General features: G+C 41.8%; 5 protein-coding genes across 5 annotated transcripts in view; 4 read left to right on the top strand and 1 right to left on the bottom strand.

Annotated features, from left to right (window-relative positions):
- The window catches only part of LOC129339735 (vomeronasal type-2 receptor 26-like), a 7,204-nt gene extending 6,486 nt beyond the window's left edge, over positions 1-718 (top strand). The window contains exon 5 of the mRNA XM_054994317.1: positions 1-718. This exon is cut by the window's left edge and continues 193 nt beyond it. Coding sequence (XP_054850292.1) covers positions 1-718 — 718 coding nt within the window.
- A 5,455-nt stretch (positions 719-6,173) lies between these two features.
- On the top strand, positions 6,174-14,383 carry LOC129339736 (vomeronasal type-2 receptor 26-like). The gene is made up of 5 exons (XM_054994318.1): positions 6,174-6,313; positions 6,836-7,127; positions 8,673-8,900; positions 10,544-10,670; positions 13,482-14,383. The coding sequence occupies exons 1-5, from the start codon at positions 6,174-6,176 to the stop codon at positions 14,381-14,383; spliced, it is 1,689 nt and encodes a 562-aa protein (XP_054850293.1).
- A 5,114-nt stretch (positions 14,384-19,497) lies between these two features.
- On the top strand, positions 19,498-28,269 carry LOC129339737 (vomeronasal type-2 receptor 26-like). Its single transcript, XM_054994319.1, has 6 exons — positions 19,498-19,793; positions 22,664-22,955; positions 23,078-23,935; positions 25,370-25,597; positions 26,700-26,826; positions 27,362-28,269. Exons 1-6 carry the CDS (start codon positions 19,498-19,500, stop codon positions 28,267-28,269), a joined length of 2,709 nt encoding a protein of 902 aa, XP_054850294.1.
- A 4,015-nt stretch (positions 28,270-32,284) lies between these two features.
- LOC129339738 (vomeronasal type-2 receptor 26-like) lies at positions 32,285-43,068 on the top strand. The gene is made up of 6 exons (XM_054994320.1): positions 32,285-32,517; positions 33,658-33,949; positions 34,047-34,898; positions 35,417-35,644; positions 40,384-40,510; positions 42,167-43,068. Exons 1-6 carry the CDS (start codon positions 32,285-32,287, stop codon positions 43,066-43,068), a joined length of 2,634 nt encoding a protein of 877 aa, XP_054850295.1.
- Positions 43,069-49,503: 6,435 nt separating this feature from the next.
- Positions 49,504-57,069, bottom strand: LOC129339739 (vomeronasal type-2 receptor 26-like). Its single transcript, XM_054994321.1, has 5 exons — positions 56,992-57,069; positions 56,044-56,895; positions 54,568-54,795; positions 54,025-54,151; positions 49,504-50,405 (listed from the first exon to the last, which is right to left on the bottom strand). The coding sequence occupies exons 1-5, from the start codon at positions 57,067-57,069 to the stop codon at positions 49,504-49,506; spliced, it is 2,187 nt and encodes a 728-aa protein (XP_054850296.1).
- Positions 57,070-62,186: the final 5,117 nt, after the last annotated feature.

A 62,186-nucleotide genomic window follows, 5' to 3' on the forward strand; every position in this document is an offset into this window, starting at 1 on the left:
AGTCAAAGCCAACAACAGAGGTCTTACCTACATTCTCCTTATTTCTCTCCTACTGTGCTTCCTCTGCTCATTTCTCTTCATTGGCCAACCTGTAAAAACTACCTGCCTTCTGCGCCAAACTGCTTTTGGCATTGTCTTCTCTGTGGCCCTTTCTAGTGTGCTGGCCAAAACCATCACTGTCATTCTTGCCTTCATGGCTACCAAACCAGGCTCAAGAGTTAAGATATGGATAGGAAGAAGACTGGCAAATTCTATTGTCCTGTCTTGTTCCTTTATTCAAGCTGGAATGTGCACTTTTTGGTTAGCTACATTCCCTCCATTTCCAGACAAGGACATGCATTCTGTGGATGGGAAAATCACACTGTCATGTAATGATGGTTCATCTACCATGTTTTATTGTGTTTTGGGCTATCTAGGCTTCTTGGCGATTGTCAGCTTGACTGTGGCTTTCCTAGCCAAGAAGTTGCCAGACAGTTTCAATGATGCCAAGTTCATCACCATCAGCATGGTTATCTTTTGCAGTGTTTGGCTATCTTTTGTTCCAACCTACTTGAGCTCAAAGGGGAAATATATGGTGGCCGTGGAGATCTTCTCCATCCTATCCTCAGGTGCTGGTTTACTGGGTTGTATCTTTTCCCCAAAATGCTACATGATTGTTCTGAGACCACAGCTGAACACCAGGGAAAATTTATTAAGGAAACAAAAGGAAAGAATTTAAGTTTGTCTATGTGTTCTTCTCCTATTCTATCTTCTTGGAGATGCTAATGGAGTATGGAATATAATTAAGCCCTAATGGCTGCTTGGAAGAGGCTTTCAACATTAAACAAGATGGAAAGTGGTTTAAATATATCAAGCATCACTATAGGAAATAATTTTCTTAATCCTCTGGTATATATCATTCTCACACAGAAGTTTCACAATGTTGAAAGAGACTTTGGTGGTGATCCAGCAGCTGGCATGTGAAGGAAGTTAAGGTCCTTTGTTATCAACAAAACCATAAAAGGTCATCCAATTTATATTATCATTGACACAGGGATGCCCCAGCAGTTTGCAAACTTACTAGCATATACTGTGCAAGCAGAATACTGTTTCTGCCTTTGGAACTCTTTTAATTGACCCATTTCCCTATATAGAAATGTAGGTGTGAGTTACTGACATGAGAACATTTCCTTAACAGGTCAGGCACTGATCCCTTTCTTGTCTTATCACTACATTGTGACTGCAAAGGCCAATATGGCTCCTTCCACTGCTTAGGTAGGCAGCTTGGGGAATATATAGAGCACCTCCCCTTGACTGTGGCTTTCCTAGCCAGGAACTGCAAGACAGATTACAACTGCATTAGAACTGTCACCTATTGGAGGGAGGGAAATCCATCAGCAGTCACCTCCAAGCTTGTATTATTTTAATACTTACACAGTCAATGGGAGAATAAATACATTTGTTTTTATTTAGTATCTGTGTATATGACTCTGTCCAGAACTTCTTCAACATAGTTTTGAAGTAAAATCACATTAAGAATGCAAGGGGACGCAATATGAACAGCATGAAACAGCACAGAAATAACAAAGCAGAATTCATTAAAAAAACAACAAAATAAATGAGAATCAGCATTTTTCAAAGGATAACTATTAAAAATTCTAACAATGTATGTTTTCAATGATGTCACCTCCCTCTTCACCTCAAATACTGACCGATGTTTTTAAGGTGCTTGCGGGAAATTTTGAAAAGAATTTATCTGGTGCCCAAAGGGTAAGAAATGTAGCTGCTGGCAAAGTGTTTAAGTGCAGACTTTTCTCAGACAAATTACCACAGCTGTCACTAAAATAATGGCAGCCACATGTGGAACAGAGCCTCAGATGACTAACTCACTTGAGCAAATCATGAGAGAGAGCAGACTGTCTGGTAGGTGGCATGCCCTATTATGAGGGCTTTAAGGGCAAGAATCCGCCCCTTTTTAACTGATTGTGAAAAAGAGCAGTTCCTTAAGTTCTGGTCAGATATGTTACCTGCCATCAATAGTTACCAATTGCAAGAGAAGGGCATAACTGCAAGTGTGAGGATCTCTGTCTTGAGAACCAATCCTATGTACAACTGAGGTCAAAAAGGAATAACTGATCTTGAGGTTGGTGTGCCTTAAGGCTGAGCACCTTACATTACATCTCCAACATTTCATACATGAAAATAGACAGTCTCATGTGAGTAAGTGGATAGTGTGTAAGGCAAAGCCTGGTCATTTGATCTGGATGATGATGGTGAAGCCCCTGTATCCCATTACTTCCACATGTCCTCCTTCATAGATCCAGAGGAGTTAGCCGTGTTAGTCTGTAGTAGCAAAATCAAAAAGAGTCCAGTAGCACCTTTAAGACTAACCAATTTTATTTTATTGTAGCAAGCTTTCGAGAATCAAGTTCTCTTCATCAGATGCCTGAAAATAGACAGTCTCATGTGAGTAAGTGGATAGTGTGTAAGGCAAAGCCTGGTCATTTGATCTGGATGATGATGGTGAAGCCCCTGTATCCCATTACTTCCACATGTCCTCCTTCATAGATCCAGAGGAGTTAGCCGTGTTAGTCTGTAGTAGCAAAATCAAAAAGAGTCCAGTAGCACCTTTAAGACTAACCAATTTTATTTTATTGTAGCATAAGCTTTCGAGAATCAAGTTCTCTTCATCAGATGCCTGATCCGGCATCTGATGAAGAGAACTTGATTCTCGAAAGCTTATGCTACAATAAAATAAAATTGGTTAGTCTTAAAGGTGCTACTGGACTCTTTTTGATTATGTCCTCCTTCAGTCAGCTTTTATATCCTCACCATTCCCTTCTTCCTTTACTCTTTCCCAACTATCAATCAAACTACCTTTTAACTGCCTTCCATACTCAGCTATATGTCTTTGCTTCACCTACACCCTGCCTTTCTCCATAATGGGAAGCCAAAGCAGCTTACATTAGTCTCCATTTTATCCTCATGACAACCTTATGAGGTAGGTTGAGAGTGAGGTCACCCAGTGAACTTCCACAGCAAAGTGGGGATTTGAACCCAGGTTCCTCAGATTCTAGTCTGAAACTCTAACCACTATATCAAACTGACTTTTGTAGTGTTCCTGTAGTTGAACCCTGGTGATTGTTGTCTGGAGCTCAATTGTGATTTTCAGAGATCTCCAGGCTCAGCCTGGAGGTTGGCACCCCCATTTAACAAGTGATAATAGCAGAGACAGATGGTTTCCTGAACTTTATTCTTGTGATGTAGTTAGTGTCAGAACTAGCATTTCCCCACAGCACAAACCAAGCCTGACCCTTGCAATTAACTATAATTGTCTCAGTTCCAGCAAGCACAAGCTTCAGGAGGGCTAACCAGCTTTGAAATCCAATTTATCAAGAGGCTGATTAGTAGGTAGGATGGTGATACAAACAGCTAGAAGTCTTTGAACACATCTGCTGCCTCTCACACACTCGAATGTAATAATATCAACATGCTAATGTCACAGCTCTTAAGAGCAGACAGATACAAAGGCATCTAGGGCAGAGACAGACAACGAAGAAAAGAAATTTTATTTATCAATTAAAAGTTTCACTTTCCCCTTACACTTTATTAGAGCTACAGACAAAAAAAATCTGATAGTGTTTTCATGAAATGTGAGCCTTCTATTTCTTTTTAGTCTCCTGGTGTTGCTTACATGAAAGCTGGTGGAGAACATGGAAGAGAAGCATGTATTGTATGAATGAACATTTATCAGTCAACAGAAACTTTGTACTTCAGTTGTGTAAATGGCCCTTGGAATCCAACTGAATGCTGGAGAGGAAGGCTCAACACCTCCCCCTCCCCAGTATTTTGCCTGAGTTATAAATTCACTACAGGGCCTTAGGGAAGACACCAAACACCCTTCCATCTATGAATAAAGACTATGATACAAAGGCAGCGTATGTAGAAAGTAATTCTAGATTTATCCATATCCCACCCTTCTTCCATGTACATGGAGTCTTCCTATTTTATCTTCAGAACAACCCTGTAAGGTAGATGAGACCAATAAATTATGTTGACTACCGATATAAACATTGCAGGCCGAATCCAACCAGCTTTTCCACTGATTTAAAAAAGAGGACCCCTCCCTCACATTTCTATCCCAAAAGGCCAAATTAGGTTTCATGGTACTTGTATATTGAAAAATCATGTGGAGTGGAGCTGAAGGAAAGAGAATAGGGAAAAGTTGAATGAGACAGTGGCATGGATCCAACCTTGTGTTTAAATATAGTTCTCATGTTCACTGGCCTTTGTCAGTGTGATATCAGCTGGACATATGCTACATTCTCCATGTTATCATTCAAAGGTATAATTAGAAGTTTTGAAGGGATTTCAAGAACAAAATTCTATGTGTGTTGTCATGTGTCGTGCCAGACAAGAGGCCAACTCTTTGGGGAGATTGTGACTAGTTCCCCAATTGCTGTCAAAATTACTGGTTTCTCTTCACTATCTAGCAAACTTCCAGAGACTGCTAACATGACTTACCCTATAAATAATTCCCATCCTGATCAGAACATGAATTAGAAGAAAAGCCGGGCCTCTGTCGGTCTTTTGTAGGATCATTTCCTTTCTACATTCTTGGGTATGTTTTCCTTAATCTCTCATGATTTTTAACATTAAAATTCATATGCCTCTTCACTTTCTATAGTAAATGCAGTATATCTTAGTTTTGTAGAGTGAAAAAAAAAATCTCAAAATAGAGGTTATAAGTCATTTACTCACAGTGACATAGTAGATAAAGAGGGAGTTGCAGGCATGTCCCTTAATTTTATTCTATTTTATTTATTTCATTTATACCCTACCTATCTCCCCAATGGGGACTCAAGGTGGCTCACATCATTCTCTTCTGCTCCCTTTTATCCTTACAGCATTCCAGGGAGAGAGGTTAGACCATGAGTGTATGACTGGCCCAAGGTCATCCAGAAAACTCCCATGGCATAACAGGAATTTGAACTGGGGTCTCTCCCAGATCTGCGTCCAGTATTCAAACCACTACACTAGCTGGCTTTTTTGGTCAAGATGGTTGCAAAGTTCTGCACATAGGCCATGAGCCTTCCTTTTCTATTGGTTTTCTAGCTCATCAACTTTTTAAAAAGAGTGTTTTAAAAGAGAGTAAAAAGAGAGTAAAAAGAGTGAGAATTTTCTAAATTTTCTTTGAACTTTCACGCAAAGCTCTTTCTATTTCTATGTACAAAACTGTCTGTGAGGACTTATTTTTCAAGAAACAGACGTCATTTCCAAGGAACAGCCCATTTGTCCTGAGATAAGATTATAAGGGTCTAAAGAATATTCACAGAAACTGATGAGCAAGAGGTAACCATTGATACAGCTGACAGTGTGATCCAGCAAGCCCCATTGAGTAGATGAGCATGATCCAGAGTAGACCTGCTTACAGTTGCTCTCTCCATGTACTGAAGCAGCCATCTGCTATTTTAGGATGGTGTAACAAAAGTAAGCAGACAACGCTGTATGGGAAACATTGGTCGCTGTAGTTCAACAGAAACCTTTCAAAAACAAAATCCAACGGGAGGCTGCTGAACTGGAATTCATATGCAAATTTGACTCTGTCAAGCTGGGACTGAATAGGGACTATGAATGGTTATCACATTATCACAGGTAACAGATTTCCTTTACAGAGGCGGGGTCTGGGGGAGCTCAGTGGCACCTGGCGTGGGCTTTTGGGGACCACAGTTCTCTTTGTCAGATGCATCTGGCAAGGAGAGCTGTGGTTATCGAAGGGTCATACTGCATTGGAATTGGATGGTCTAGCTGTTTGGCTGCTACAAACTAACAGGGAAACTCCTTTGAAGCCAACTGATCCACACACCAAAAGGACATGTTTACATATACTAGCAAAGGAATGTTTTGGTTGCACCCTCCCCCCCCTAATTGCCTCTTCTCTCTCCCCCCCTTCTCCTCCCTCCTCTTCTATATTTGACCAGTCTCTGTATCATGCATCTGATGAAGAGAACTTGATTCTCGAAAGCTTATGCTACAATAAAATTGGTTAGTCTTAAAGGTGCTACTGGACTCTTTTTGATATTGGAATCTTTGTCTGTGCAGGAAATATTGTTATGCAGATGGGTTGGGGGTTGATACTGCTTCTTCTGTTCCTGCATTATACTATTGGCAAGACACATTCTCGTATTTGTACCATGTATGATGATCCTATTCCTCATGAATTTTATCAGCCAGGACTCCTTCTCTTTGGTCAGATCGTTGCTCACATCTTTGTGTATCAACAAACGCCAGTTTTCACAGAACAGCCCAAGCTGACATTGATCGGAGAACCTCTGTAAGGAATTCCCTTTTCCCTCTCTGTAATCTGTTTAGACTATAGTAAATGAGACCAAAATGTTCAGTAGTACTTTATTTATTGGTTCAGTTAGAACATTTCTATCCCATCTTTCTGCCCAGTTAGGCCCCTCAAGCTAACAACGTAAAACACAATTAACAATCAACTTTAAAAACAGAACACGAATGTATGTGTAAACTAGATATAGATGGAGGAAAGGTGTCATGATAAAGCCTGATCTCATCGGATCTCAGAAGCTAAGAAGGATCAGTACTTGGATGGGAGACCACCAAGAAAGACTCTGCAGAGCAAGGCAATGGCAAATCACCTCTGCTTCTTACTTACCTTGAAAGCCCCAGCAGGGGTCTCCATAAGTTAGTTGTGACTTAGTGGGTACTTTACAGACAGACAGACAGACAGACAGAGACAGAGAGATAGCTGCCATTATTTTTTATAGTTATAAAGAAGAATGGGTCACCTCAGCACTGTTTGTTCTTTCATAAATTACCTCTCTTATTGCAGTTCAGTTCCAAAGTACTATCAGCATATTTTGGCTTTGGCATTTGCTATAAAAGAGATCAATGAGAATCCTATCCTTTTGCCAAACATCACTTGGGGTTTCCATATTCTCAGCAGCTACTACCTGCCAAGGATGACCTATAAAGCTACTTTGAACTTACTTTCCACACAACAAAAACATATCCCTAATTTCAAGTGTGATACCCCAAACAACCTTGTTGCTGTCATTGGGGGACACACCTCTGAAGCTTCGACCTACATGGCCACCATTTTAGCCGTTTACAAGATTCCACAGGTAGGCCATGCACGTGGAAATTTCAGAAATATAGCATAGAGTTGAATATTATCTTCCAGTTCATCCGAACATACATCTGCATTTTCTTTCAGTTCATTTATGGAACATTCCCCCCAGTGGAGGGGGGCAAAATGCTATTCCCTTCCTCTTATGAGATGGTCCCAAATGAAGCCGTCCAGTATATGGGGGTTGTCCGCTTACTTCATCATTTTAGATGGACATGGATTGGACTTGTGGCTGTAGACGATGACACTGGAGACAGGTTTTTGCAGACGGTAGTGCCTTTACTTTCACAAAATAGAATCTGTTATTCCTTTATATTAAGAACACCAAAACAAGCTTACATCGATGAGCTCTTTCATGTGATTGCAATGACGCACAAGCAATATCCAGTTCTCGTGGAGAGCAAAGCCAGTGTCTACTTTGTATATGGAGGGTCTACATTTCTCCAAATTTTGAGAATAATATTCTTTGCAGCAGAAATGTGTTCATTTCCACCACTGCACAAAGTGTGGGTTGTTACTTCCCACTGGGACTTTGAATCACTATCCATTCAAAGGATCTGGGATATAGAAATGTTCCATGGTGCCCTATCCTTTGCAGTTCACTCAAATCAGCCACCAGGATTCCAACAATTCCTTCAGGTCATAAGGCCTTCATGGGCAGAAGGAGATGGATTTATCCAAGAATTTTGGGAACGGGCATTTGATTGTTTATTGAACATTTCCAATGGCAATCAAGAGAATAAGGCAACCTGCAGCGGGGAAGAGAATCTGGAAGACCTTCCGGGGATTTTGTTTGAAATGAGCATGACTGGCCACAGCTACAATGTCTACAATGCTGTCCATGCTGTGGCACATGCTTTACATGCCATGTATAGCTCTGGATCCAGGCATAGAAGATTAGTGGAGGGAGAGAAGTTGGTGTCTTGGAACATTCAGCCATGGCAGGTAATTCCACCCTTAACTGTTTTTTGTTTAATGCAAGCTGGACCATCTTCCATAGCAGGTAGAGTCAACTTCTATCAACATATAAACATATGGATATTCTAGGACATGCTGTTTAATAGTTACCATGTATGCATTTAGTCATGTAAGCACTTGTCAACACTTGCTGAAACTAGCTTCCATACGTTATTAACAGATGTTAAAATACTTGAGTCAGGGGTATCAATTCTTTAACACAGAATGAAAGGTCATGCAAACGGTTGTTGAAAATAAAGTGCATTCAGCCACAATCGTCTGATTCTATAGAATCTGTAATGTAAACAATCCCAGTTTCATTACTGTTCCAAAATTCTACTCATCTGAATGTCTCCGTCAATTTTGGAGTTCCAAAGAATCTTGTCTTAGTTCCAACTGGAAATAATGAATTAGCATGAATTGTATCACAATTAGAAATACACACAGAGAAAGCAAAAGCATGAGTATAGCAAAAGCATGCGTATTCTAAATGGTTAAAAAATGGACGATCTTGATGTTACCATTTTAAATTGTGTTGTAAAGACATTAATTACTTATTTGTCTTTTTTCTGTTTTAATCTAGTTTCATCACTTCCTAAGAAGCATATATTTCAACAACAGTGCAGGGGATACTGTGCATTTTAATGAGTATGGGGAATTAGTTGAAGTTTTTGATGTAACAAACTGGATGACTTTCCCAAATGCCTCATTTGTTAGATTAAAAGTGGGAAGACTGGATCCACAGGCTTCTTTGGGCCAAGAGTTAACCCTGAATGATACTCAGATTGTGTGGCACAAAAACTTCAACCAGGTAGGAGAGAGATGAAGATGCCTCCGTCTGCAACAGATTTAGAAATTTTCCATGTTAAACATTTTATCTTTCCAACTAACTAGTAAGTGTTGAATTTAGCAAGGTAGCTTTTGGTGACTAAAACATAGTTCCTTTCCTTATTGGTAACCAACCAAGTTGCCGATATGACCATATCTCCGTATGTACATTTTCTCCACATGTTCATGTCCACTCTTGTGAGAGAGATCACAATTACCTTTGGACTCTATCGGCCTGTCTCAGAAAGAAAGGAAGAAAAATCAAATAATTGTACTTCCTTCATTATGACCAATTTGGATATACAAATTAATCAGGGCTTTTTTCAGGGGGAACACGGGGGAATGGAGTTCCGGAACCTCTTGAAAATGGCCACATGGCTGGTGGCCCCACGCCCTGATCTGAGCGACGCAGAGGGCAATCTAAACTCCCCTCTGCCTGGAGATCAGGGGGCAGGGCCACCAGCCATGTGACTATTTTCTCTGAGGGCAACCCACTGAGTTCCACCACCTCTTTTCCCAGAAAAAAAGCCCTGAAATTAATAATAACCCTGTTCAAATCATTGAAGTGCATTCCAGCTTTAATCAATCTAAAAGGTATTGTCAAAGGCTTTCATGGCCGGAGAACGATGGTTGTTGTGGATTTTCCGGGCTGTATAGCTGTGGTCTTGGCATTGTAGTTCCTGATGTTTTGCCAGCAGCTGTGACTGGCATCTTCAGAGGTGTAGCACCAAAAGACAGAGATCTCTTAGAGTGGAACTACAAGTGACAAAAGGCACAGGTTGGACACTTGTCAGCTTCCCTCAAGTTTTGATGGGAAATGTAGGCATCCTAGTCTTGCAGCTTGGCTCTCTGACTGCTGTCCAATGGACTTTTCAAATGTCACTTGTCCAACATTCCGCCAAGCTGCCTACATTTCCCATCAAAACTTGAGGGAAGTTGACAAGTGTCCAACCTGTGCCTTTTGTCACTTGTGGTTCTGCTCTCAGTGTCACAGTGACACTGAGAGATCTCTGTCTTTTGGTGCTACACCTCTGAAGATGCCAGTCACAGCTGCTGGCGAAACGTCAGGAACTACAATACCAAGACCACGGCTATACAGCCCGGAAAATCCACAACAACCAGTCTAAAATGATTCAATATTATTTTTGAAAATAAACTGGTGGTCAAATTTCATTCCTGAAGCACCATTGTCAGCTAGATAAACACTTGCATATTCTGGGCATGAATGTCGCAAAATGTTTTGAAACCCAGTGTCTAAGAGCTGTGTGGGAATCAGTAATTTATCACATAGGCCTACATATTTTGGGTTGTATTGAAAAATATTACCACCTTCTTCTATTCCAGGATCACAGTATGAGCTCTTTGGCATTATCAGTCCAAGTCATACCACTGCTTGTGGATGCTCCATTGGTACTATGCTGTGGTTTGGATCCCACCACCTGTTCCTTTCTGTAACATCCAGTTTCCCTCCTCATTGTTGCTTCCATACTGTATGACTTTTCTCCATGTGGATCCCACGTTCCTCAGCCTAGCCGTTAAAATATCCTCCCTGTTTTTTTTTCTCCAGTAGAAAGTTGATGGGATCCAACCCTTTGTGTCCTAATTGCCTGTTACATTTATGAACAGGTGCTGCCTATTTCTGTGTGCAATGGCCACTGCCATCCTGGCTACAGAAAAAGAAGGAAGGAAGAAGAGGAATTTTGCTGCTATGATTGTGCTTCATGTCCAGAAGGGACGATCTCTGACCAGATGGGTAAGATTGAAAGCAATCATATTCCATAACAGACAATGATCAATAATACAAATGGTGGTTCATATAATCAGAGATCTGAAAGGTATGGGAAGACCTGCCATTCATAGATTGTCTTCCTTCTATATTTACATGTCCAAGGGTTGTGAACTCTTGAGCTTGTCACTGATCTGAGAATTTTCCTCCAATGTGCCAAAAATAATTTGGTTCTACGATACAGGCTAAATATCCCCCAGTGGGTCCTTTCAAGGTTTCACCGCTATTATATTCTGTATAGAGAGTTATCCATTAAGGCTGCACTTACATATGTTTTGTAGGGCTTGCATGTATTCCTCATATACCAACATGGACTTAAAGTCATGGAAATTCAGGAGAACATTTTCATAAGGGTAATAGGACTATAGTCTTACTGTCTGTGAAGTATTACATGTTTTCATTTCATTGTTTATTGTATGTGTAATATTGTTGTACTGTTTCATTTAAAATGTGTAATCATCCTTGAGTCTCAATGACGGAAGACTATAAATGATGTATATGAAAGGAAAGAAAGTAATCTTTTCATCCACAGTAAAATAGTTCTTATTTAAATAATATCTTTTTCAGAATTGAAAGTACCATACATATCTTTTCTAAATAATTCTTACAATAAACATATAAGTCAGGTCCATGGGTGGGATGCAGCCAACTTCTCCACTCAATCTTGCCCACTTTTTCTCCTTGGCCCCTTGTCCACATGGCCTTTTGTCCATATAGGACTGAAAGCATCGTTGGGTGCTCAAATGAGTTCTTTCCTCTCCTTTTCACCAGAGAAAAAGCTGTCCGGATCCCTCCTCATATTCACATGAGCAAAAAAAGGTTTGCCATTGCTTTCCTATACACAGCACTCATACTCTTTTACCCCAAAACTAACCATTGCCAATCCTGTTTAGCTTCCAAGCTCTTACAAGTTTAAGATAATCTGGACTATTTTGGCCTCTACAAAAAACAAAGTGACAACCCTATAAAGTTCCCTCTCATTGGAGATCAAAGAAAGAGATATGCCATTCTATGTGGGTTGCAATAATAAGAACAACTACAATAATCTATGTATTAAAAGTTTGCTTTCAGAATTATCATAATGAAATAAGTGAGATGCAGTGATATTTTGGCACTCCCGGCTGCAGCAGCGCTGCATAAGACGGGGGCCATGTTTTGCCTGCTTGCCTGGGAGAGAGAAAGACTCCCTTCCCAGGCATACGGGTATCTGGCTGGGGGCGGAGCCAGTGCCTTAGAAGGCGGCTCCACTCTCCCGGCCACCAGTTGCTGCATTTGCTCAGCACACCCACCTCGCCCTGTCATAGTGCAGGATTAGCCGGCTGCCGTTTCCAGAGCCAGGTAGGAATTTTTTGCCCCTGTTACCTTATTGGCTGTTGGTTTGGGGTTTTTTTTCACCTACCTTGCAGTGTGGGCAGAGGTTGATGGTTTTGGCCAGGGTGGTGCCATTTAGGTTCTCTGGCAGGAGATTATCGGGGAATAGGGAGTGGGCCGGTGAGCACCCACAGGCGTTTCCCCCATACGTGGAGGAACAGGGTCTGCCATCAGTGCAGTATGCTTGTGACGGCTACCACAGCACAGGCAGATGCCTGCGGGGATCCCCAGGAACAAGTCCTTCCCTCATGCTGTATGGCTGGGGCATTAGGAGCTTGATGGGGGGATCCGTTAGCCTGGCTGGCCGGGTTGCAGCCATTCTATGGATGGCCTGCACCCTGGGCTTTGGGGCTTGCCCAGACAGGCCAAGGCAGTGGTCAGGTGTGACCCTGTGGCTTGACCTGTACTGCATAGTCGGCCCTTGCCATAGTTATAGTTATGCTATGTTATTGTTATATTAATAAACGGCCATTTATCTCCAAGCCTGTGTCTGTCTCTTATTCCGGCTAAGCTGGCAATCTATTCCACTGAAAACTAGTTAAAAATGGTTTTGTTGCCCACAATAACAACAACAATGATGACGACAATGATAACAAAAATAAAAATGATGATGATGATGATGATGATGATGATAAAGGTGAAATTGTTGGGTAAAGAATTCCAGATTTTAAAAGTTTACTGTGAGAAGCTTGGGTAATGGGTGAAAGACACAGCTGAAGGAGATAGCACTTCCCTCCATGATATATTCATGTGTCTAAAGAGATCAAACTGACCACAGAGTGTGCATTCATAGATCCACAGAATGAATCTAGGGACAAATAGGGGCATTTCCATTTTTTCCCCAAATTGGTAAATATATGAGTATTTCTTCCTATATTACATATAAACCTGAAAGAAGTTCCAAGATTGCATTTAAAAATCTGAAATCTTAAAAAAAAAAGAGGATTAACACACCCAAGGTAATAGAAAAAACACCTGTAGCTTAAAAAAAAAATAATGCTCATTGCAGCCATTGCACAACTAGGACAGGCTTGGAACCAACCACTGCACAACTTTATTTGGCCTAGGAGTGACCACCATGCAACTAGGGCTGCCCAGCTTAGTCTTCAGGCAACCTCTATACAACTGAACCCTCCCCATGTTCACATTGGAGAGTATGGGGAAATGTGCCTTCCTAAAGACTAGCTGGGGAGTTCATGGTTGAATGAAGTCTGAATAAGGGACTTCCCAGTTCACAACCAAAACTCGTAGATACTTCTCTAAAGAAACATGCTACAATTTACAACCTCATTTAGAACAGCAATCCCCCCACTCAATTATCATTTGCTAGTCCAGTTTATGGGACTATTTTCTCCTAGATGTTAGATTCACAGCATTGAAATGTTTCTATAACTCCTCCTTTTTCAGATATGGATGAGTGTGTCAAATGTCCAGAAGAGCTCTATCCCAACAGCCATCACAACCAATGCCTCCCCAAGATTATAGCCTATCTCTCATATGATCAACCACTCGGGTTCATCTTAGCTATGTCGGCTATTGCTTTCTCTTTGATCACAGCTTTGGTGTTTGGCACCTTCATGCAGCACAAGGACACTCCCATTGTCAAAGCCAACAACCTGAGCCTCACCTACATTCTTCTTATCGCCCTCCTTTTTTGCTTCCTGTGCTCTTTACAGTTCATTGGAAAGCCTGAAAGAGTCACCTGTCTTTTCCGACAAACTGCTTTCGGCATTGTCTTCTCTGTGGCCCTTTCCAGCGTCTTGGCCAAAACCATCACTGTGATTCTGGCCTTCACGGCCACCAAACCTGGATCCAAGGTGAGGACATGGATGAGGAAAAAAATGGCAAATTTTATTGTCTTCTCCTGCTCCTTTATACAAGCAGGTATATGTACTTTTTGGCTCAGTACTTCCCCTCCATTTCCAGATATTGACATGCATTCAACGAATGAAGAAATAGTATTGGAATGCAACGAGGGCTCAGTGTCTATGTTTTACTGTGTCTTGGGCTACATGGGCTTCCTGGCCATTGTCAGCTTCACTGTGGCTTTCCTGGCCAGGAAGTTGCCTGACAGTTTCAATGAAGCCAAATTTATCACTTTCAGCATGTTGGTCTTTTGCAGTGTTTGGATATCCTTTGTTCCAACCTATCTTAGCACCAAAGGAAAATATATGGTGGCAGTGGAGATCTTCTCCATCTTAGCCTCCACCGCTGGCTTATTGGGATGCATTTTTTCTCCCAAATGCTACATCATTATTCTAAGGCCTGAATTAAATAAGAGGGAGCAGTTAATAAAAAGGAACAAATGAATGGATTTAAGTTTCTCTTTGAATTTTCTTCTTATGCCTTGCCCTTTTAATATGTCACTTGAGAGGGATTACTGTTGAGAGGACTTGCATGATTAGAAAACTGCCACACTGAAGACTTCTTGTAAAATTGCCAGGAGACTTCTCACTAACGTGATTCATTGCCTGCTGGAAACTGAAGCACTGGTGAGCGGGAATGGGGGGAAGGGTATGTGTGCCGGCATTGCACAGGCATGCTGACATCATTTCTGGTTTTCACCATGATTCAACCATGGTGAAAACCATGGTTTTTCACCATGAAAAATCCTAGAACGTTCCAAGATGTCATTTCTGGTTTTCATTGGAAGTGACATGAGTGTACCAGCATCCTGCTGACATTCCCTTCACCACCTTATTAAATGCTACCAAAGGTTGCCAGCTCTGGCCAAGCAACACAAGGACCTATTATCATCAAAGAACACATCATATCATGAAGAAAAAAAATCCGTTCAAAATCTACCTCTTGCATTCTGGTTGGCCAACATAATTGTGGATCCCCCATTCTTTTGTGGAGCAGAAGGCATCCACTTGACCAGGCTGGAGGATATTTAAGCCTTGTGCTGTCGAACCAGCTGGCAAGGGGGCAGGATCTCAGAGAGGCCCACCTGGCAGATTGTGCTTTATCAATGGTTCAGTGATGTAGATTATCAAAAATCTATTCAGCCCATATATCACTACGTTGTGTCTTTAGTGGGAGGGAAGGACAAGAGCAACATACATCCATATTTACATGAGCTGTGAAAATGAAGGCTGCTTCTATTTATTTCCAAGTGGATTGGAATGGCTTCTTTAAAAAATGTGGTTTTATTATAATAAAGCACCATTTTCAAAGAGCACTCAAGCAAGCAAATAGTAGAATCAAATAAATGCATATGTAACCATGAATGGGAGGGAAGGCAGCATGGTATTGTAAGCCACCCACTAGGACCACAGTATTAACACACACTGCCCCGGCAAGTCAGGAAGACAGTTGCCATCTCCTGGGCAGGAGATTGTAAAATACTGAACTGTGGGTTGATAGAGTTTGTCACTGTGATCATGGTAGTATTGAAACAGTTTCACATGTCCTGCTGTATTGCCGACTATATGCAGACTTGCATTTGAAATATTTAGAAACAGAATTCGTTAATATGAGGGGCTTCCCGGATTCTTTAAAGGTCTTTCACCTTCTGAATGACTCCCTGCCTGAAACCACTGAGAATGTAGCAATGTTTATATGGCTATAAAATTCCGTCAGGAGTGGTTCCAGAAGTAACTTTGTTTTTCTATGTTTCTTGTATTGTGAATATTGTGCCAACTGATGCTAATAAAGGTTAACTGAACTGAACTGAACTGTGGGTCATGGGAACAGTGAGCTAATAGCCTCACAGCCCCCTGGAGTTTGGGCAAAATCTACAGATCAAAGAAGTGATCTTTTAGAGTCCCTGAGTCCTCTGATCTTCCCCTGTCACCTCTTCCCTAATTAATGGCACTCAAGAATCTGAGAGCTTCTTCCTGTCCCATGCTCAGTGAGCTGTCAATCAGCCTTTTGGTTGTGATTGTTTACTCAAAGATGCTGGATCACACCTTGTCTGGTTTTATTGCCTTACAATGCTGGAGCCAGCTTGGTGAATTACTATTTTAAGCAAAAGACTTCATCCTGCCCCAAAGGATGGATTTTTCCTATAAATAGGGCTGCTTCCAGCCTCTGTGTGTGTGTGCGTGTGTGTGTGTGCATTTTCACTGCACATCCTTGGACTTCTGCTCTGAGCCCCTTTTCCCCTCTCCTTGCTGTGATGTGCTGGACACCCCAAGCCCCTTCCCTATGGACTTCTCTTGCCTTCAGGATTGGTAACTATGGTTTTCTCTCTGCACTGCTTTCTTGTTCAGTGCTGTGTGAGTGCTGTGTGTATTCTGTGCAAGTGTTCTTCTATTGCTTCTTTAATAAAAGCCACTCCTGTTGAACATCTGCCTGTTTATTAAAAAGTTCTCCAAGGATAAGCAATCCTGGTATACATTGGTTAAAAGAGCCTGCAGTTACACCCGCTTGCAATCTCTCCTTACTGCTAATTTCCCCCAACAAAACTTGCAAGGAGAAAACCACCTCTTATGGTAAACTGTATAGCCCAATCTCATCAGATCTTGGAAGCAGTCAATACTAGGACAGGAGACCGCCAAGTAATTCTCTACAGAGGAAAGCAATAGCAAACCACCACTCTTTTACCATTATGGGGGTTGTCATCATTTGGTTGCATCTTGAAGCACATGTGTATGTATTAGTGGACAGACTGGAGATGGTATAGTTTGGCAGAATTAAAGTACCTGGGGGCAAGATAAGCAGTAGGCATTTGAAAGAATGTGAAAACCTGGAGACATCCAAAGAAGGGGGTTGAGAATTGAGATGCATTTGTAGAGATGCAGTGTTTGTAGAGGACTATGCAATAGAATCTGGATTGTATTGGGACAGTGAGTCAGATCAGAATACAAAACTTGGCAGCATCAGGTACATCAGATTCTGGGATTCTCCCACCCATGCAAAATGACACTATTTAAGGGGGAATTTTTTTTTATTCAGAAACAGAGGCATAAACAGCTGCACTGCTTCACCTATATAAATACCCACTCCGCACAGCGGCTCTTAGCCCTGGCAGGGAGAAAGATGGGCAACTCTTGGTTCACTTGTAAAGAAAATTAAAAAAACAAACAAACAAACAAACAAACTGAAACATGCAATTGAGAAGAGCTACATCATGCCTCATATAGTTTTCAGTCCTGAGCATTTTTTCTGCCCTTGTTCTGTTAAAGGATGTCTGCTGTGTCGGTGGAGGGGGCAACACTGGAAAAAAAGTTAATAGACTCAAAATTGTCAGCCAACTTCAGAGTGACTGTAGGAGTTGCAGCACCAAACACAAAGAGAAATGGAACATCCTAATCCAAGCAAATGCCAGAAACCCCTCCTGAATTTTCCATTGAAAGCCATGATTTACTCTAGCAGGCATAACTCATCTTATAATAAATCTAGGAACCTCAACATTGGCCATGAACTTCTCAATGATAGTGGAAGTTGCAGTTCCCCAAATGAAGCTGATTGAATATCATGGCCCACGTTTTTGAGAGAACCTCCCAAATTCTATTTGCAATGGAAGCCAATGTTGACTGAAGGAGGCATAATTCATCTGAAAATAAAGCTAGAGTCCACAAAATGGGCCTCCAGAATGATGGTGGGAGTGTCAAACTTAAAGAGTATTGAAACCCTCCAGAACCTCCAGAAACCACACCATACCCCACTTTCTGCTTCAGAGGCCATGACTTACTCTGGAAGGTGTAACTGATCCCAAAAGAAAGCTAGGCATTTGAAAATCAGTCACCAAATTCAGAATGATGATGGGATTTGCACAGACAAAAAATGAAGGGAATTGGGACATCCTGGTCCAGGTTATCTCCAAGAGGCCCTGATGCTACATGCAATGGAAGCAAAGGTTGTCTGTGGCAGGCAGAACTTACTGAAATAAAGCTAGGAGTTTCAAAATTGGCCACTGACTTCAGGGGGATCATGGGAGTTGCAGTACCAAAAATATAGTTCATCAAAACACCTGGTCAGAGAAATCAGAGAAACTCCTCCCCTCTCCTATCGGCAATGGAAGCTAAGGTTCTCTGCGACAGGTATAGCTTATCAGAAAATAAAGCTTGGGGGTTTAAAACTGATGAAAGTGGATTGGCAACCCCAGAGTGATGATGTTGCTGCCTGTGTGATCAACCATAGAGTTCTGAATGAATGCTAGAGTGTAAAGCCCAGCTCAGTGATGTTACTTTTGGGCTGCTCCATAAGTCCCTGCCTCCCCCATTTCCTGCTAGTTACCAGGCCCAGCCTGACTACCTATGCCTCATTTGACTTTAATGGGCTTGGACAGCAACTGCCATGTCTATAACAACTATAAAGGTCATCAGTTCATGGAGAAGCGGCTTAGACACAATTGTCATGGGAAATCTATATGTCATCCATAGTTTGAGGAAAAAATCAGAATTTATGAATTATCAAAGGTTAAGCCCATATTTGTGTCTATTTTCAGCTTGTTCTATACTCTATACAGGTCATAAACTGAGTGTGTGTGAGAGCCAGTGTAGTATATGGTTAGAGTATCAGACTAGGATCTGACAGATCCAGGTTAAAATCCCCACCCTGCCATGGAATTTCACTGGATGACCTTGGGTCAGTGACATACTCTCAGCCTAAACTGCCTCGTTCTAACCTGAGGATAAAATAGAAGAGAAGAGATGGATATAACCCACTTTGGTTTGGCATTGGCTAACCAGAGTTTTCCTTTCATTTTGTGCCAACTCTCAGACCTTTCTCCAATGAACAAATTAAATCAGCCTCCTGAACCTTATCACAGATCTAGTGAATATAGTTAGAACAGGCACCATTTCTGGAAGCCAAGAACAAATTTGGCCAAGTAACCAATTCTTAGGAAGGCTGGAGTCTCAAGCAGAGAAACTGTTTTTTTCCACGCACATACACAAAATTTATTTTTCCCCAAACTGTTTCATCATCTATCATTGTAGAGACCAATACATTGGGGAGTTGGTTGTCTCATTCCCCTAATTACTGTTTTCTTTCTTACAACCAAATGGATTTTCACAGATTACAAGCAAAACCCATAATATCTGCATCTGAAAACGTATCACATGATTTTTTATAGAAGCATGTCTAGAGAAAGGCAAGGCTCTGCTAGACTTTCATATCATAACTGTCCTAACGTTGATTCTTTCACCATTTTAAACACATACATCATACCCATGAAAAATGTAATCAGTATCCAATCTGCTTTTTTTGCATGGCTTCATAGAGTGACAGATTGTACATCATAAAAACAAGTATTAACAGGCAGAATCTTCAAAAGTTTTAACTGGCCAGCTGTTTACATATTGATCTGGCTTTGGACCAGAGCACACTCAGGGGACACAACGTTAAGAAATACTGGAGGAAAAGAATAAGAGACCATTGTTGGCTATTATAAAGTTGCCGCATTAATACAGAGATCCCTGATAGGGAATGCTTTAATTTCAGACAACTGCCATTCAAGCAAGGCTGTAAGTGAATGGACGCCAGCCAGATAATTCAGAAGATGGAAGTATGGAGATTTTCTTCTAGAAGAGTAGTTTTTGTCATCCGTATCATGAGAGTAGAAGTGTTGCTACTTTTACTGCTGTGCCAGACTGCAGGCAAGATGCATTCCATGAACTGCCCGTTTCCTGAAGATCCTTTTCCTATTCTTCATGAATTTTATCAGCCTGGAGAACTTGTCATTGGTAGGATTCCATCTCACATCTTCTTCTTTGACAGCAGTCCTTCTTTCATGGAACAGCCCACGTGGATGTTGGCAGATAAACCTGTGTAAGAGTTGGGGGGGGTTACACTTTTTAAAAGATTTGTGACTATTTCTCCTATGAGTTTTTTCCCTGATGATTCTGATCAGTATTGATTCAGATAGAGACATGCATTTAAGAAACTGCAGGTTTCTTGTGATCTTTTCTGTATCAAATTGCCAATCCCTTCGTAAGAGGTACACCTCAACAATGATTTGGTTCATTTTGGGTATACCACACAGGCAAATACATTACCAGAAAATCTTGTCTTCATTATATTTTTATTAAAACATAATTTTAACATAGACTCACTTGTGTGTGTGTGTGTGTGTGTGTGTGTGGTGCCCTCAAAACATAGCTGATTTATGGCAACCCTGGTGGGGCTTTCATGACAAGAGACTAACAGAGGTGGTTTGCCATTGCCTGCCTCTGCAACCCTGATCTTCGTTGGAGGTCTCCCATTCAATTACTAACCAAGGCTGGCCCTGTTTAGCTTCTGAGATATGCTGAGAACTGGCTCATCTGGCTATCCAGGTCAGGGCATAGACTCACTTAAAAGAATATAATACCATTCACTGATTTTTACACAGATCATTGAGAGTAATTATTGCTTATCAAAAGTAAGATGGCTACAGTGAAGGAGCATATTCATAAGAAAATATATCAAATCAGTTTCCTGTATTTATAGGTTTTCAAAATAATCTTCTCACAATAGCTAGTGGTCTCACATTATAGAGCTTACATTCTTGGCTAACTAATTGTATTATTACTTCAAAATTAGTCTTGGCTAACTAATTGTATTACTACTGCAAAATTATCTATATTCAAACATTTTCTTAAAATATATAAAATCTGTATTAATTCATTCTAGTTTTTTATCATAACAAAGAATACCACAAATACGGATTACAAGATTCTTACACATTTGGCTATCTTCTGGAACCATTTTGATTCCATTTTGATTCATATTTACTTGGAAATTCTTGTCATCCCAAGCCAAGATGTATATCTATTGATAGTAACTAACATTATTTCTAACATAGTAAGTTGATAGTTTTCTTTTACTGCATTTTTCTTTAACTTTTTCTGAGACTTTTCTACTATGGGTTTCTGGTCTCCCAGTCTCATTGTGTAGCTGAGAGACTAGGTTAAGTAATATTCACATATTCTGAGCAACAAGATGATGTACTATAATGATGAATATTATATATTCTGAGCTGCATCATACAATTTATGAATAAATCCACATATTGAATAGATGGGGGGAGGACTTCTTTACACACCTGAAAGAAGTCCCAGATTGGCAGGAGGAAAAGATCTGAAACCTTAAAAAATAAAACATTGGAGAATTAAAACTCCCTCTGGATAATTGAAGCAACTCCTGTAACTTTCTTTTTAAGAAAAGATTTCTTGCTGAGCTCTCAAGAACCATTTCTGAGATTGCTAGGCACCCATAACAATAATGCTGAACCTTTGAAGATCTGGTTTCTGTAACTTGGAGCCCATATGTCCCTGGAAAAGGTCCCATTCTCCTCCATGCCATGTCTCTGATGGCTGATAACTTGCTGGGGACAAGTCTGGAGGAAAAACACTAGGGGATATCCCTGTTAACCAAGGTAGACTAAAGAACAGCAGGGATATAAAGTGCAGTCAAAAACTATTCAATTAATATATTTAGAATGTGTTAAAAGTGCAAAAGTGCAATACAATACATTCAATATCAATAAATATATCAGTAAATATTGCTATGCAAAATCAATTCATGTTTGTCTGTCCAATGAATTTCAAAAGTTCTGAAATGTTTTGTAATCACAGAGAGCACCAGGACATAAGGGGGATGGAATTCTGACTCGCTGGTCTCCACTAGGTGAATATAATGCCAAGAGGCAGAATTGCCGACGGGATGGTGCAGGCACGATTCTCCAATTCCCGTTTCGTACCACGTCTTCTTCTTGGGCAATATCTCTAGTGGTTCAGACCTTCCCCATGTTCCTGTGTGAAGTGCTCCAAGAGGCGATCATGTTGTGACAGACAGTCAAGTCTGGAGGCAATCACCAGAGATTCACTACCCACATACCTAGGCCCAGCTTGGCAGCCAAGGGGAGCCACCGTGCAAATCAGCCAGACATTTCTTAGGCAGAAGTTGCCAGGAGGAGGAAAGGCAGGAGAGCTGAAGACAGAGGGGAAAGTTTTTTGGTGAGTGGGAAATACAGAATGAAGCAGGAAAATGGGAGACGTTATAGAAAGGGGCAGAGAGAAAGGAAAGAGGAAAGTTGACCATGTTAACATGTTGTCCATGTTAATTTTCATTTGTTGTAATAAAATAAAAGTAATAATAATTTTAAAAAGATTAAAAGAAAGAGGAAACAGTGAGAGGAGAGGATACAGAGAAATACAGAGCAGATTGGAGGAAGGAGATAAAAGAGGAAACGAAATGATCCCTGCACATCCTTGGAGGTATTTAAGAAGAGGTTAGATGTCCACCAGACAGCAATAATGATCCTATGGCGCAATATGAAAGTATGCAGATTGGGAGAGGGAGGGCATGAAGGGATGAACCTGTGCTAGGTTCTCATGGCCCTTTCTTACATGTCCTGGGAAATGCCGATTGCCACTTTGGGGTCAGGAATTTTCCTTCAGGCCAAATAGGACAGAAATACTGGAGGCCTTTTGCCTCCTTGTGGGCATAGAGTTGGGTCATGGGAGGGTGGTGGTGAGGGGGGGGAGATAGCTGTAGAGGGTTTGGACTAGATGACCCTCGAGGTGCCTTGGAGCTCTATGTTTCTATATTTCCTTGCAGGTCCCCTGCTCATTAACATTCAGTGATCTGATAAAAAACCATCATGGCTTGTTCTTGCTCCATTAATTCAATCAAATAACCTGCAACTCTCTATGCAGTTCAATACCAAAAGAATATCAGAACATCTTGGCCTTGGCATTCGCTGTGAAAGAGATCAATGAGAAGTCTGGAATCTTACCAAATCTCAGTTTAGGATTCCACATCCTCAACAGCTACTACATTGCAAAGATGACCTACAAGGCCACCCTCAGCCTGCTTTCTACACAGCAGAGATTTATCCCCAACTTCAAGTGTGATCACCAGAAAAATCTCATCGCTGTATTTGGAGCTCTGGCCTCAGAAACCTCCGCCAACATAGCCACCGTTTTAGCCCTCTACAAGATTCCACAGGTCAGCAAAAGAAAAGGACAAAAAACACCTGAGTGTTCAGGTTTCAGAACAGGGTATGGAGATTTTAAAGTTTAGAAATCTTTAGGGTTTCATCTGAAAAATGACTATCCTTTTTCTTTCAGTTCACTTCTGGATCACATGCTCCACTGCATGGTGGAAAAATGCTGTTCCCTCATTTGTATCAGATGGTCCCAAACGAAGCCCATCAGTACATGGGGGTTGTGCGTTTACTTCTCCATTTCAGGTGGACGTGGATTGGGCTGATGGCGATGGATGATGACAACGGGGACAGGTTTTTGCAGGCTGTGGTCCCTTTGCTTACACAGAATAGGATCTGTTCCTCTTTCACACTGCGAATAACAAAAATGGCATTTATGGATGACTTTATAACAGTGGTTTTAAGGCTGGAAGAGCAGTATCGTGTTTTCTTGCAAAGCAAAGCCAATGTATATTTTGTGTACGGAGAGCCACCATCCCTGCACATTCTGAGTATGTTGCTGTCTGCCGCAGCAAAGTTTGCCTTGCCACCTCTGGGTAAAGTTTGGGTTGTTACGTCCCAGTGGGATTTTAACACGTGGTCTATTAACAGGATTTGGGACATCGAGGTTTTCCATGGGGCCATCTCGTTTGCAGTTCATTCCAGTCAGCCGCCAGGATTCCCAGACTTCCTTCAGATTGTTAGACCTTCCTGGTCCAAAGGAGACGGCTTTATCCAGGAATTCTGGGAGCAAGCGTTCAGCTGCTCTATGACAATGTCTGATCCGCATAAGGAGAATGAGAGAATATGCACTGGGGAGGAAAAGCTGGAGAGCCTTCCTGCAATTTTTTTTGAGATGCGCATGACTGGCCGCAGCTACAGTTTATACAATGCCGCATATGCTGTGGCACATGCGTTTCATGCCATGCACATGTCCAGGTCTAAACAAAAAAAAAAGATCAATGGAGGACAACTCAACTTCCAAAATATAAAGCCGTGGCAGGTATTTATCCTTGTATGACAAAGCTTTATCTTTAAGAATGTTAGCCCATTACCACTAGGAAAGCTGCCTGCCTGCCTGCCTGCCTGCCTGCCTGCCTGCCTGCCTGCCTGCCTGCCTGCCTGCCTGCCTGCAGAGGAAAGAAGGTAGTGGCATGGTTATTGGTGGGTGTCCACATTGGCAGCCATGGCAGTGGAGGGGCTGAGCAGCACAGGCTCCTGCTTTTCTTCCCTTGCTCACCTCCCCTGCCTGCCTGCCTGCTCCTCCTCCTCCGCTGCCTGCCTGCAATGCTGCCATATTGCTGTTGGAGAGGGGATGCAGTGGGAGTGGCAGCTTCCGCTCCTTATCCCCTGCCTGCATGGAAGAGGTGGTAGCAGAGGGGCTGGAAATGGCAGCAGGTTCTTCAGCAGTTCCATTCTCCTGGCTCCTCTGTTCCCTGGTCACCACGGGGTTTGGGCTGAGATTCTTTTGGGGTGGGGGGAAGATCCTTTTTAATTTTTTTTTTTTTGCAAGTTTAAGGGGTCTGTCCAGAATCCAGATTGTTCAAAAATCTCCCATCTCCCTATTTGTTTCCAGTCCAGGGGTTTAAGGATCTACACCAGGGTCCATGTTAATAATTATATATAACAGGGAGGGACCCATGAGACTTGCAGAGGGGATGCCAGTCCCCCTCACCTCCATTTCTTCCCCTTGTACTCGCACCTCCCTACTCTCTTGCCAGCAAAGCCAGTCTTTCTCTTCCTCCCTCTCCTCCGCCGTAACTCTCTTGCCAGCTCAGTTTGTCTCTTCTATTTGCTCTTGTGCTCGCTCGCTCTCATACACAAACACACATAAACACACACAAAAACTGTATTATTTGCTGCTGAGCTGCTGCCACCACAAACCATTGGCAGGAAACTCATGTAAAAGCAGTTGAAATTTCATAATGTCACTGAATCTCTATTTTTTTTTTAAAAAAAGTTCTCCCTCACTTTTCTTTGTCATTTTCAGATTCTTCTGCAAACTTGAGGGGGACATCTTTGTAGACAGATCTGCTTTCTCTTTTCATGACCCCAATCCATGGTTTTAAGTATGATCTATTGATGATGTTCTGTTTGATAGATGGCTCTGAGTTGTTGGAAATTAAAATAATTATCCCTGCACCTCCCCAATACGTATCCATATTGATGACCACTTGTATGTTCTCTATGGTTGCAATTCTACAAACACTTTTCTGGGACTAACTCTCTTAAAATTGAGCCTTTTAAATAGAATGGGACTTAGTTCTGATTAGACCTATTTAGGATTATTCCGTGCAAAATGGACTCTCCAATTAGCTTCCAAATTTGATTGTCATGTGTACTGAAGAAACAGGAACAAGTCAAGACCACTTTCAATTAAATTTAAAGGTTTTTTACACTGAATTGTGCCTGTCTTTCATTTTCTCTCACAACTTAGCTCCATCACTTTCTAAAATACATAGAATTCAACAACACTGCCAAAGACACGGTACGTTTTAATGAAAATGGAGAAATATTGGAAGGTTTTGACATTACAAACTGGATAACTTTCTCAAATAGCTCTTTTGTTCGAGTAAAAGTTGGAAGACTGGATCCTCAAGCTCCTCGGGGCCAAGAGTTGATGGTTAATGACGATCAGATTGTTTGGCATAAAAGCTTTAATCAGGTGAGAGACAATATTAGTTTACAAAATAAGTGGAAAGAATTCCATTTCAGTCATTTCAACGTTCTGCCTACCCTCTAGTTACTGAAATGTGATGGGATATATTGAATTATTTAAACAAAGCAAGCTCCCTTCCTTTGAAAAGAAGCAGGATAAAAATTTAATGTAAAGAAAATTCTCTGGTTTAGCTTTCAAATTTTCAATGTACTAATTGTTTTCTCCAACAATTCTATACTTTGCTTTCTGATGAACTTTATGTACATAACCCAACCTTTTTGTTTGTGGAAAGTCATAGCTGACTTATGCCACCCCACCCCCACACCCCAAGTGGGGTTTTCAAGACAAGAGACTAATAGAGGTGGTTTGTCATTGCCCATCTCTGCAATTCTGTTCTTCATTGGAGGTCTCCCATCCAATTACAAACCAAGGTCAACCCTGCTTAGCTTCTGAGATCTGATGAGATCAGGCTCACCTAGGCAATCCAGGTGAAGGTGAGCCAACCCTAACCATTTTGAAATCATCATGCATTCCATCTGCAAGGCTACAATTCTAAGAACATTTTCCTGAGACTAAGCCCTATTGAATAAAATAACTTATTTCCAGGTATACCATTTTAGAATTACTATCTGATTTGGCAGATGTGTCAGGGCATTTATTGAATACAGCAGCTGATTTCTGAAAACAAAATGTATCTATATCTCCCTTATAAGATACTTTTCTCATCAAAATATTTTCATGTTCTTTTAATGAGAATTGTCAGCAGTTTTTATGTTCACCATTTATGCTGTCTTTATTAGCAACTGGTCCACACCAGACAACAGTGCAGTGTTGTCTTACAAACTCTTACAAACCCATTGATTGCAATGTACTTAAAACAGTGTTACTCTTCTTAGGACTGTAACTGCAAAATGCTTATCATGTGCTACTTACAAAGGAACTCTGACTCTCAAAAGCTCATGCCCTGGAAATCTAGTTGGGTGTTAAAGTGCTACTGAACCCGAATCTTACTCTTTGGAGTTGTCATTCCATGGTAAAAGACACTGATATACTAGGCATTCTCTATAGACGTTTCTAGGCACTATCTTTCTTCTGTGTTTACTGATAGGTCTTGCCCATATCTGTGTGCAATGACAACTGCCATCCTGGCTATAGCAAAAAAAAGAAGGACGGAGAAAAATTTTGCTGCTATGACTGTGTCTCATGTCCTGAACAGATGATCTCTGAGCAGAAGGGTAGGAGAAACATAATATAGAAATGTTAGTCATGCCCCATCACAAACAATATTCAAGAAAACTGATATAATTCTGGGTCATGCATGCAAAAAATCTGGAGGAAATAGAAAATTTTGGAGTTCATAGATCCTCCTCCTTGGTCAAAGAGATTCCTAATTGTTCATTTCTCAAGGATGCAGGTTCGACTTTTGACTCATGAATGACATTGCTCAAATGTATTTGTTCTACATATGAATACTCTTCAACATGACTCACTAAGTTATTCAGTGCTGCTTGCTTGGATTCGGCATATGTCACTGTGGCATCAGATCCATAAGAAATTACCTTCTGAAATATAAATTCTGAATTACCTTCGAAATTATGTCAATAGTGTTATTCACTCATTAGAGTGGGGTGCAAAACTAGATAGTCTTGTCAAAACAAATGAGAAACCTCAAGTCCATTTTATCAGCAGCATTCTTAATATTCATATGATAGCCAGTTGTTGAACAAAGTCTTGAGATATTTAGATAGTCCTTCCATTATTTTTTTTCAGATATGGATGTCTGTGTCAAATGTCCAGAAGATCGTTATTCCAACGCACACCAAACTAAATGCATTTCCAAAGTTGTAATCTTCCTCTCTTACAAGGAACCTTTAGGGATCATCTTAGCTGTATTGTCTATTTCTTTCTCTCTGATCACAGCTTTAGTGCTTGGAATCTTCATTAAGCATCAGGACACCCCAATAGTCAAAGCCAACAACCGGAGCCTCACCTATATGCTCCTCATCTCCCTCCTGCTTTGCTTCCTCTGCTCTTTGCTCTTCATTGGACAACCTTTAAAAGTGACCTGCCTTCTCCGACAAACTACTTTTGGCCTTATCTTCTCTGTAGCCCTCTCCAGTGTGTTGGCCAAAACCATCACTGTGGTTCTGGCATTCACGGCTACCAAACCAGGATCTGGGATGAGGAAGTGGGTTGGGAAGAGAATGGCAAATTCCATTGTCCTTTTCTGCTCCTTTATTCAAGCAGGCATTTGTGTTCTTTGGTTAAGTACTTCCCTCCCCTTCCCAGATAAGGACATGCATTCACTGAATGACAAAATCATACTGGAATGTAATGAGGGCTCCGCTGCTATGTTTTACTGTGTCTTGGGCTACATGGGCTTTCTGGCCATTCTCAGCTTCACAGTAGCTTTCCTGGCCAGGAAGTTACCTGACAGTTTCAATGAAGCCAAATTCATCACCTTTAGTATGTTGGTCTTTTGTAGTGTTTGGCTGACCTTTGTTCCAACGTACTTGAGCACCAAGGGAAAATCCATGGTGGCTGTGGAGATCTTCTCTATCTTAGCCTCCAGTGGTGGTTTACTGGGCTGTATTTTCTCCCCCAAATGCTATATTATTATTCTAAGGCCTAAATTAAATAACAGGGAGCAGTTAATAAGGAGAAATAAAATAAAATAAGTTTCTTCTTGTGTCTTCATCCTAAGTATATACAAAATATCACTGGGAAAGTAAATATAGAGGACCCAACTGTAGTGGAAATTGTGGAAGAAGTGTGTCTTCCGAGGAGATAGTGGTCCCATAGTCCATCCATCTTGCCTAAAGAAAACCATCTTTGGCCTGTATGTGCCTCCTAGGATGTGCCTGATGCTGATTTTTGCTGATGCAGGCTCTTGCCAGATGGTGCTGATTCTTGCTGAGGTAAGCTCTGACCTCGCAAAGCGTATATCTTGATTAGGGGAGGACCAGGCAATCAGGGCTTGGATAAGTGCCAGGCGCTTGCCCTTATCAGTTAAATCACCAAGGCCAGCTTGACACTGACCGCATTCCTTGGCCTTGGTCCTCTGATCAATCATCCCTCCCTTTAATCAGGCTTTGTTAGGGAGGGTGGCAGGACCAGGTGAGCCTATGGACATGTTCATGTATATAAATCTGAGGCAGAGCCAGCAAGAATCAGAGCCTCGGCACGGACTTCACTGCAGAGAATGCCGTGTCGTATCGGGCCATCAGAAGTTTACTCTTTGCTGACAGGGGGCTCCTAGCAATTGCACAAGAGCGTGGAAGCATGGGTGATATCTTTCTCTTCTCTTTTGTTATTCTTCCTAGTCTATGGATGGTTTGTCTTGTACTTTATATATTATCTCACTGAGCACTGACTTTCTTTGTACTGTTTTATAACGTGTGTAATAAACTTTTTTTCTTCCCTCAACATCTGAGAGCTTATTGTGTCCAAATCTCCAAAAGAACCACTGCCCCTTGGCAGAACACCAACCCTCACAGAAAACTTTTCTAAAGCTTCTAATAGGGAAGGCCATAGACCAAAGATACGTCTGGCCATTCCCACAGTCTAACTGCAGGACTTCCTTCACACACTGCAATGCTATAGAAAGAAAATTATCTCACAGTTAAGATTACAGTCAGGGAACTTTTACAGCTTTTGGTTAATTTATGTGTTATATTTGGTTAATTTACGTGTTATGTGTTATTACTGTTTTTGTACATTGTTGTTGCTAGTGCTCCAACTTCATTTGTTTCTTTTGAACCATTTCAATGACATCTTTTCAGTTTTACACAACTGGACATCATTTTAATGTTCTCATTAACATTTGATAAACAATTGATACTGTCAAACTATGCATACATTGAGAGGAAAACGGCACAAGGAAACAGAAAATGGAATGAAAGGGACAACAGAGTGTGCCTTGTGTCAAAACATCAGGGCTGTCGGTTTCAAAACATCAGGAATGAGAAATGTGTGAAGAAACATACATCATTTATACGGTGTAGTGATTAGAGTGTCTACCTAGGATCAAAGAGACCCAGGGTTGTTGTGAGGATAAAATGGTGGAGGGAACAATATAAACCAGGGCCTTTTCCACACGGCTTACCTGTATGCAGCATGTCCCGGTAAATCGCGCAAAAAACATGGAAGATCGCATTTCCTTGCGCGAGATTTGCGCGATGTCATGTGTCGTCGTGCAAATCTCGCGTGAGGAAACGCAATCTTCCATGTTTTTTGCGCGATTTACCGGGACATGCTGCATACAGGTAAGCCGTGTGGAAACGGCCCAGTTTGAGGGCTTTCTGTGTGGTAGCACCATCTTGGTGGAATGCTCTTTCTGACAATATGCAAGCCCTGAGAGACCTATCTAACTTCCACAGAGCATACAAGGCAAAATTGTTTCAGAACTTTAACCAGCCATGATGTATTATGGAATCTTAGCCACCTGATTATGTTGTGAGTTTTTGTGTCTGTTTTGATTATTGATTGTATTATTGCAGGATCCCTCAATTGCAGAGATACGTCTTTTTTTAGTTTTAATATATAACATTGTTTTTTAATGCAGTAAATTGTTTTAAATGCTGTAAGTATTAAACACAAATAAAATTAAGCAAATAAGCCACTTTCTGTCTTCAGTGCGGAGAAACAAGAGGTATGACATTTGTTATTAACCTAATTTTGCCTCCGGATTTCCAGGAAGGGATGATCTCTGAGGCTGTTGCTTCATCTGTTATTACTGCAACTCTTTTGTCAGAGGCAGAGCTAGGGATGTCAGCTTTGTGTTGGGAAGTTCCTGGATATTGGGGATGGAGCTTAGGTTGATCAGGACTTGGGGAGGGGAGGGATCTCAACAGGGCATAGTGCCCTACAGAGAAGTCATTTTCTCCAGGGGAACTGACCTTTGTAATATGGAGATCAGTTGGAAATCGATATTGTCGTGAATACCTGATGAAAAGGGATCTGATCAGCTTTTCTGCAAGTGAAAAAAAAGGAAGAGGATATTCCCAGTAACCCCTCCCCCCTCCAAAGTATTTTAGGGATCATGAACAACACTCATGTGGGACAGCAAGGAGGAGAATCGGACAAGGCCAAGCAGGAGGGCTTCTGGGTAGAGAGATTCCACTGGGCATGCCCTAGGCCTGAAGGAAGGAGACACACCAGCTCTGGTTTCCAGCTCAGTATGTAGGCAGTGGAGTGAGGAAGAAGAGATAAAATAGGATGAAGCTCAGCAATACCCCTCTCTCCATCTAAGGCCCAGGGAAGATACTCATAAAATTCACAAGGGTCACTGTCTGAGAACTGAAATATTTGTGGTTTTCAGAAGGCCTGAGGCTGCTACTGATTTGCAGTATTTTTGTGTATTTCATAATTGTGCACACAAAGGTGTAAGTGGAAGGGAAACATTTATAGGAGGATTGAACATACGGGTCCAACTGCAAATAGAAATTGACTTATCACTGTGCATCAGGGCGAGCAGGAATTGCATTAAGCCTTAACTTGGAAAAATGTTCCTAAGATTTCAAGTGAGATCTGATATGTAAGAGAAGGAACCTACTGGTTCAAATAGCATCTTAGCCAAGAATTCACTAGAAGGCTTTGGGAAAGCCACCAACATCACCTTCAACCAGCAGCGAAATATATTTGTGTCCTCCCGACTCCTAACTAGGATGAGTGAAGCAGGAGATACAGTGATTACGTAAAGCCATTAAATGACAACACAGTAAAGAATGCTATAACTAAAATTCCTTTCAGCAGGAGACACTCTTCCACATTTGTTGGGGGTAATGGTTTCTATCCAGAGTACAACAAAGATGGTAACGTACATTTACGTGTTTTTATCATTATTCTATTTTATTGTTTATGCTTCCTGTTTTACTTAAGTGTTTATTTGCTCAATTGTAATGGCCTTTAGCCGCATGCAAGGAACATTATACTTCTACTATCCAGAGAGAAGATGGTACATCTGGGAGTAAGGGAAAGGGGTGCCCCACCAGGCAGAGATCCTGGACAATTGTGGGAGTTTTTGGAGCTCCCGGACAGACAGAAATAATGCTTGGGTGATCTCATATTTGGAGTCGGAATATTAATATTGTTGCAAGCAATTTTGTAAAATTTGATGGCCCAGCACAGGCTAATCCACTGGGAAAGAGATGATCTCCTCCATTATTGTGAAAATTACTAGTTTCTTCCTGCTACCCAAAGGATTTAAGTAGGCTTCTTGCAATGCAACCACTATTACATCAGATGGATTGTATAAAGCCCCCAATGTGTTGATTGGAACATGAATGAAGAGATAGGGAAGCCCTTGCTTGACTCTTCAAACATCACATTCCCTTTACAGAGAAATCCATGCTTGCAAAATAAAGCTTGAGCTGACACCTGCATTTTCCCTGTTTATATTTCCAGGTGTAGGAAATATGTGAAGTACTGAAATTGAACTCCATAACATAACATTCCATAACATAATTGTAATCTTCCCCTCTCTTTTATATGTACACAGTGATTTTTAATGCTCATTTGGACAAAAGCTTTGTCCTACATGCCTTCTGGTTCAGAGATTCCTTCCAAACCAAGCTTTTCTTCAACGTACTGCCAGAGTCACCTGAAAATCAAGAAAGGTTGAACTGCAACTGAAGCTACCTGGATAATATTGTAGATGGAAACAGAGGCAATTGCATCTGCAGAGAAAGTGGCATGAAGAAGACGGTACTGATAATGTTGCTTCTGCTTGTACTGCTGAGTCATACCGTCTGCAAGAGACATTCTACTGTCTGTTCCATAAATGATGATGACCTCCTTCCTATTTCTCATGAATTTTATCAGCCGGGTGACCTTCTCATTGGTTATATCGTCTCTCACATCTTCTTGGTTTATGACTCTCCCTCTTTCTTATACCAACCTAAAGGGATGTTGAGTAAAGAGCCTATGTAAGAAATTATTTTGGTTCCCCCCCCTTTTTTTCCTAACATGTTCAGACCAAAATAAGTAAGACCAAAAAGTTAGCAGACATCTTAATTTTAATTGGGGGAAATAGCGTCATGGAAGGCATTTGGGTGTGTCAGTCTTTTTTGTTTGTTTTGTCTTCATTATATTTTTGGCCAAAGTCCACTGAAGAATGATCTTTCAAAAGCCCGTGCTTGAATGAAGCACGTAGTTTTCTATAGGGCGTGTGAAGAAAACTGCACATCTGCTCATGATCCTTGTTAGTTCAGAACTCTTTCCTTGGATCACATACGGTTGTTACAAGGGGTGGAATTTCCTTTTCCGGAATTTTCTTTTTTAGAAAATTAAGAAGTTTTCTTTTGTCTTTCACAAGAATTCATTTTAGTTTCTAATTAATGTAAATTTGAAGGGGTTTTTTTAACTATGCAAAAGCAGTCTGATGCGGCAAGCATACATTCAGGCAAGTCCTGGCTTGTGTTTACTGGCTTTTTGTTCTTAATTTTCCAATTATGCTTATAGCATATAAATAAATATGTTACCAGTTGAATCTTCCTCTTCATGAAAGAGGAATTGATTATAAACAGACTGAAATTTGGCAAAGAGGAATTAAGAGAATTCGACTTAACTCTAAATTCACATTGCTTCTCACCTTTTGTCTCCACCTCTTTTTTTCTAATGGGTCACATTATTAATAAGTTAAATAATATTTTATATGCTAAATATTGTTGTGTTTTATTCTTCATATATTTTTTCTCTCGTAATTTTCAGTGCTTAAGTAAGGCCTCTCACACGTTACCTAAGAACAAACCTATTTTTCTCAGTGAAACCACAGTCAAAAGAGAGCAATGGGAAACTTATTGTCATAGTACAGATCGATAAATTCTTAGGTACCTGTTTCAAAATAGTCATAATGTGTGAAATGTGCAAAAAGCATCGATCTGAATATTGCTATCAAATGTATATTGGCTTACTGGTTGTTCTGGTTTCCTCTTTGTATTTTTCATTGGCCATATCTATGTTATTGGATGCGATTAAAGCGGTAGCGGAAGCTTATCAAGATTATGATTGGTTGTTTTATTGAATAGTGTTTGTTGATGTGTAAAAGAGACTCGCTTTCACTGCAGGTCTGTGACGAAGAACTACCAACTTCCCCTAGCCTTGGTGTTTGCTGTAAAAGAGATCAATGAGAATCCCAACATCTTACCAAACATCAGTTTGGGGTTTCACATCCTCAACTGCAACTCCCTTGCACAAATCACCTATAAGGCCACTCTGAGCCTCCTTTCCACACATGAGCGATTTGTTCCCAACTTTCAGTGTGATATTCAAAGAAATGTGATGGCTGTCATTGGAGGATATCTCCCGGAAACCACGGTCCATATGGCTGACTTTTTATCCATCTACAACATTCCACAGGTAGGGCCATTTGAAAACAGTGGCAACAGATTTCACATTTTAACACGTAATTGAATGTTTTGTTGTAATCCTTATGAAAAATACCTGTGTCTTTCAGCTCACATATGAATCATTTTTCCCAAGACAAGCTGGCAAAATACGCTTTTTTTCCTTGTACCAAATGGTCCCAGATGAAACCTTTCAGTACATGGGAATTGTACATTTACTTCACCGTTTCAGATGGACATGGATTGGTCTCATTGCTGTGGATGATGACAACGGGGACAGATTTCTACAGACAATGGTGCCTTTGCTGTCACAGAATAATATCTGTTATTCCTTTATACTAAGAACACCAAAAAGGACATATAAGGATGAATTTATAATACTGCTTTACAGGTTGCAGGAACAATACCCTGTTCTTCTAGAGAGTAAAGCCACTGTCTATGTCGTATATGGAGAACCTCCAACAATGCACATTCTAAGAATGTTTCTCTATGCATCAGAAAACTTGCCGCTTGGAGGTAAAGTATGGATTGTGACATCCCACTGGGACTTTGAATCTTTGTCCATACAAAGAATTTGGGATGTAGAAACCTTCCATGGTGCCATATCCTTTGCAGTTCACTCCAATCAGCCCCCAGGATTCCAAAATTTCCTTCAGCTTATAAGACCTTTCTGGGCAAAAGGAGATGGTTTTATCCGGGAATTCTGGGAGCAGGCATTCAGCTGTTCTTTCAAAATTTCCAGCCTACATGAAGAGAATGAGAGGGCCTGTACTGGGGAAGAGAAGCTTGAGAACCTTCCTGGGATGTTGTTTGAAATGCGCATGACTGGCCACAGCTACAATGTCTACAATGCTGCCTATGCTGTGGCACATGCTTTGCATGCCTTCTACATAGCCAGATTCCAGCATCGAAGATTGATTGATGGCAGTAGGAAGGCATTTCAGAATGTGCAGCCATGGCAGGTAATTGCACGTCTATGACAAAACCCTGATTGCTAGCGTAACTCACCAGCCACAAACCTAATTAGTCAACTGACTTATCAGTCACCAGCTTGTTACTCAGCAATTAGCATGCCTTTAGTGTCAGCTTCAAAACAGAAGCTGAAATGTCATTTGCCCTTATGTTAGTGGTGAGAGTAAACATGGATTACCAGGCATTCTTCTGCCTGGTAAATGGGTAAGAAGGATTCAAGATGAAATGAGGAGCTTCAGTTCCCATATACTGTGGGGAATGTTAAGTAGAGAGGCCACCTTTAACCCTTTGTATAGTTTGCCTGGTCTCACCTCACTGCCCTGTAATGTGCTGTAATGTTCATTCTTATGATGATGATGATGATGATGATGATGAGTTGATTTAAATGATTCATTTTTCTATATATAATCATGTTGTAAGGCAGATCTGCTATATAAAATAAACTGGCCAAAATCAAGCCAGGACATTCTCATTTTATGTGAATTATCCTTTCCTTTCATATCTCCAGCTCCATCATTTTCTAAGAAGCATGTCCTTCAACAACAGCGCTGGGGATGCTGTGCAGTTTAATGATAATGGAGAATTAGTGGAAGGTTTTGATGTTACAAATTGGATCACTTTCTCAAACGGGTCTTTTATTAGAGTAAAAGTAGGAAGACTGGCTCCTCAGACTCCTCATGGCCAAGAATTAACCATTAATGATGATCTAATTATCTGGCATAGAAGCTTCAACAAGGTGAGATTCAGATAATATAAATTTGGGAAAAAATATTGGGAGGGAAGGAAGAGTTGACCTGTCATCCTGCTGGAGCACACAATATGCTGTTAACTTTCTGAATTCACCTCCATATATATTTCCTCAACAAGTCTTTGAAAATGAAGTTTTAACCTGGTGTTTTACTTACGTATCAGTTATTTTAAACTTGTTTAAATTTATTTTTAACTTGTAGTGATATCTTTACATTTTCTAGTCATTGATTTAAGTAAAGCATTTTGAAGATTATCAGCTATGCACTACATATTAGTTAATAATCAAATACTTTGCCTAATTTTTGACAATTATAAGACAAATTGTAACTGACTGCTCCACAGAAGAGAACATTCTCCCTGGAATGATAATTTCATGTCCAAGTCCACTTCGTCTATATGAGCCATACTTAAGATATATTCTCTTGCTCCACCAAAGAGAAGAAAGAGGCAGACACAAGGCTTGGGAACTAATAGGTCATTTTATTCAGCAACATTAACTGCAACATTAAGCAAACATGGCAAGGGTCTAACTAGTGGTACAAGTCAAGCCCTGGGGTTACCTGTGGACATCCACCTGGACCTGTCTGGGCGAGCCTCACTACCCCGGGTACAAGGCACCCGTGTGCATAGGTGGGACCCAGCTGGCCAGGCAAAATGATTCCACCCTTCCAGCTCCTACCACCCCAGCCATAGAACATGAGGGAAGGACTTGTACAGGTGGTCCCACCTGGCAGTCTGTCCTCATAACTGGCAGCCATCAAACATGTCAGCCGATGCTGACAGACTCTAATTCCTCCAACAATGTGGATGTCAAGGGTGCTCCCAGCCTGCTCACTTCTTCCAAATTCTGCTGCCATCACAGAGGCAAAACCTCTGCTTAGGCCTTTGAGCCCCACATGTGGCTTAAGGCCAAATGAAGCCCTTGCCGCAAATCCTCCAGGGAAATGTCGCTGCCTTTCACCTATAGACCTCTATAGAGGTCAGCAAATTCAGCCCTTATTTGCAGATGGGGCAGATAAATCTCTAGTTCATCCCATAATGAAGAGCTTCTGAAGGGCTCTCTTGTCCTTGTGCCTAGCCCATTCCATTCCTTTTTGGGTCCCAAGCTTCCTGCCACATCTGACTTGGAAGCATTGTGGACAAAAAGATCAGCACACCAGGCCACCACTTGCCTATCAGCTGCAAGTCTGCATGCACCTTAAATGAAAAGGCCAAGCTAAGGTCATTACAACCGAGGTGACTGACCAACATGTGAGGCAGAGGACCACTCCTCCTCTCAAACAATAGTGACAGCAGTCCTGGCCATCTCAGTACATGTCAGCCCTGGCACTTGACTAGCTCACTCACTGAGAACAAGTTCGGACTTGATCAGTGTCCTCTTGGCATGATGGGCCACCCAGAAAACCATGCTGTGCCTGCAGATGAGGATCCTCAACCTCTCATAGCAAAACAAAGCATCTGAAAGGAAAAAAAGAATTAATAAAGGCATATTACAATGATATTACGGGGCACACATAGAGTCGGTACATGGATGACTGCCACTGACCAACATACTGGACAACCAGCCCATGGCTTGTGCCATGGAAGCTACCCCAGTCCTGAAAGAATGGGTGCTGAATTTGATGACTGCCAAATCTAACTTGGACAGCGCCTGATCAGTGATTGTCCAGAACTGGTATTTGGTGAGGGGTATGCCATTCTTTTGGTGAAAGAGCACCTCATCCTCATCCCCTCAAACCTCCACATATTGCTGTAGTGCATAACTCACTGGGAATAACCCCCAATCAGCACAGGGGCTGAGTTGAATCACCATTTCTCTCTGCCTTTGGTCAGTTTTGGAGCACCTGACCCTAAGGGTAACATTGTCTCTATGAACTTAACATCATGTGCCATTAGGGCTCTTCTGAACCTGTCCTTAAGAGACTGAGACACCAATTCACTCATCCTCAGAGCTCTAAAAAAGGCAGTCAGTGAGGCTGTATGTAAAAGCACTTCCTCAGATTTGGAGTGACACACTGTACCAACTCAAGCCCACAGAGGAAAGCTGGGAGATAGGTTGCCTCTCATCCAGGGGAGCACCAGACTCCCAAGACCAACCCTCCAACATCTTTCTAACTCATAAGTTAGAAAGGCTTCAGACAGATCTCCAGATTTGCTGGTGATGGCTAAGGCTGCTAGCTGGCTCCTAATGGACTTAACAGCTAAGCCTTTACCTTTTAGCTCAACACAGAACTGCATAAGGTGTTCCACTGGACATAACTGTTGCAGTCTTGCCTTCTGCCTAAACCCAACAAATTGGTATACTGCATGATCATAAGCCCTCTGAATACTGGGGGCAATGGCTAGCTGGATTGCCCAGTACTCCTCTGTCTTCAAAGCTGTGACAGCTTCTGGGGCATCCAAGCCAGCTGCAAGTTGGCCTCAGGGGCAAACTTCCAAAAACACTTCATCTGTAGGTGAGACAATGCATCTGTCATGCCATTATTGACATCAGGGATGTGGTTGGCCATGAATAATGTGTTCAATTGCAAGCATTGGAGCATGAGTGGCCAGACAAAACTCTTAACAATGGGCAACTTAGATGAAAGGGAGTTGAGCCTGTGAACCACTGCCTGGTTCTCATACCAAAAGTGGACAGAGTGGTTAGCCAGCTCCCGCCTCCACAGGTAAACTGCCAGAAGGATTGGGAAAAACTCCAAAAAAGGAAGGTCTCCATAAAGACCACTTTCAACCCAGTCGGCTGGCCATTGCTCCACACACCAGTGCCCCCTTAAATAGTCTCCAAAGCCATTGGACCCAGAGGCATCAGAAGTTATTTGAAGCTCCTCTTCCAGCAAAAGACACTAAGTGACACTGACAATGAGAGATCTCTGTCTTTTGGTGCTACACCTCTGAAGATGCCAGCCACAACTGCTGGCGAAACGTCAGGAACTACAATGCCAAGACCACGGCAATACAGCCCGGAAAACCCACAACAACCATCATTCTCCGGCCGTGAAAGCCTTAGACAATACAGCCTGGAACATTGGTGATAACCTGCAGGGCCCACAAAAAGAAAGTCATCCAGATAGTGAACTATGTCATGGCTGTGGAGCTGGTGGTGCAGCACCCACTTGAGGAAAGATCCGAAGCATTCAAAGGCCACACATGAGATGGAGCACCCCATTGGCAGTGAACTGCCCTTCAAAAGAAAAACCAACAGCTCAAAATCCTTGGTATGAACCAAGAGGAGGCAAAATGCCAATTTTATGTCTCATTTAGCCATTTTGATGCCAATCTTTCATCGCCATGTCAACTTGAAGGCCTGATCATTCAGCCTCGGCCACATGTGTTCCATCTTCTAACTTCCACTCCGTTCACCACCAGGCAAAGGCCTTAGTGCCAAATGGCAAGGCAAGCTGGCAAATGCAGGCTTGGCCAACTGCTAGGCCCCTAAGCAAATGCTGTGGAGGCTAGGTCTACTGCCCTCACTGCTCACAGCAGCTACAGGAATAGGGCTGAGAAGTTTAATGGTGGGGAGGATATGCCCTGAGAGATAAGCAGCTGTCTTGAGAACAAGGCTTAATTCCCACTCAAGCAAGCACCCAAGGGCCAAACCAGAAGGGAGGGGTGGGTGGGTGGAGGCCATAAGGCCGCAGCTGCTTCTGCAGCCAAAATAAGTGCCCAGGGGTTAGCCGGATCAACAGCTGCTTGAGCTGGTTCTAGGAAGGGGGGGGAGGGAAGGTGAAAGCTATCAATCTTGTTGCTGCAGCCTCCCGGCAAAGCATGCCTGAAATGCCACCCCAGAATGTGACTGAGCAGCCACGGGAACAGAGGTCAGCAGACTGCAACTGCTGCCAAAACCAGCACCCAGGAGCAAGCTGGAACTGCAGGTACTTGAACTGGCTCTAGAAGAAGGGGGAGGCAGAGGCTACCAAGGCTGCCACTGCAACCACCAGAAAAAGTAGGCTCAAACCACTGCCTCAGATCAAGGGTGAGCAACCACAGTGGACAGCGGGATGAAGGCAGTATCTGCCACAGCTGGTGAGGTCACCGCCACTGGAGTTGTCACCGCTTGAGTTGCTGCTGTAGGTTTCACAGCCACTAGTGCTGTACACCTCTTGAGTGAACTTGAGGAGAGGCTACAGCTTGCCTTCCTTGACCGAGGACGAGGCAAACTATGAGGCTATGGGGTGGAGCTGCCATTTAAGTCACTTGGCTCAGTCCCTTGCCTAAACTTTTAAATAGCTGGGGAAAGGGTTAATCTGCTGTTATCTCCTCCAAGGGAATAATAGGTAGCCTCCTGGCCCAAGCAGCTGTTGCCTGCTGTTTGGGAGGGCCAAATTCTTATTTATCTTTTATTTTTACTGACAGGTTCTGCCCCTTTCTAAGTGTAACAACAACTGCAACCCAGGCTACAGCACAATTTGCTTTTAGCTTTTTGAATTCACCTCCACATGTATTTATTCAACACTTTTAATCTGATTTTTAACATCCAAAACTATCACAGTGCATTGTAGTGAAATATTTACATTTTCTGGTCATTAATTTAAGTAAAGTTATTTGAAGATCATCAACTATGCACTGTATATTATTTTATAATCAAATATGCCCCCTAATTTTTGCCAATTATCAGACCAATTGTACAAGACTGCTCCACAGAAGAGGACAATCTGTGCTCCTTAGAATGTCCAAGGCCATCTCCTCTATACCAGCCATATTTAATACACATTATCTCGCTGACAGGTTCTGCCGCTTTCTAAGTGTAATGACAACTGCTATCCAGGCTACAGCAGGAAAAAGAAGGAGGGAGAGAAATTTTGTTGCTATGATTGTGCCCCATGTCCAGAAGGAATGATCTCTGATCAAATGGGTAGGACACTCAATGTGTAGATATCTCAATCATTTCCATTACAAGGATGGTCCACAGAACATGTGATCTGGAGGGAATGGCTGACCCTACAATTCCTTACCCTCCATGATTAATGAACTTCTTAACCATAAGTTTCTCTTGAATATATAACTGATTGTGGATGTTCTTACTCTGGTGTGATCATTTAATTTAAATTTTGAGGAGGGAAAGATATGGTAAGAGACTCGACTGTAATTAAACCAACAGGATGATTACAGAAATTTTGCATAGTAAGCATGTATTTGATAAATCTGCAGTGTCTCTGATGGAAATATCAGAAGCATTCCTGAGATCCTCAACTCATATTTCCTTAGGCCTAAAAGAATCAATGACCAACTGTGTCAAAAGCTGCAAGTAAATCAAACAACATCAACAAGGCAGAACTATTCTAGAGAAGTTGCAGGGGGAGATTATCCACAACTGCAACTAGAGGAACAACTGTCAGCTGGTATACTCAGAAGGAAGTCAAATTTCATTCAATGGGGCTTACTGTCAGGAAAGTGTTCTTTGATTTGCATCCAACGTGACTCATATATCTTCTGCCTATGCCACTGTAATCTGATTTAAAAAAAAATACATAGAAACGCATAAAACAAGAGCAATTCTTCAAATTGATACAGTCCTTTCGAGCACTGATCAGTTAAGGAGAGAGTTTTTGCCAGTAACAATTGCCATGCTTCTTCAGGTTAGGTGACTTTGTTATTGCTATATTAAAACTTGATTAATGCTGGAGGCTATGGCGGAGAGAGTTGTTTCACAGAAGACAACGTGTAATCTAAATCAGAATGTTCCTAACTTGAGCCTAGTGTTTGATGAAAATAGCTAAGTGAAACCTACATGTTCATGCTGACCTTCAAGAATACAAAATGAGACTTTTTTATTGGCTCTCTGGCTACCAGCCTTTTTCTCACCGCCACCCACCCTAAACCTCCCTTCACAGGTTTGGAGGCTTCCCAAACATTAAAGAGCATTCACGACATGCTTCCTGTGTAACATTTCTTATCAGGTAGAGTCCTCACCAAAATCCACACCTAGTCCCCTCTCTCTTCTCTCAGAGGCTCCACCAGACAGGAAGCCCATTCCCTCTATTTGTTTCCCCTCACCCAGCTACAACCCCAGGCTATTGGAGAAAGGAACTTTGGTGTATACTTTCCCTAATATATGCTGCCACCATATACTTAATCTTGGCCCATTTAATGTGGCCGGAGTATTGGAGATCAATGTGTGTGATATTTCCCCTCAGCCCATTATTTCAAGCCAGCCAGGATAAAACAGAAACAAGAAAAGAACTTTTATTTACAAAACAGAACATTGGAGTGAATGTATTTTAACTCATAAACATAGTGAAGTTAACCAAGGAATTTGCAGTGTTTCAGAACAAGTTTGTAAATGCCAGCAGTATATTTTTGCTGCCTCCAAAATCTTTATCCCAGTTTCTCACTCTTCCCAATGGTCTCCAACAGTCACTGGCCCAACATTTTGCCTACTCTTATTGATTGTTTCTTAGGAGAGGTGGAACTGGAGCCTGTCCTGTCTGGCTCAGGCTGTTAAAAAGTATGGGAATCTTTTGGCCTGGTAGCTGGTTAAAAGATTTAAACACTTCTTCCTTCTTTTCAGATTCAAATGCCTGTGTCAGATGTCCAGACGACCAGCATTCAAATGAGGAACACAATCAATGCATTCCCAAGTTTATGACCTACCTTTCTTACAAAGAACCTCTAGGGATCATCTTAGCTATATTGGCGGTTTCTTTTTCTATGGTCATAGCTTTGGTGCTTGGAATATTTATGATGTTCCGGGATACACCCATCATCAAAGCCAATAACCGGAGCCTCACCTACATTCTCCTCATCTCTCTCTTGCTTTCCTTCCTCTGCTCTTTTCTTTTCATCGGACAGCCTGGGAAGGTGACCTGCCTTCTCCGACAAACGTCTTTTGGCATCATCTTCTCTGTAGCCCTCTCCAGTGTGCTGGCCAAAACTATCACAGTGGTTCTGGCTTTCTTGGCTACAAAACCAGGATCCAGAGTGAGGAAATGGGTAGGGAAAAGAATGGCAAATTCTATTGTCCTTTCCTGTGCCTTGGTTCAAGCAGGACTTTGTACTCTTTGGCTAAGTACTTCCCCTCCATTCCCAGATAAGGACATGTTCTCACTGAATGAGAAAATCATAGTGAAATGTAATGAGGGATCAGTTGCCATGTTTTACTGTGTCCTGGGCTACCTGGGCTTGCTGGCCACCGTCAGCTTCACAGTGGCCTTCTTTGCCAGGAGATTACCGGACAGTTTCAATGAAGCCAAATTTATCACTTTCAGCATGTTGGTCTTTTGCAGCGTTTGGCTGTCCTTTGTTCCAACTTACTTGAGCACGAAAGGGAAACACATGGTGGCTGTGGAGATCTTCTCCATCTTGGCCTCCTCTGCTGGTTTACTGGTATGCATATTTTTCCCTAAATGCTACCTCATTATTCTGCACCCTGAGATGAACAACAGGGATCAATTAATAAGAAGGAAAAAATGAAGGAAACTTTCTCTTTGTATATTATGCTCTTACACATTTATGAGTTCTTTTTAGAAAAGTTAGCAAAAGTGGCTGATTTGGTTACCCATCCCAACATCAGTCCCAATATCCTGAACTGTGGAATTGGAAGGATTCCAGTTTACAGGATTCAGGGATCCTTGTACAAGGACACCCAAATCTTCAGTAAGAATATGTAGTGTGGGGCTCAATGTATCAAGAGACCCATTTTGTTATATCATTAGACACAGGAATCGCTTAAGGCAATATTGTATTTCTGTATTTTTAAGGTGGTCTGGAAGGATGAACATGTTAGAATACTGTCATCAATATATGATGAAGGATTTGTTCAAGCAATGTCTCTATCTATTTATATTTATACCTGTATTATTGATTATAGTTAAAGTATAGGTTGTTCCATTGGTCCATCTGTCTTTCCATCTGTGGCACACTGAACTCAGAAATTGGATTCTGCCAATCCCATCATCACCTGGAAGCTGGCAGCCAATTTTGATACACCTAGCTTTATTTTCTAATGTATTAAGCCTGACACAAACAGAGTACTTTAGCTGTAATGGAAACAGCAAGGGTGGTTGTTTGTCATAACAACCTGGGTAAAGAAGTTCTAGTTCTCTGCATTTTTGGTACTGCAACTCCAGCCACCATCACCATGAAACTGGTCACTTTTGAACTCCTAAGCTTTATTTTCTGATGAGTTATACCTGTCACAGATAATCTTAGCTTCCATTGCCGATAGGAAAGAGGGGAGCTCTCTAATTACCTGGAACAGATGTTTTTAATGAGCTTGATGTTTGGTATTGCAACTCCCATGATCCCCCTGAAGCCAATGGCCAATTTTGAAATCCTAGCTTTATTTTAGTAAGTTCTGCCTGCTACAGACAACCTTTGCTTCCATTGCATGTAGCATCAGGGCCTCTTGGAGATAACCTGGACCAGGATGTCCCAATTCCCTTCATTTTTTGTCTCTGCAACTCCTGAATTTGGTGACCGATTTTAAAATGCCTACCTTTTTGGGCGGGGGCGGGAGGGAATCAGTTACGCCTTCCAGAGTAAGTCATGCCCTCTGATGCAGAAAGTGGGGTATGGTGTGGTTTCTGAAGGTTCTGGAGGGTTTCAATACTCTTTAAGTTTGGCATTCCCACCATCATTCTGAAACTGGAGGCCCATTTTGCGGACTCTAGCTTTATTTTCAGATGAATTATGCCTCCCTCAGTCAACGTTGGCTTCCATTGCAAATAGAATTTGGGAGGTTCTCTCAAAAACGTGGGCCATGATATTTCAATCAGCTTCATTTGGGGAACTGCAACTTCCACTATCATTGAGAAGTTCATAGCCAATGTTGAGGTTCCTAGATTTATTTTAAGATGAGTTATGCCTGCTAGAGTAAATCATGTCTTTCAATGGAAAATTCAGGAGGGGTTTCTGGTATTTGCTTGGATTAGGATGTTCCATTTCTCTTTGTGTTTGGCGCTGCAACTCCTACAGTCACTCTGAAGTTGGTTGACAATTTTGAGTCTATTAACTTTTTTTCCAGTGTTGCCCCCTCCACCGACACAGCAGACATCCTTTAACAGAACAACGCCAGAGAAAATGCTCAGGATTGAAAATTATATGAGGCATGATGTAGCTCTTCTCAATTGCATGTTTCAGTGTGTTGTTGTTGTTTTTTAATTTTCTTTACAAGTGAACCAAGAGTTGCCCATCTTTCTCCCTGCCAGGGCTAAGAGCCACTGGGAGTAGTGGGTATTTATATAGGTTAAGCAGTGCAGCTGTTTATGCCTCTGTTCCTGCATTAAAAATTCTCCCTTACATAGAGAGTGTCATTTGGCACGGATGGGAGAATCCCAGAATCTGATGTACCTGATGCAATATAAGCTGCCAAGTTTTGTGCTCTGATCTGGCTCAGCCTCCTAATACAACTCAGATTCTATTACATGGTCCTCTACAAACACTGTTCCGATGCTACCTTCCCTCCCATCTAGGAGTGTGCAGCAAAAAAAGATTCGGTTTTCCTGCTTCGTAATTTACAAAGCGGGAAAAAGAGTTGGAATTATGCAATTTCCAAAGTGGCAAGCTGCTTCGGAAATTGCTTATCAGCCCACTTTGATATGCTCAATAAAGATTTGGAGCACATGGAAGCTTCCTGCTCCGACAAGTTCCTCTTTACCCGAAGCTGGGAAGAGGAGGGAATTCTCCTATCTCCCTGGCAATGGGTCAGTGAGTGGTGGTGGTGTGGCAAGTTTAAACTTGCCCTGATGCTGCTGCCTCATCTTCACCCCATACTGGGGAGACAGGGGAAATCCCCCAGTCTAGCCGGCATCAGATGAATGAACAGCGGTGCAGAAGTTTAAACTTGCTGTGGCCCCACTGCCTCCAATGGAGGGGAGACAGGGAAATTACTCCATCTCCCCTCCATTGGGTGAAGGAAAGAGCAGTGGCCCAACAAGCTGAAACTTGCTGGGCTTGCTGCCTCTTTCACCCGAGGGGAGAAGGGTGAATTTCCCCATCTCCCATCCATCGGGTGAAAGAGGCAGCGACACGCAGCACTGCAACATGTTCACCCGATGGATGGGAGATGGGGAAATTTCCCCATCTCCCCTCTATCAGATGAAAGAGTTGCAGCGCAGCAAGTTTCAGCTTGCTGGGTTGCTGCTTTCTCCTTCACCCAATGGAGGGGAGATGGGGAAATTTCCTTGTGTCCCCTCCATCGTGTGAAGGAGAAAAGGGCAGCCCAGCAAGTTTAAATTTGCTGCACTGCAACACATTCACCCGATGGATGGGAGACAGGGGAATTTCCCCATCTCCTCTCCACTCCACCGGATGAAAGAGTTGCAGCGCAGCAAGTTTAAGCTTGCTGGGTCTCTCTATTCTCCTTCACCAGATGGAGGGGAGATGGGGAAATTCCCGCTCTCCCCTCTGTCGGGTGAAAGAGGCACCCGTTCAACATACATTTGTTGTAAAAATAAACATGTAGCTGAGGAGCAACAGAACTTTGCTTGGGTTTGCAACACAAAACCCGAGAGTTTTCCATCGGATTTGTTAAAAAAATGTTAAATAGCAATGAAACCTGTGATAGTAGTAGAGTAAGGAGGACATGCAAAACAACATTGTCCAAAAGAACATTGTTATAAGCTACTCTGTGTGTCTGCTTTGTGTGTGTGCGTGTGTGACAGTGAGAGAAAGGGAGAGAGAGGTCCTCTTTGATGAGGCTCAATTTCAATTGTTCACTCACACACACAACACTGGAAACAGAGGGTTAATGAAGAAAAGGTAAACAGTTAAGTCCAGATGTATGGAGAGGCTTTCTGTTTAAAGGGGAAATGACAGTTAAAAACACTGGTAAAGATGTTCCTATGCCTCGAATTCAAAACACAGAATTATTATAGCCTCTTTCAGATGTAGTTGTTATTGATCTTGCTTGGAGATGATGATCCTTTGTGTAGCAGTAAAGAAACTAGTAATTTTGACACTGATGGAGGAGGTCATCTTTCTATAGGATTGGTATATGCTTTGGAACCAGTGTTGTCAAAAATAGCTAGGTTTTTTTTTTAAAAAAGCAATCCAACAAATGAGTAAATGAAAGAAAGTGACACACTACCAGCTGTGGATACCCTGGGCCAGTAAACAAGATTAGTACATTTGGACAGAATTAATAAGAAGAATTGTGCCCCTGTTAGGCATTATGTTTCCCCATACCTACGGGCAGGAAAGCACAGCATGCAGTCCTAATTTGTGTGGTTTCCATTTTGTCTGAAAGGAGCAACACTCATATATTCCCACTAGATAACATGCACACATATCCTCCATGTATGAGTGTATGCCTGTTTGTAAGAAAGAGATGGCACACATTCACTGTAACTTGTGAACGAGAACAAGGCGGCTACATGGGAAGTATCCTAAAGTGTACAAGAATTTCTTTCTTTTGTACTGTCCAGCTCTTAACACGATGCTTCTGTGTCTCCTTCTCTCACCAGCTGTTACATTTACTTCTTGATACTGTTAAACTGAGCTGTATGAGAACTTACAGTTGAAGCTAAATTGTGAGATCATGTCAGGGAAGCGAAAGTTACAGCCAATACAAATTATTGAGTCAAGGACTTTGGCCTTTTGATTCAGTGCAGACCAAGAAGTCCTTCTAACCTGAGTTCTAGTTCCTTGCGGCTCTGCCAGGTTACTGACATATTGCAGAAGTGCATACCTCCAAACCTCCAAGGCTTCTGTTATGAAAATTTGAAATCCAATCTAAATAAAATTGGGAAACAATGCAAATATAGACATAACCACATCTTTAATTATTGGTACTTTTGTTTTAATCGTCTGCTGATCAAGCATTTCTCTCGGGGGGGGGGGGGATGAGGGAAGGATGGAAGAGATAAACCCAGGATGGATAGATGTGATGTGGCCTCCACATGGACAATAAGGTTGTCCCATGTTAAAGAAATTTATCTCATTTAAACATTGGAGTTTTTATTGACTCATCAATTATATTAATCTGCATAAATTTATATATTGGAAAAAGGAAGTTTTAAAACAACACCTTTGTGTTGCAGCCTTGTAGAAATTGAAAATCAGAATTAAAGACATATGGGAAACACAGCAAACATTTATTTTATGGCCAAAAAAGCAATTATTATGTAACAAATTATAAACATGTCACTGATAAACTACTTATTTATATACAAGGGCCTCCTTCTGCTGTTGAATGAGCAGTTCTTGCAATATGAATTTAGGCAGAATGGGAGAAAGAAGGCAGGAAGGGATGAGCTGGTGACCACTTGAAATCAGAAAGGAATTTTCTTCCAGGCCAGATTGGCTGGGGATCCTGGAGATTTTATGCCTTCCTCTGGATATAGAGCCCTGGTCACTGGGAGATTGGGGTGTGAATTTCCTGCATTGTGCAGGGGTTGGACTAGGTGACCATTGGGGTTCCTTCCAGCTCTATGTTTCTATGTTTTCCTCCTTCCAAAACAACAGCAGCAATACTGGATGCTGGACTCCTTCGAAGCTGGGCCTCCCAGATCAGACACTTGACACAGGCTCTGATACAGCACAGAGGGGATATTTTCCACCCTCTCTGTTGATGCTGCCTCCGCTTACTTGTTTTCTCTTGAGTAAACCACTCCTTCCATTGCAAACAGTGAAGAGATGTTCTTGAACTAAGATGTTCATATGCCTTTCCTTTTTGGCGCTGCCATTGCCATGAAACCAAGAAGTCAGTTTTGAAACCTCTAGCTACATTTTCTGATGAGTTACACCTGGTGATGCAGTGATAGCTTCCAAAGCAAAAGGCAGGCAGGTGAGGGTTTCTAAAAATTACATGGGTCAGGATATTCCAATTCCTTTCATGTGTGATCCTGCCATCCCCATGATCAGGCCAAGCCTGGTGACCAACATTGAAACATCTAGTTTTGTTTTCTGAAGCTAGTTCTTTCAAATTGGTTCTTCATTGCAAATAGCATTGGAGGGGCTTCTGGAAATAACCTAGGCCAGGATGTTCTGGTTACCTTTTTTATGGGGAAAACAGCTCCCATCACCATTCTGAAGATAGTGGACAATGTTGGAAGTGTCTACAGAGTAGTTGCAGAGTAGTTATACCTCCTTTGGTCAACCATGTCTTCCAATGTAAAAAGCATGGAGGGCATGGAGATCAAATGGGTCAAGATGGTTTGATTCCCTTCAGTTTCGGCAACCCCAAAAGTAGACTAAAAGTAATATTAGGGAAGCAGAGACGATGCAAACACATTGGAGGGGAAGGCATTTCAAGCAATCTCTGCATACCCTCATTTAAAAAGCTTCAGAAAATGCTCCATTCTGATTGTGGCATCTCCCATGTCAGGCAAGATTGTCTCGACCTTGCAGAGTAGGCAAGGTCTAGATAATCAAGCATATCATTTTTCATTGCTGTTTTTATCAGGATGCTCATGTGAAGATCCTACAACCATTGCTTAGGAGATTTTCTAAATACCCTCCTTTGGATATCACTAAGAAGTTTTTCTATAATGCAGTTCCTCAGCTTTCATTGGCTTGCGCCAGATTTTTTCCTGTAGCTTATAGAATTTGCAAGGAATACTTATAGAAGTTATCATATATATGAAATGGGAGTCCATGTTTTATTTTCTGTTCCTGAATCTTGTTGTTAATACATGCTCTTTTATACCCATGTATGCAAATTTCACTATTGTTTTTCTTCAGTGCAATTTGTTTGATCGATGTGTGCTGGTTATGAACCTTAATAATAATAAATTTAATGCTCCGTTCAGAAGAAATACACAACTGGGAAACAATCCTTCCAATTCCACAGTTCAGGACTATGCAGACAGATACTGGAATGGGTAACCAAATGAGCGACTTTTGCTAACTTTTCTAAGAAGAACTCATAAATGTGTAAGAGCATAATATACAAAGAGAAAGTTTCCTTCATTTTTTCCTTCTTATTAATTGATCCCTGTTGTTCATCTCAGGGTGCAGAATAATGAGGTAGCATTTAGGGGAAAATATGCATACCAGTAAACCAGCAGAGGAGGCTAAGATGGAGAAGATCTCCACAGCCACCATGTGTTTCCCTTTCGTGCTCAAGTAAGTTGGAACAAAGGACAGCCAAACGCTGCAAAAGACCAACATGCTGAAAGTGATAAATTTGGCTTCATTGAAACTGTCCGGTAATCTCCTGGCAAAGAAGGCCACTGTGAAGCTGACGGTGGCCAGCAAGCCCAGGTAGCCCAGGACACAGTAAAACATGGCAACTGATCCCTCATTACATTTCACTATGATTTTCTCATTCAGTGAGAGCATGTCCTTATCTGGGAATGGAGGGGAAGTACTTAGCCAAAGAGTACAAAGTCCTGCTTGAACCAAGGCACAGGAAAGGACAATAGAATTTGCCATTCTTTTCCCCACCCATTTCCTCACTCTGGATCCTGGTTTTGTAGCCAAGAAAGCCAGAACCACTGTGATAGTTTTGGCCAGCACACTGGAGAGGGCTACAGAGAAGATGATGCCAAAAGACATTTGTCGGAGAAGGCAGGTCACCTTCCCAGGCTGTCCGATGAAAAGAAAAGAGCAGAGGAAGGAAAGCAAGAGAGAGATGAGGAGAATGTAGGTGAGGCTCCGGTTATTGGCTTTCACGATGGGTGTGTCCCGGAACTTCATAAATATTCCAAGCACCAAAGCTGTGACCACAGAAAAAGAAACCGCCAATATAGCTAAGATGATCCCTAGAGGTTCTTTGTAAGAAAGGTAGGTCATAAACTTGGGAATGCATTGATTGTGTTCCTCATTTGAATGCTGGTCGTCTGGACATCTGACACAGGCATCTGAGTCTGAAAAGAAGGAAGAGGTGTTTAACCAACTGCTAGGTCAAAAGAGTCCCATAATTTTTAACGGCCAATAAGAAAACCTCTTTTTGTGTTCATGTTGTTCAGCATGAATACATAGCTTTTCCTCGGGTGGGGCTGGGGTTTGTGGGGTTTGGGTCGTTTAAAGGGCCCTGCTGCTTCCAAGCAGCAGGTCCCTTTAAACCATCAGCTGGCAGGCGGTGAGGGGGGATCCCCCCCTGCCACTTGCCAGCTAATAGTTTAAAGGGACCTGCTGCTTGGAAGCGGCAGGAAAAGTTTAAATGGCCATTTCTGCAGGGAAATGGCCCTTTAAACTGCCCCTTTCTGTGCCGCTTTGCAGTAGCATGGAAAGGGGCATTGCCCTTTAATACGAACCAAACAAACCAGTAGACCAGATCCATGGAAGTTCGTCGAAAGGAGCTTCCATGAACCACTCATTCACGACCCACAAACTGGGTTGGTTCATGGGGTTTTTTGGTTCGTATTCAGGTTCATGCCCATCTCTAAACAACACTGGGTTCATATTAAGAATATCCTGATTCAGATTACACTTAAACCATCCATTGTCCTTCATCAAACAACTCTCCCCATCTTAGCCCCCAGCTTTAATCAAGATTTAATATTATAATAATAAACTGACCTAAATTGCCGGAGTACAAACATAGTTTCAGATGGGTAGCCATGTTGGTCTGCAGTGGAAGAGCAAGATCCAAGTCCAGTAGAAACTTATAGACCAACTAGATTTCCAGAGTATGAGCTCTCAAGGGAACTGAGGGCCAAGCTACAAGTGACGAATGACACTTGAACGGCAAGTGGATTGAGTGGAGGGCAAGTGAACAGGGAGAAATACACTTGCCATTCAAGTGTCATTCGTCATGTGTAGCTTGGCCCTTAGACTCTCGAAAGCCCATATCCTGGAAATCTTGTTGGTCTTTTAAGGTGATACTGGACCCAACTCTTGCGCTACAGGAGCATGGCAATCTCCAGTATCTAGCAATGTTCAACAAGGCTGTATCAATTATATCAGCTATATTAATTATTCTTGTATTAATATGTTCCTATGTGCTTTTTAAAAAATCAGACTACTTTTGCATAGGCAGAAGAGATATCAGTCATGTGGGATGCAATCCCAAAACCACTTTCTTGAGAATAAGCTCCATTGAATAAAAATTGACTTCCTTCTTCATACAGTTGTTCGTCTAGTTATAATTTGGATGGTCTCCCTCTGCACCTTCACTAGAGTAGTTCTGCCTTGTTGATAACACTTGATTTACATGCAGATTTTGACAAGTTCAAGTATTCATCCAGGCTCTTCTTGAAAACTGCCAGTGAGGGGGAGCTCACCACCTCCCTAGGCAGCTGATTCCACTTTTGAACTACTCTGACCGTGAAAAAGTTTTTCCTAATATCCAGCCGGTACCTTTGTGCATGTAATTTAAGACCATTGCTTCAGGTCCTACCCTCTGCTGCCAACTGGAACAGCTCCTTGCCCTCCTCCAAATGACAGCCTTTCAAATATTTAAAGAGAGCAATCATGTCCCCCCTCAACCTCCTCTTCTCTAAACTAAACATTCCCAAGGCCCTCAGCCTTTCCTCGTAGGGCTCAGTCTCCAGACCCCTGATCATCCTTGTCGCTCTCCTCTGCACCCTCTCGATTTTGTCCACATCCTTTTTGAAGTGAGGCCTCCAGAACTGCACACAATACTCCAGGTGTGGCCTGACCAAGGCAGTATAGAGAGGGGCTATGACCTCCTGTGATTTTGATGCTATGGCCCCTTTGATACAAGCCAGGATTGAATTAGCCTTTTTTGCCACCGCATCACACTGACTGCTCATATTCAGTTTACAGTCCACTCTTACCCCAAGATCCCTTTCACATATACTACTGCCCAGAAGTGTATCCCCCATCCAGTATTTGTGCTTCCCATTTTTGTGGCCCAGATGTAATACTGTGCACTTGTCTTTGTTGAATTGCATCCTATTTACAGCTGCCCACTTCTCCAGAGTATTCAGGTCTTGTTGAATTTTAATTCTATCTTCTTGGGTGTTTGCTACCGCTCCCAATTTGGTATCATCAGCAAATTTAATGAGCAGCCCTTCCACTCCTTCATCCAGATCATTGATAAAAATATTGAAAAGTACCGGGCCCAAAACCGAGTCCTGTGGCACCCCACTGGACACCTCCCTCCAATCTGATGAAACGCCGTTGACCACCACTCTTTGAGTGCGGTCCTCCAACCAGTTCCCTATCCACCGAACTGTCCTATAGTCCACTCCACAGTCTTCCAGTTTGCCCATCAGAATGTCATGGGGGACCTTATCAAAGGCTTTACTGACATCCAGATAAATCACGTCAACAGAGTTCCCCCAATCCAGTAAGCTGGTCACTCGATCAAAGAAGGAAACCAGGTTGGTCTGGCAAGATTTGTTAGGAACAAAACCATGCTGACTTCCCCGGATCACTGAGAGGTCCTTCAGATGCTTACAGATTGATCCCTTTAAAATCTGTTCTAATATCTTCCCAACTACAGAAGTCAGACTGGCTGGCCTGTAGTTTCCCGGGTCATCCTTCTTCCCTTTCTTAAAGACTGGGATAACATTCGCTCTTCTCCAATCTTGTGGCACATCCCCAGTCCTCCAGGAGGCCTTGAAGATGATGGACAGGGGTTCTGCAAGTTCTCTAGAAAGTTCTTTCAGCACTCTTGGGTGCACACCATCCGGCCCAGGGGATTTGTATTCATCCAGTGCAGCCAGATGCCTCTCCACAACCTCTGTCAATGTCAATTAGCCACTCAGGTGTCCTGCCACATTTTCTACTGTCTCTAGATGTGCCTGAGTTCTTCAGGGAGAAAACAGAGGCAAAAAAGGCATTAAGCCTGTCTGCTTTTTCTCTGTCCTGCGTCAGAGTTTCTCCATCTACTCCCAACAGTGATCCAATTGCCTCTTTTATCTTGTGTTTGCTTCTCACATATCTGTAGAAGTTTTTCTCATTGTAGCGAGCCCTCCTGGCCAGACCCAGCTCGTACTGAGCTTTGGCCTCTCTGATGGCTGATCTGCAGTACCTAGTAACCCTCATATACTCCTCTTTAGAGGTCTGTCCTTCTCTCCATTTCCTGAACATTTCCTTTTTCTCCCTTAGCTTATTCTGGAGCTCTCTGTACATCCACATCGGTTTCTTGGAGCCTTACCATGTTTCCGTCTTGCTGGGATAGTGAGGGCTTGCAAAAGCTCGTGTTTGAGAAGTTTCACAAGTTTGATCATGGCATCTTTTAGACCTAAGGAAAGATGAGTTGGGGATCTCAAGAATGCTTCTGATATTTCCATCAGAAACACTGAAGATTTATTAACTATTTGCTCTTTATGCAAAATTTCTGTAATTATGTACTTGTCATCAAGCCTCTTATCATATCCTTTTCCCTGTCACAACTTGGATTAAGTACACATACCAGAGAATGTCCAGAATCAGGGAAATGATCTTAACGGTGAAGAAGTTTATTAATCATGGTAGGGAATTATAGTATTGCCCATTCCCTCCAGATCACATGTTCTGTGGACCATCCTTGTAATGGAAATGATTGAGATATCTACACATTGAGTGTCCTACCCATTTGATCGGAGATCATTCCTTCTGGACATGGGGCACAATCATAGCAGCAAAATTTCTCTCCCTCCTTCTTTTTCCTGCTGTAGCCTGGATAGCAGTAGGCATTACACTTAGAAAGGGGCAGAACCTGTCAGCGAGATAATGTGTATTAAATATGGCTGGTATAGAGGAGATGGCCTTGGACATTCTAAGGAGCACAGATTGTCCTCTTCTGTGGAGCAGTCTTGTACAATTGGTCTGATAATTGGCAAAAATTAGGTGTCATATTTGATTATAAAATAATATACAGTGCATAGCTGATGACCTTCAAATTGCTTTACTTAAATTAATGACCAGAAAATGTAAAGATTTCACTACAATGCACTGTGATAGTTTTGGATAAGTTAACAGTCAAGTTAAAACTGTTGAGTAAATTCATGTGGAGGTGAATTCAAAAAGCTAAAAGCATATTGTGCTCTCCATTGAGATGTTAGGATCAAGAACAGGTCAACACTTCCTTCCCTCCCAATATTTTTTCCCAAATTTATATTATCTGAATCTCACCTCGTTGAAGCTTCTATGCCAGATAATTAGATCATCATTAATGGTTAATTCTTGGCCATGAGGAGCCTGAGGAGCCAGTCTTCCTACTTTTACTCTAATAAAAGACCCGTTTGAGAAAGTGATCCAATTTGTTACATCAAAACCTTCCACTAATTCTCCATTTACGTTAAATTGCACAGTATCCCCGGCACTGTTGTTGAAGGATATGCTCCTTAGAAAGTGATGGAGCTGGAGATATGAAAGGAAAGGATAATTCACATAAAATGAGAATGTCCTGGCTTGATTTTGGCCAGTTTATTTTATATAGCAGATCTGCCCTACAACATGATTATATAGAAAAATTAATCATTCAAATCAACTCAATCTCTCCATGAGAAATCTAAGGGCAGATGAATGGATATCAAGGGAGTGTATCATTCTCATTTTAACCTCCATAAGGTGTCTTTGGATTCTTAAAAAACTGTTCATAGATGGCATGAAATGATGTGCTAAGTGGTGAGGAAGTTAGTGTTTCTCAATTATTCTTAAGGCTTCCAACTCTGGCTTGGGAAATTTCTGGAAATTTGGGGGCAGTGCCCAAGAAGAACTGAGTTTGAGGAAGGACCTCAATAAGCATGGGATGCCACATGACCCAGCATGGTATGGTTGTTACAGTGTCAGAGAAGGACCTGGAAGACCCATCTCAGATTCCCACTCTGCCATGGAAGCTTGCTGGGTGACCTTGGGCCAGCCACACACTGTAGCCTATACTACCCCATAGGACTATTGTGAGGATAAAATTAAGAAGGGGCAAATTTTGTAAATCACTTTTGGTCTCCATTGGGAAGAAAAGCAGGGTATAAATAAAGAAATAGAGTCTAGCCCCTGAACCGATGTCCTCCAGGAGAACTGATACTATAGTCTGCAGATCAGTTGCAATTCTGGGATAACTCCAAAGGTCCTGGTGGGGACACGGAGGTTGATAACCCGTTACCCTTTCATTATTCAGTCTGGAGTAAGTTGGAAGAATGATCAGCCAATCAGTGCAGTTAGGTGAGGACGTGCAAACTATACAAAAGGTTAAAGTTGAAATTCCCCATAGTATTTGGGAACTAAAGCTACACGTTTCATTTTGAACTCTTTATATAACATGTTTGCATGTGTGTACCTACCCTACATTTTAACTATTTATAACTCGCTGTAATTTTTAATCTATTTTATTACTGATTCTTGGTTTTTAGATGTATGTTATTCTGGCACAGTGCTGTAATAATAAATTTGAATTTGAATTCATTTACCAGGCAGAAGAATGCACACTACGGCATAGGACATGCTTGACTAATCCTCTTTTACTCTGACCACTAACACAAGGGTGACTGCAATTTTGGCTTGTGTTTTAAAACTGTAGCTGAAGGCACGATGAGTCAGCCAACCAAGTGGGGTTGTGGCTGGTGAGTTACCCTACCAATAACGGTATTGTCATAGACATACAATTACCTGCCATGGCTGCACATTCTGAAATGCCTTCCTCCCACCTTCAATCAATCTTCGATGTTGGACTTTGGATATGTAGAAGCCATGTAAAGCATGTGCCACAGCATAGGCAGCATTGTAGACATTGTAGCTGTGGCCAGTCATGCTCATTTCAAACAAAATCCCAGGAAGGATTTCAAGTTTCTCATTCCCAGTGCACACCCTATCATTCCCTTCATGCAGGCTTGAAATTTTGAAAGAACAGCCGAATGCCTGCTCCCAGAATTCCTGGATAAAACCATCTCCTTTTGCCCAGAAAGGTCTTACGAACTGAAGGAATTTTTGGAATCCTGGGGGCTGATTGGAGTGAACCGCAAAGGATATGGCACCATGGAAGGTTTCTACATCCCAAATTCTTTGTATGGACAAAGATTCAAAGTCCCAGTGGGATGTCACAACCCATACTTTACCTCCAAGCGGCAAGTTTTCTGATGCATAGAGAAGCATTCTTAGAATGTGCATTGTTGGAGGTTCTCCATATACGACATAGACAGTGGCTTTACTTTCTAGAAGACCATGGTATTGTTCCTGCAACGTGTAAAGCAACATTATAAATTCATCCTTATATGTCCTTTTTGGTGTTCTTAGTATAAAGGAATAACAAATATTATTCTGTGACAGCAAAGGCACCATTGTCTGTAGAAATCTGTCCCCGTTGTCATCATCCACAGCAATGAGACCAATCCATGTCCATCTGAAATGGTGAAGTAAATGTACAATTCCCATGTACTGAAAGGTTTCATCTGGGACCATTTGGTACAAGGAAAAAAAGCGTATTTTGCCAGCTTGTCTTGGGAAAAATGATTCATATGTGAGCTGAAAGACACAGGTATTTTTCATAAGGATTACAACAAAACATTCTATTACGTGTTAAAATGTGAAATCTGTTGCCACTGTTTCAAATGGCCCTACCTGTGGAATGTTGTAGATGGATAAAATATCAACCATATTGACCGTGGTTTCTGGGAGATATCCTCCAATGACAGCCATCGTATTTCTTTGAATATCACACTGAAAGTTGGGAACAAACCTCTTGTGAGTGGAAAGGAGGCTTAGAGTGGCCTTATAGGTAATTTGTCCAAGAGAGTTGCAGTTGAGGACATGGAAACCCAAACTGATATTTGGTAAGATGTTGGGATTCTCATTGATCTCTTTTACAGCAAACACCAAAGCTAGGGGAAGTTGGTAGTTCTTTGTCACAGACCTGCAGTGAAAGCGAGTCTCTTTTACACATCACAAACACTATTCATCACAACAACCAATCATAACCTTGATAAGCTTCAGCTACAGCTTTAATCACATCCAATGACAGATATGGCCAATGGAAAATACAAAGAGGAAACCACAACAATCAATAAGCCAATCTACATTAGACAGCAAAATACAGATAGATGCTTTTTGCATGTTTCACACATCATGGCTTTTTTGAAACAGGCATCGAAGAAATTATCAATCTGTATTATGATAATGAGGTTTCCATTACTCTCTTTTGACTGATTTCAGTGAGAAAAATAGGTTTGTTCTTGAGTAATGTGTGAGAGGTCTGAATTAAGCACAGAAAATTAGAAGAGCAAAAATTATACAAAGAATAAAACACAACAATATATAGCATATAAAATATTATTAATAATGTGAATAGATGGAAAAAACAGATGTGGAGACAAAGGGTGAGAAGCAATGTGAATTTAGAGTTAAATAGAATTCTCTTAATTCCTCTTCGCCAGATTTTTCCCTTAAATTCAGCAATCCATTTCTATTCCTTTTTTTAGGATTTTGAGTCTGTTTTGAATCATTTCCTCTTACATGAAGAGGAAGAGTCCGTTTAAAGTGGTAACATATTTATTTATTTATATGCTATAAGCATAGTTGAAAACTTAAGACCAAAAAGAGCCAGTAAACACAAGCCAGGATGTGTCTGAACGTATCCTTGCCACATCAGACTGTTTTTTGCCTTTTGTATCATATTACAGTGGCACAACAACAGGAAGAGCCGAAGGTCAGGAAATTTATACTATTGCATGGTTAAAAAAACTCACATTTAAATTAATTAGAAACCAACAAGAATTATTCTTGTAAATGACAAAAAGAGAATAAGAGGAACTAACTGCTCTATCTTTAAAAAAAATGGAAAAGGAAATTCCGCCCCTTGTGACAACCGTACGTGATCCAAGGAAAGAATTTTGAACTAACAATGGGCATGATCCGATGTGCAGTTTTCTTCAGAAGCCCTATACAAAACCACATGCTTAATAATTTTTCAGTGGCCTTCAGCCAAAAATATATTGACAAAACAATACAAAAACAAAAAGGACTGACACACCCAAATGCCTTGTGTGATGCTGTTTTTCCCCATTAAAATTAGGATGTCTGTTAACTCGATATTTTGATCTCATTTATTTTGGTCTGAACGTGTTAGGGAAAAAGGGGGGGAAACCAAAAACATTTCTTACATAGGCTCTTTACTCAACATCCCTTTAGGTTGGTATAAGAAAGAGGGAGAGTCATAAACCAAGAAGATGTGAGCGATGATATAACCAATGAGAAGGTCACCCGGCTGATAAAATTCATGAGAAATAGGAAGGAGGTCATCATTTATGGAACAGACAGTAGAATGTCTCTTGCAGACGGTATGACTCAGCAGTACAAGCAGAAGCAACATTATCAGTACCGTCTTCATCATGCCACTTTCTCTGCAGATGCAATTGCCTCTGTTTCCATCTACAATATTATCCAGGTAGCTTCAGTTGCAGTTCAGTCTTGAGACTTTCAGGTGACTCTGGTGGTACATAGAAGAAAAGCTTGGTTTGGAAGGAATCTCTGAACCAGAAGGTATGTAGGACAAAGCTTTTGTCCAAATAAATATTGCAAATTACTGTCTGCATAAAAAAGAGAGGGATGCAATTATATTGTGGAGATGAATTTCAGTTCTTCACATATTTCCTACACCTGGAAATATAAACAGGGAAAATGCAGGTATCAGCTCAAGCTTTATTTTGCAAGCATGGATTTCTCTGTAAAGGGAATGTGATGTTCAAAGAGTCTGGCAGGGGCTTCCCTATCTCTTCATTGAGTTCTAATCAACACATTGGGGGCTTTATACAATCCATCCGATGTAATGGTAGTTGTATTGCTAGAAGTCTACGTGAATCCTTTGGGTAGCAGAAAGAAACCAGTAATTTTCACAATAATGGAGGAGATCATCTCTTTCCCAATGGATTAGCCTGTGCTGGGCCATTAATAATATTAATATTCTGAATTCAAATGTGAGATCACCCAAACACTATTTCTGTTTGTCCGGGAGTTCTGAAAACTACCACAGGTGTCCAGGGTCTCTGCCTGGTGAGGCACCCCTTTCCCTTACTCCCAGATGTACCATCTTCTCTCTGGATAGTAGAAGTATAATGTTCATTGCATCTGGCCAAGGGGCATCACAACTGAGCAAATAAAAGACATAAATAAAACATGAACAATAAACAATAAAACTATAATAATAATAAAAACACATAGTACATTATCACCTTTGTTGTACTCTGGATAGTAACCACTATCCTTAACAAATTTGGAAGCGTGTCTCCTGCTGAATGGATTTGTAGTTCTAGCATTATTTAGTGTGTTGCCATTTAATGGCTCCACTTCATTGCTGCATCTCCTGCTTCGCTCATCCTAGTTAGGAGTCGGGAGGACACAAATATATTTCTCTTCTGGCTGAAGGTGATGTTGGCGGCTTTCCCAAAATCTTCTAGTGAATTCTTGGCTAAGACGCTATTTTAACCTGGAGGTTCCTTATCTCACATATCAGATCTCACTTGAAATCTTAGGGACATTTTCCAAGCTAAGGCTTAATGCAATTCTTGCTTGTGCTGATGTACTGATCCGATCCGACCCAAGCCACACAGTCGCGCCCGACCCCCGGCTACTCCGTAGATCGTCCCCCTCCAGGCCTTTCTGTCCTATAGCGAGTCGAGGGAGATCTGCAGAGTCCCGCAGTGAAGTTTTTACAGGGTAGTTTCACCATTGCTTTCCCCAACCCAACACACTTAGCCGTATGACAGCCACGGATGGTAAGTCATACGTTGCCACCCCCTTGGCACTTTGAGCCAGTGCGGAAGAAGGGGGGGTGCTGATGTACAGTGCTAAGTCACATCCAATTTAAGTTAGACCAGGAAGTTCATTCATCTTCTGTTTCCCTACTACTTACCCCTCTGTGCATGAATTACGAAATGCACAAAAAGACTGCAAAGCAACAGAAGACTCACACCTTCTGAAAACCACAAATGTTTCAGGTCTTGGACAATGACGGTGCTGCACCAAGGTATATCTTGTATCAAGTACCTCCTTGGGCCTTAGATGAAGAGAGGTGATGTTGAGCTCCCTCCAATTCTACCTCCTCTCCCTACATGCTACTGCATACATACTGAGTTGGAAACTAGAGCTGGTGTGTCTTCTTCCTTCAGGCGTACCTCAGGCCTTTGAAATGCCCGATGGCATCTCTCTGACAGGAGGTCAAGCCCTCCTGCTTGACCTTGTCTGATTCTCCTCCTTACTGTTCCACATGAGTGTTGTTCATGATCCCTAGAATACTTTGAGAGGGTGAATCTCCTCTTCCTTTTTTTCACTTGCGGAAAAGTTGGTTGAATCCCTTTTTATCAGGCATTGAGTGTAATATCATGGGGAAATCTTGATGTTCCAGAGCAGTATAATCACACAGAAAACTGATCTCTAACTGGTCTCCATACTACAAAGACCAGTTCCCCGGGAAAAAATGACTCCTCTGTAAGGCATTATGCCCTACTGATGCCCCACCCAAGTCCCACCCTCCCTAAGCTCCACCCCCAAATATCCAGGAACTACCCAACACAAAGTTGGCGTCACTCCTGAAAAAGAGTTGTAGTAATACCAGATGAAGCAGCAGCCTCAGAGATGATATCTTCTTGGAAAACTGGAGGAAAAATTAGGTTAATAACAACAATAATAATATTTGATTAATATACTGCCTTTCAGGACAATTTAAAACCCACTCAGAGTGGTTTATAAAGTGTGTTATTATCCTCATGAGAATCACCCTATGAGGTAGATGGGGCTGAGAGAGCTCTGACAGAACTGTGACTGACCCAAGATCACCCAACTGGCTTCAAGCAGAAGAGTGGGGAATCAAATCCGATTCTCCAGAATAGAGTCCTGCTGCTCTTAACCACTACCCCAAACTGGCTCATATTGCTCACCTGCCGTCTGTGTGGCCAAGGGGCGATGGTTCTTTTAGAGTTGTTGACAAAAAACACACAAGTGTTGAAGGAAATGAGATTTATTAAAGAAATCTGGAGACATTTACAGAAATAAACAAGCACTGAATAGAGAATATGCTTAAGTCCCTATATTACTGTTGAGAACACTCTAGCATTCATTCAAAACTCTATGGTTGATCACACAGGAAGCAACATCATCACTCTGGGGTTGTCAATCCACTTTTATCAGGGGATTTCCTCCCATTGTGAGAGGCCACAGGCAATGGTATTGGGGTGCAAGAGGTTTCCTACTATACTGGGATTTTGGGCAACAACAGGTACAGGACCATGATTACTTATGGTATGATTGCATTGCTTATGGGGAATGTCCAAGGGTGAGCTTAAAGTTGCTCTGTCTTCTCCATGCAAGCATTTGCTAACCCAGGATATGGAATATTATGGTTTAGCCCGATCTCATCAGATTTCAGAAGCTAATCTTAGAAGGAGAACCAAAAGGCAACCACCTGGTTCTAGTCAGTTGTGCAGCATTGCTTTGCAGATCAGCCTGAGCTGAGATTCTGAGCTGAGATTCTTCAGTGAGGGGATTTCTAAGACTTATATAGGCTCTTAGTTACATGGCTACTCTTGTGGACTTGTTATCCTCTAACTGGTCTTGGACAGAAATGATATATCCCAGGCCACATGCAGGATTCCAAACTTTTATCTTCAGAACTTAACTATTCCACCCCCCCCCCCCCACACACACACTACTTGTATGTACATTGCTGCATTCCAGGGATCAGATAATCTCTTTCTACTTTTTGGTAATCATTATCTGCGCCTACTAGCACACCTTCTCATACTAGTCCCACTGTTATACTCAGG

This window comes from Eublepharis macularius, chromosome 12, assembly GCF_028583425.1.
Source record: "Eublepharis macularius isolate TG4126 chromosome 12, MPM_Emac_v1.0, whole genome shotgun sequence".
Classification (NCBI taxonomy): domain Eukaryota; kingdom Metazoa; phylum Chordata; class Lepidosauria; order Squamata; family Eublepharidae; genus Eublepharis; species Eublepharis macularius.

What these genes read in the sequence shown, in the direction of transcription:
- LOC129339736 (XM_054994318.1), top strand. Translation starts at nt 6,174, where the DNA reads ATGTATGATGATCCTATTCCTCATGAATTTTATCAGCCAGGACTCCTT. An exon ending in GGCACAAAAACTTCAACCAG is followed by an intron (nt 8,901 to 10,543) that starts GTAGGAGAGAGA and finishes ATTTATGAACAG; the next exon opens with GTGCTGCCTATTTCTGTGTG. An exon ending in GACGATCTCTGACCAGATGG is followed by an intron (nt 10,671 to 13,481) that starts GTAAGATTGAAA and finishes CTCCTTTTTCAG; the next exon opens with ATATGGATGAGTGTGTCAAA.
- LOC129339737 (XM_054994319.1), top strand. Translation starts at nt 19,498, where the DNA reads ATGGACGCCAGCCAGATAATTCAGAAGATGGAAGTATGGAGATTTTCT. An exon ending in ATGTTGGCAGATAAACCTGT is followed by an intron (nt 19,794 to 22,663) that starts GTAAGAGTTGGG and finishes CTCTCTATGCAG; the next exon opens with TTCAATACCAAAAGAATATC. An exon ending in GATGATCTCTGAGCAGAAGG is followed by an intron (nt 26,827 to 27,361) that starts GTAGGAGAAACA and finishes ATTTTTTTTCAG; the next exon opens with ATATGGATGTCTGTGTCAAA.
- LOC129339738 (XM_054994320.1), top strand. Translation starts at nt 32,285, where the DNA reads ATGAAGAAGACGGTACTGATAATGTTGCTTCTGCTTGTACTGCTGAGT. An exon ending in CCATCTACAACATTCCACAG is followed by an intron (nt 33,950 to 34,046) that starts GTAGGGCCATTT and finishes TGTGTCTTTCAG; the next exon opens with CTCACATATGAATCATTTTT. An exon ending in AGAATGTGCAGCCATGGCAG is followed by an intron (nt 34,899 to 35,416) that starts GTAATTGCACGT and finishes TCATATCTCCAG; the next exon opens with CTCCATCATTTTCTAAGAAG.
- LOC129339739 (XM_054994321.1), bottom strand. Translation starts at nt 57,069, where the DNA reads ATGGCTGTCATTGGAGGATATCTCCCAGAAACCACGGTCAATATGGTT. An exon ending in AGAATGTGCAGCCATGGCAG is followed by an intron (nt 54,796 to 56,043) that starts GTAATTGTATGT and finishes TCATATCTCCAG; the next exon opens with CTCCATCACTTTCTAAGGAG. An exon ending in GGCATAGAAGCTTCAACGAG is followed by an intron (nt 54,152 to 54,567) that starts GTGAGATTCAGA and finishes TCTCGCTGACAG; the next exon opens with GTTCTGCCCCTTTCTAAGTG.